Source organism: Camellia sinensis, chromosome 7 (genome assembly GCF_055761805.1).
Source record: "Camellia sinensis isolate YWXY chromosome 7, ASM5576180v1, whole genome shotgun sequence".
In the NCBI taxonomy this organism is placed as follows: Eukaryota; Viridiplantae; Streptophyta; class Magnoliopsida; order Ericales; family Theaceae; genus Camellia; species Camellia sinensis.
In genome coordinates this window covers 36,377,034-36,449,122 of record NC_138967.1, presented here as the reverse complement: position 1 = coordinate 36,449,122, position 72,089 = coordinate 36,377,034, and the positions used below count along the sequence as shown (strand labels likewise).

General features: G+C 41.5%; 1 protein-coding gene across 3 annotated transcripts; it reads left to right on the top strand.

Moving 5' to 3' along the window:
* Positions 1-20,641: 20,641 nt before the first annotated feature.
* On the top strand, positions 20,642-27,815 carry LOC114261638 (non-specific lipid transfer protein GPI-anchored 11-like). 3 transcript variants are annotated; one of them, XM_082877765.1, is made up of 11 exons: positions 20,642-20,823; positions 20,963-21,052; positions 21,323-21,684; positions 21,772-21,813; positions 22,096-22,175; positions 22,297-22,382; positions 23,727-23,991; positions 24,086-24,152; positions 24,799-24,869; positions 26,525-26,599; positions 27,360-27,815. In XM_082877765.1, the coding sequence occupies exons 3-7, from the start codon at positions 21,462-21,464 to the stop codon at positions 23,788-23,790; spliced, it is 495 nt and encodes a 164-aa protein (XP_082733891.1). In that variant the 5' UTR covers positions 20,642-20,823; positions 20,963-21,052; positions 21,323-21,461; the 3' UTR covers positions 23,791-23,991; positions 24,086-24,152; positions 24,799-24,869; positions 26,525-26,599; positions 27,360-27,815. The 3 variants fall into 3 exon arrangements, with proteins under 3 accessions (XP_082733891.1, XP_082733890.1, XP_082733892.1); XM_082877764.1 differs by having other exon boundaries at positions 20,647-20,823; positions 21,319-21,684; XM_082877766.1 differs by lacking the exon at positions 23,727-23,991 and having other exon boundaries at positions 20,651-20,823; positions 21,319-21,684; positions 22,297-22,380.
* The last annotated feature ends 44,274 nt before the right edge of the window (positions 27,816-72,089 follow it).

Genomic DNA, 72,089 nt, shown 5'->3' with positions numbered 1-72,089 from the left:
CTACTAGCATAGCATATGAATCAATTTGATAACAAGTATTTTTAAACACGTTTTCAAAGAAGTATTTAAACGACAATGCTTGTTAGAATGATGAGCTGAACTCTAAGCATGCAAGACAAATGAATACTTTATACATGGGAAATGCTTAAATGAAATATGATGCTTTAAACTAACCATCATAAGCAGGTAAATAAAAGGGAGAAAGACGTGGGGTTAGAATACATACACATTATTATATATTTGCTCTCGCGCAGGAGGGTCCGAATGAATGTCCTAGCTAATTACTATGAATTAACTAACTATTACAAGCCAAATGAAATAAATTAACTATACTAACTAATTAAATAATTACAACACAAATTTAATTAATTAATCTAACTAATTAATACAAATTAACCAATTAAACTAACTAATTAGTTACGTTAAGGAAGTAATTACAAGTTATACTACATTAACAAATGTAACGGGTCCCGAGGAACAAGGAAATGGCTTATGCATGCATATGAATTTCTCCCCCGAGAATGCCTCTGCACTGCTTTTACACCTCAGCTTCTGCTCTACTCTATGAAGAAAATGGTACTGCCTGGTTAAAAAAGTTGGGCAACAGGCCGGCAGTGGTGGCTGGCTGTAGATACCCCATTTTTAACCGACCTTAAGGCTTAGACATCATCGATTGAGCGCTCGATGATAGTGCATGTTGTGCTCGTTTCGAGTTTTCGGAGTTTTCGGCTGAGTGCCTTGCCTCCGAGCCTTTGAACTCTTTGTGTTTCGGCTCGATTTGCGGACCAAGCCTCGTTTCCCTTCCCTGGAGGGAGGGAGAGGTCTTGTAGAACACCTTTTTGTGGTCGTAGACCACTTTTTGCGGTCGTAGGCCACTTTTCCCGCTTAGAGACTAGTTTCCAGTTTTCGGAGCCTTCAGCCGCGCGCCTTGTCTTGGGACTGCTTAACATTCTCCGTTTGGCTTGGTTTTCGAACCATGCCTTGTTGCCTTGGCCTAGAGAGCCACTGTGGTCTGGGAGACCACTTTTGTGGTCATAGACCACTCTTGGTGCCGATGGACTAGTTTTTTAGGCTCCCGGCTGCGCGCCTTGCCTCCCGGACTTTCGTCTTGCATCCTTTTTGGTTTGTTTTTGGTACAAACCTTGTTTTCCATGTTTGGAAGGTGGTATAAGGGTGGCCTTGGAGACCACTTTCCTTCCTGCCAGCCAGTTTTTTGGTCGGCCAACTGGTTTTCTTAGTCTTTGGACCACCTTTTCTGGTCGGCCACCACACCACCACTTTGCTTTCATGCTGCAGACCACTCCCCCCCCATGGCTGACCACTTTCTTCTCTAGCCGACCACTTCCACTGGTCGGCCAACCAATGTAAGTAGCTAGCAAGTGGTCGGCAGCTTTCCAGCACCTTTTTGGAGATATTTTCCAACCAGTTGTTACAACTGGAGGGCACAGAAGCCATCCTTCATACACGTGTATGGAGGGATGGCTTTAGGCCTAAAGCTTGTCCAACAAGCTTGTTGCTTATTTTTCTATATAAGGGAGCCTCCTCCCTCATGCCTTAGGTTCAGAAAATTGTGCTTGAGCTATACATACATCCTTGTCTCTATATCTTCTTGCTTGCTCTATATTTGTGCTTGAAAGTGTAGTTTTTCCATACTATTGCACACAAACACACACTCAAACACCATACTCTTGTTGCTGAGGCTCTTTGAGGTTGGTTTTGAAGTCTTTGGACTGGTTTGAGCTCAGAAAAGTGGCTGGAGTTGTTTCTCTAAAGTTGTTCTACAAGGGTGAGCTTCTAGCCTCTTAATCCTTTGTTTTTTCTTAAGCTTTTGGCCCTAATTGCATGTTGTTTTAGGCTTAACTTTTAACTACAAAATTTTTTTATTTTGCATGCTTGTAATGTTTGTTTAAGGTCACTTTTGTATTGGGGGTGGTCTACTCCCTCTTAGGCCTTGTTTGGCTTTGTTCTTGTGCCATCATTTTAAGCTATTGGGATCACCTTGTTTTGTCCTTCTCACCACTGAAACTCAGAGGAATTTCAGTGGTGGAAATGGTGTTTTGAGATCCCAAATAGGAGAGTGTCATCCCCTCTCCTTGTGTCTTGAATGCTTGCCTTATTAGCCTCATGTTTGAGCATGTTTGTTAAGCGTGTGTTAGCTTGTTCTTAGCATGTATTTGGGGTTATTTTGACATGGCATACCACTAGTTTGACTTGGTTTTTTCATCCCTTGCATGGTTCATACACTTGTAGTGTAAATGTTACAAACTAGTTTTGTATGCTTCATGAAGTAGCATGTCTTTCTAGCATGTTTTGAGTCCATCTCAATAAGTTTTTGGTGTTGTTTTAACATACCTTAGATCTGTTTTGGGTTGGTTGGATAGCCTCATGCATGCTCCATGCACTCATAGTGCATTTCCATTCACTACCCTAATGTGTATCTGTAGACACCCCATTTTTTACCGACCTCAAAACTCAGACGTCATCAATTGAGCGCTAGGTGATTGCACATATTGTGCTCGTTTCGAGGTTTCATAGTTCTTGGCTGAGAGCCTCGCCTCCGGACCTCGGGACCCTTTGTACTTTGACTCGATTCGCAGACCAAGTCTTGTTTTCTCTTCCCGGAGGGAGGGAGAGGTCTTGTAGACCATCTCTCAGTGGTCGTAGGTTACTTTTCGTGGTCGTAGGCTACTGTTTCCATTTGGAGACTAGTTTCCAGTTTTCGGAGCTATCGGTCGTACGCCTCAGCTCGGGACTGCTTAACATTCTCCGTTTGGCACGGTTTTTGGAACACACCTCGTTTCCTCTGTCTAGAGGGACACTGTGGTCCAGGAGACCACTTTTGTGATTGTACGCCACTTTTGATGCTTGGCAGATGGTTTTCGGGGCTCCCGACCGCGCGTCTTGCCTCCCGAACCCTCGTCTTGTATCCGTTTTGGTTTGTCTTAGGTACAAACCTTACTTTCCTTGTTTGGGAAGTGGTACAAGGGTGGGAGACCAGCTTTTATCCTTGGAGACCACTTTTCTCCCCACTAACCGATTTTCTGGTCAGGAAATTGGTTTTCTTGGTCTTTGGGCCACATTTTCTAATTTCCCACCCCACCATTGGCTTGCTTTCAGTGTAGAGACCACCAATTCCCCCTACCGACCAATTTTTTGCCTGGGAGACCACTTTCGGTGGTCAGCCGACCACTAAAAGTAGTAGGTCGACCACCTTTTCTGGTCGGCAGCTTTCCTTCTGTTTTGGCAGACTGTATGGATGCCAGTTATGCCAGCTGGAGGGCACAGACTGTATCCTCCATACACGTGTATGGAGGGATTGCATCCAAGTTTAGCTTCTCCAAGAAGCTTGAACCCTTTGTTTTTTCTATAAGAGAGGCTCTCCCTCTCCATTGCAGAGGTGCTGAATTTTGCCTAAGGCATAAGTGTATATCTCCCTCTATATCTCTATATTAGGTGCCTAAAGTGTGTGTTGTTCTTCACCTTTACACCACAACTCTTAACCATACACCCCACCATTGAACTAAGATTCTTGAAGGACCTTTTTGGAGGTTGAAAAGCTAGTTTTTGGCTGAGAAACTTGCTGGTATTGCAGTGCTTCAAGGGTAACCTCTTTTCTCTCCTTTTAAGCTTTGTTTTGGTCACTCTCTTAGCCGTACTTTCATGCTTATTTGAGCTGTGTTTTCAACTAAAAAAAGCTTCATTTTTTAGCACTTAACATGTTTTTTTAAGGCCTCTTGGGTGCTGAGGGTCTTCTACCCTCTTGCATGCCTTGTTTGGCCTTGTTTTGTGCTATGCCTTAGGACCTTTGAGCTAATCCTTACTTGGCCTTTTAGCCACTGAAATCCAGTGGATTTTCAGTGGTTGGCATGTGGTTTTGAGGTTCTAAATCAGAGAGGGGTGACCCTCTCTCTTTTTGTCTTGTTTACTTGCATTGTGGCCTATCAAAGGAGCATACATTTTCATACTTTCAAGGCTTAGTTCAGGGACTTTTTAGTGACTTTTAGGGCCTGCCTAGACTCTGTTCATGGTTGGTTTGGTCACCCTTGGCATGCTTCTCATATGTGTAGTGTATTCCCATTTATGGCTCATCAAGGTAGCATGTCAATCTAGCATGTTTTAGCTCCATTTCAGTGTTTTTTTGGTCATCATTCAACATGTCATGGCTCTGTTTTTGGCTGGTTTGGAAACCTCTCACATGGTCCATATGCTTGTAGTGTAAATCTTGTTTACTAGCTTGGTTCGCATGATGTTTTGGCTCTTTATTCTAGCGCATTTTGGCTTTGCCCCAACATGGTTTTGTTCATATTTTGGGCTGCCTTAGCTCTGTTTTGAGGCCTCTTGGTCGAATGATGCTTGCCATGCATGCTTGTTGTGTAATAGCCTTGACTAGCTTTGAGTTTTGAGGTCTCTTGCATGCTTAACTCGAGATATTTGCATGTTTTGGCATCATTGGAAATGTTATTTCAGAGCATGTAGGGCTGCTATACTTCCATATTTTTCCACTCTTTAAGTGCTCTTTAGAGTTTTGCTTTTATACCCTATTTGTGAGCCATTGCATGAGCCCCATTTTTGTGCCTTTCAAAGCCATCATCCCAACTCATTTCGCTATTGTTTTGGCCTGCATAGGGTCTGTTTGGGGTTGGTTTGGTCATTTGAGCATCGCCTTGCATGTCTCTAGTGTAATACGCTTCACTAGCTTTCGATACTAGAGCCTTTCAATATGCATTGCGTGAGTTGTTTGCATGATTCGAAGTCATTTTGTATGCCATTTCAGTGCTGGAACACATGCCATTGTACTTCATGTTTCATCTTTTCAATGCTCTTGGAGAGTTGTATTTTGTGCCTTAGGCTTGGGTCATTGCATTTTACATGTTTGTGTGTGTTTTGGTGCCTTGATTTCATCATCAATGGCCGTTGATTTGGACATGGCTGAGGCCTATTCATTTTGGTTTAAGTCCATTGCACATTGAGTATGTCATGTAGTTCATAGCATTGAGCATGCCATGTTGTTACATGATTGATCATTGCACTTGTGCATGCCATTTTCATTGCGTTATGCATGTTGGTCACCACGTGCATTGTGTATGTTAGTGTCATGAGCGTTGTGTATGCCATATAGTTCATAGCATCGTGTATGCTAGTTTGCATGTTTGCATGATCATCCCTGGCATGCTTGCATGTCCAAGTTGTGTTGCATTAAGTTGCATGATTGAGTCACATTGTGCATGCCATGTTTGTTGCATTGTGTTTGGAATAGGCGTTAGTCCGAACACGGGAAATGAGGCACGTTTCATACTCGAAGTGATGAAATGTACCTCGATTCCCGGTCGCCGACATTCTTGACTATACATGACGGAGTTCTAGGCTTTAGGTGTTTGTATGCGCATTCATTACATATTAAGTTGCGTAATTCGGCCCCTCAGCCATCATGCATCGAGATGCGTGATTGGTGGCCCGAGGGTCGAGACCTACACTCCCTTGAGCTTATGTAATGATAGGGAGGGTGGTTGCGCATACATGTGATGTAAATACTTTGCCATGCCTCTTTCTTGCCCTCTATTGCAGAAAACCAGAAACCAGCAGCAAAAACTGGTCGGCCGACCAGATAAAGTGACTGGCCGACCACTTTTTCTGGTTTTCACCACAAAAAGTGGTCGGCAGGTGGTCTCCAAGGCTAATATCTGGTCGGCAGCATCCCTACAGAATCCCAAGGTGGAGTTTCATCTCTCTAGAGCTTGGTGCAAGTTTTTGAGATCAATTGCAAACAAAGGCAAATCAGGGCGTTGCAAGGGATTTCCGAACAAGGCGACTCAAGCATGCATGCATCCTTTGTCATCCAAAGCAGAGCTGAGGCAGCCTACATCATATAGTTTATATACTTATTCAATTGCTAACTTAGTTAATTTGTTAATTAGTTAGAGTTGTGTAATAATTAGCTGTAGCTTGTTATTCATTCTGTTGTGTAATAACAAGTTTAATTAGATTAGCGTAGATTAGCTAGTTAGTTCTGTATTATTCATTCGGACCCTCCGTCGAGAGGGCACAACTGTTGTAAATAAGTGTGCGTGTGTGTGATGCATGTCTTCCAACCTCCATTTCTTTCTCCTTTTTATTTACCAGCTTACGATGGTTAGTTTTAGGGCATGTTTCAATTAACATCCTTGTGCTCGCATGTTTGCATCCATTCATTTGTCTCACATGCACCGGGCTCGGCGCATCATACTAACTTCATTGTATTTTAATTCCTGTTTGAATACATGTATCAAATTGCATTTCACATGACATTTTAGAATAGCCGAGCCTATCTTAGTTGCATTTTGTATGTGTTGCCTTAGGCATTCTTGACATAGCTAGGATCATGCATTGATTTCTAACGTAGCTTTTGTTTTGGCTCGGAGTACTCGGTAAGTGTTTATGCTTTAGCATCCTTGCATGTGTGTGAGTGATTGCCATGATAGCATGCTTGCCATGAGGCTAACTGCGTATGTGATATAACTGCTTAAATGCCTGTGGGTGAAGGTTGGGTTACTTGAATTGGAACAATTCATTGATTGCGAGTTTTAAGCCCACTTGAGAGTGGCAAATCACAGTGTTTTCTGAGCCCACTTGAGGGTAACAAAATCTGCATTTTAGCCTACTTGCGAGTAGCAAACCGCTTTTAAAAACAAACATGAGATGTTTTGTTCCAACTTAGGCGATCCAGTCTATACTTGTATGATGTGCGCATCACATAGTAATTCTAGGTTAATAACCGGAATAAGAGCACATGTGTTTTCAAAAACAAGATATCATGTTAGTAAAGGCCGATCTTTGATCGGGCGAGCGGGGGTGCTCATTGGATGACCTTCCCCTTTCGTACCCAAGTTTTCGAGCCGAGACAACTTGGGTGATGAAGGACACGTGGCCTTAGGCAAGAGTCAGGGTTTCCTAAATCCCCCCAAAATAAAATATTTAGGTGGCAACTCTGTATCTAGCAAAGCAGTCCATGTTTGGCACTTTTTTCTAAAAATCAATTTTTCAAAACGATTTGTCGGATTTGGACTCTTTGGTGATTTATCGATCTTGTATTGCACTTTGTGAGATTAGATTCAGAACCGTGACATTTGAGTCCGAACTATAGTGAGCGTAATGAACAAAACGGGATTTTCCCGGGACGTTCGAGCGCGTCCACAGTATCATGCTTTAGACCATCATTCTAGCATGATTTTGGCTTAACTATAAGAAGCTTTTGTCCATGTTTTATCATGCTCTAGCTCTGATTTGTGTTGTTTTGGTCATGCATGCCATGCTTTGTATAGTTATAATGCGTTCTAGCTTGTTAGCTTTGTGTATTGAGTCCACTAGCATGCATTACTTGGGCTATTTGAATGATTTAGTATCATTTGTTATGTGATTTCAGTGCATGTTTCATGTTCATGCATTCACATCTTTCACTCTTTTGATGCTTTGGAGGGTTGGTCCTTTATGCCTAGGAATGAGTCATTGTGTATGCCTTCATGCCTTAGCTTGCGAGCTATCATTTCAGTGTGTTTTTGGAGTTATTTTGCCATGATATAACTCTAATTTTTGTTGGTTAAGTCATCTCATGTTTGGTCTTGATAGGTGTAGTGTAATCCTTCCTTTTGGCCTTATATGCATCATGCCTTATGCCCTTCATGCTAGCTTGTTTTGGCTTCCTTACATGCATGTTTTAGACTCATTTTGACATGTTCTAGGACTGTTTTGGGTAGCCTTGGCCATATGCTTCATGTTTTGCATAGCTGTAGTGCAAATGCTTATGCTAGCTTTGAGTTTTAAGCACCATAGCATGCTTCATTTGTGTTGTTTGGATGATTTCGCATCATTTAACATGACATTTCAGAGCATATAGAATTTCTATATTCTTACTTCTTTCACTCTTTAAGTGCCTTTGAGTGTTATGCATTGTTGCCTTGTTTGTGGCCTAGCATGTATGCTATCTTGCCTAGGTCCTTGAGCTCCCATCTCAACATCTTTTGGTCTTTGTTTAGACCTATTTGAGCTCTGTCCATGATTTGTTCATGCATTTGTGCCATGTATTGCATGCCCACTTTGTAGTCCTCTTTATTAGCTTCATGCTTTAAGGACCCTAGCATGCCATGCTTATGTTGTTTGAATGATTTGGCATCATTCCATACCTTATTCTAGAGCTTATAGTGTTGTTACACTCCCATGTGTATCACTCCTTGAGCACTCTTGAGAGTTGTGCTCTTATGCCTAGTCAATGGGCCATTGCATTGAGCATGCTTGTCTTGATCTTCATGCCTTAGTTTCATCATTATGGCTACTGTTTTGGGCATGGCTGAGGTCTGTCCACATTCGGTTTAAGTCCATTTAGTATTGTGTATGCCATGTTGTTTGCATGCTTATGTTACATTGCATTGTGTATGCCATGTTGTTGATTGCATTGTGTTATGCATGTTGTTGCTTGCATTGTGTTTGGATTGGGTGTTAGTCCAAACACAAGAAACGAGGGACGTTTCATACTTGAAGTGATGAAACGTGCCTTAATTCTCGGTCGCCGACCCTCTTGATCAAGCATGATAGAGTTTTAGGCTTTATGTGTCATGTGTGCATTCATTTCACATTGATTCACGCAATCTTGGCTTCTTGGCCATCATGTATCGAGATGCGTGATTGGTGGCCCGAGGGTCAAGAACCACACTCCCTTGAGCTTATGAAATGATAAGGAGGGTGGTTGTGCACACATACCTTGCAAATACATTGCCATGCCCTTTCTTGCTCTCTGTTGCAGCAAACTAGAGAAGTGCAGCAACAGCTGGTCGGCCGACCAGAAAAACTAGCTGGCCGACCACTTTTTTTGGTCTACAGCAAAGAAAAGTGATCGGCAGGTTGTTGGAAATATCAACAACTGATCGGCCATGTTCCTACAGGTTCCCATGATGGAGTAGAAGCTTTGTGGAGCTTTGTGCAGTGTTCTGAGGTCAAAAGAAAACAGAGGCAAGTTGGGCCATCGTGGTGGATTTCCAAACGAGGCGACCGAGCATGTATCTACTTCTCGCCTCGAGGCTCCTGTTTTATTGCTTTACTTAGTAGCTAATGTGCTTAGCTATTCAATTTGTGTTGTAATAACTAGTTAGTTAACTTGTTAGTTAATTAGCTTCATTTTGTAATAGTTAGTTAACTAGGAATAGTTAATTAGCTTTGTTTATAATAATTAGTTTAATTAGCTTAGATTAGCTAGTTAGCTCATTATTTGGATCCTCCGTCGAGAGAGCCAACTGTTGTAATAAGCGTGCTTGTGTGTGATGCATGTCTTCCAACTCCCATTTCTTTCTCCCTTTTACTTACCAGCTTTTGATAGTTAGTTTTAGGGTATGTTTCAATTAGCATACTTATGCTTGCATGCATGCGTGCATTCATTCATCTGTCTTGTATGTACCGGGCTCGGTGCATCATACAAACCGCATTGTATTTTCAATATATTTACTTGAATATGTGTTCAACAGCATGTTATCAAGTTGCATCTCACATGACATCTTAGAATAGCTGAGCCTATCTTAGTTGCATTTTTGCATGTGTTGCATTAGCCATCTTAACATGAACTAGGATCATGCATGATTTCTAACTAGTTCTTTGTTTTGGCTCGGAGTACACTGTGAGTGTTTACGCTTTAGCATACTGCATGTGTGTTAGTGTTGCCATGAAAGTATGATTGCCATGATGCTAACTGCTTATTTGATATAACTGCCTGAATGCCTGTGGGTGAAGGTTGGATTGCTTGAATTGGAACAATTCATTGAAATCCTCGTCTTAGCCTACTTGCGAGTAGCAAACTTTAAATCGTTTTCAAACAAACGAGCATGAAATGTTTTGTTCCAACTTAGGCGATTTAGTCTATACTTGTATGCTGTGTGCATCACATAGTAATGATAGATTAATAAACTAGAACAAGAACAAATGTGTTTTCAAAAACCAAATATCATGTCAGTAAAGGCCGATCTTTTGATTGGGTGAGCGGGGGTGCTCATTGCATGACCTTCCACTCTCGTACCCAAGTTCCCGAGCCGAGGCAACTTTGGTGATGACGGACACGTGGCCTTAGGCACGAGTCAGGGTTTTCTAAATTTCCCAAAAACAAAACATTTAGGTGGCGACTCTGTATCTGGCAAAGCAGTCCATGTTTGGCACTTCTTTACAAAAATCAGTTTTCCAAAACGATTTGCCGGATTTGGACTCTTTGGTGATTTATCGGTCTCACATTGCACTTTGTGAGATTAGATTCAGAACCGTGACACGAGTCCGAACTGTAGTAGCTAAAGAACAAAATGAATTCGCGCCCTCGCGTGCGGCGCTGGGAGTTCTCGGGGCGGTCTACACCAGCCGCCCAGTAATAGTGGCCTGCCGCCTAGTAAAGGTGGCCTATTGGCCACTAATGGTTTTTCCCTACTGAAAACAAACAGAGCACAAACAGAGCATTCTCAGGGGATGTCTGTCCACCCTGCCTCTCCTTATTATCAAATAGCTCAAAGGAGAGGTAGGCTCAATTCGCAAGCCATCAATCGACGCAATTTCATTGCGTGATGGCTTATAAACCAAGGGATACAATTTCAATAAATGCACAATTAAATACTCATGAACCTTCTCCCTATCATGATATTGATCAAGGGAGGTGGTTAACATTGATTCTTAAACCGTTTTCATCACTAACAAGTATAAAACAACTCAAGACTCAATGAGTTCGATTAACGTCCGATTGAACCCAAACCATTTTATTATCTTGCTCCATTTTATTCCAATTTTAACACATCTTTTAATTACCGTTCCATTCATTAGTCATTTTAGTCCAAAATGAGCATTAAGTCCACTAATGGAAAGAAGTGTCAAACAAAGGGTTGTTTTAAGCATAAGAGAGATGTCATGCCATTAGTAATGAGCCTCCGAAGAGACTAAACCATTAAACACAACAATCTCTATCTCAAGCTTAAACTAACAATCGATTTGAAACGACTCTCAAAGAAAAGGAAAAAGCCAAGAAATGAAAGAGGTGCAGAGATGATTAGAGATGAACATAAGTATGGAAAGCTTGAAATAAATGCTATCAACCCAAATAGGTTGGTGTTTAATGCCTAAAACGCCAAATCTATGAGGACAATTATACTACAAACATGCTATACAAAGCATAACTGAAACTAACACATAAAAACAATCCTAAATTAAGCTAAAATAGTGTTAGAATTGAGGTAAAAGAAACTAAAAGAGTAAGCTAAAACAATGGAGAATTTAAGCTAGTAAACAGGTCAAAGGAGGGGTGGCTAACCATTCCATTTTTGGGACCTCAAAACCACATTTTTAGCCTCTAAAAGCCTCTGAAATTCAATGGTAAAAAGCTCAAAAAAAAAGTTGATAAAGAGATGGGAAACACAAGGGGAAAGGCTTAGGAGACAAGGTACAAAGAATGGTGATTAACCCCTCTACCTTTAATAGCCTTAAACCACAAGCTTCAATCCATAAAAACAGTTGAAAAATAGTCCAAAAACAGTAAGCTAAGATAGAAGAGAAGTAGTGTAGAGAAGGCCAAGGCTATACCTCTTGAAGAGGAATAACACTTTTGTTAACAAACCCATAAGTTCTCACTCTCAAGGGCTAAGATTTGAGCTCAAGAACCTTAGCAAGAAGAGCTAAATGTTTGGTTTAGGAAGTGTAGAGAGAGAGTGTTTAGGTTGCAAGATAGAGAGAGAGACTGCTATGCAAGTCTTTGGCCTTTTGGAATTTTTTGTAACCTTAAAACCAAGAGGAAAGGTCCCCTGTATATAGAAATATATGTTACTATCTCGAAAATATCATATAGAGATAGCTGGAATGGTGCATCCATCTGTGGACATAGTTGGCCAAAAATATATAGGTTTTGTCACAAGTGGCCGGCAGGCCAAACCACTAGTGGGTTTGTGGGTCCCTGGGTGGCCAATCCACACAAAATGGCCAAATTCACAACTGGCCAGCAGGCCACTAAAAGTGGGCGGCTGTAAGCAAAAATCTACTTCCAAGACCAACTTCAAACGAGTATATCTCCTTCATACGAACTTGGTTTTAGGTCATTCTTGAGTCTAAATTGAAGCCCCCATAAGTTTACTTTCCAATGGAAGTGGCCTCACATCTAAATCTAAGTGTGAAAAGAGATATTCCTATTTTAGTAAAGGCTGCTCATTTATATCTTAACAATTTGATGCCCGACCTCTCCTCTAACTAGTTTTCTTCCCTTCTCTCCTATTTCTTCCAACTCCAAACCTATAAATAAGAAGTTTTAAAGATTTTTCAAAGAGTTCACCTCCCTTCCACTTATTTCCACTTTGTCCTTACTCAGTTTATCGAAAAGTGCAACATTTTAAACGAAATGCGAGCCTCGGAACATCGTAGAAGCATTTGGAAAAATATTTTGAAAAATAGGGTTTTAAGGTCTAAAATAGTATTGGTTAAAAATGGGGTGTAAGGTTGGGATTAGAAGCTCTTCTTGCTGAAGAAATCGAACGTTTGTACGGTGTATCTTTCATCATCGAGTGATCAATCTGAGGCGTCTAAGTCTTAAAGGCAGTTAAAAATGAGATGCCTACAATACCATATGTATCGTACCACAAAATTTTATCATAAATTGACGTAAATGTCCAAAATTTTATGATTGATGTTGCAAAAGTTGGTGACTTGAGTACGACATTTTTTGTTACGCCAATTTATAACGAGATTACATATTTTATAATTGATTTTGTGAAATTTTATGATAAAATTACAAATTTTGTTATCTGATACATATGCATTTTCATTTTTAAATATATTTTTAAAATGATAAATTTATCATTGATAATTACTAATTAGAGTTCAACATATTGGTAAAAAAAAGTGCAGTTCACAAAACTGGCCCATGATTGCACCCATATTTTTCTGCTTCATATGTCAAAATGCGCTTGTTTTGGGCTGAGCACGCCTTCATTTTTTAGGATTGAATAAAATATTAATGTAAAAAGTACATTGATGAATGATTGGATATCAGTGGTTATATGTTTGAATTACATTTATCTTAAATAAATAAATGATATATATAATTTTAAGAATAACCATCAATTTTTTGCAATACAAATGTAATTAAAAAATATAATTACCATTATTCGATCATCGTGATTTTACATTAAAATTCTAACCAATGAATCTTAAAAGATGAGCGGTTTAGATTACCGAAATCGATAACAAAATAAGGCCATCAAAGCCACAATATATATTTATATGTTTCAGAATAAAAGATGTGATAACATCAATTTTATGTCGATATGACTAACCAATTAGTCATGAAAATAGGGTTAAATATTATGTGCATTAAAATCTCTAGGGAGGTTAATGTAATTATGTTAAAATTGTGAAATTTGTTGTATTTTTACCAAACCTCATGGGAGGTCAGTGTCATTTACCTAAATGTAAATTGAAAAAGAAGGGGATAAATTACACCATTAATCCTTGCAGTTTAAGCGATGTGTAACTTTGATCTCCATAGTTTCAATTTGAACCCTAGACTCTTCATTTTGTTGCAATTTTGTTCCTTCGTCATGTGTTGTTAATGTTTTTGGTGGAATAACAAGAAGCGCATAATTTCTTTCGAGTGAATTTAAAAGAAAATAATAATAGTGATTACTAACATAATTTCTTTTGAGTTTCACTTTGATTTCTCTAATTTTATATGTGTGTTTTTTGTTTTTTGTTTCTTTTTTTAAAAATTTTAACGACTGTAAATAATGGAGGAACAACATTGCATCAGAATTGAAAGTATGAAATTCAAATTAAAACTACAAGAACTAAGTGAAACTACACTCATACTAGCGAGAAATTATCCAATGCTCCCAATGCAAGTTTAGGTTATGTTCCAAATAAGTAGTTATTGGTCTAAATCACAAAATCCACCACTTTTGTGTTAAAATTTTAAGAGACAAAGTGTTGAGGGTCAATTTATAAATGAGAGCATTGCTCTAGGAGTATTGAATAATTTTTCCATACTAGAGGGATCAACAATGTTAAATATATATATCATATGGTTCAGGAACATCATGTGATTGTTTTTCCATCCATTGATATATTGTTATTTCTACACCACTCTCTTGATTATATACCCATGTAATTATTAGGGCCTTGCTATTGCTTGGTAGTGTGCTATTGATTCGACACACCACTAATGTGAAATTTGCAGAAAATAGGATAATTATGAGAGAGAGAGAGGTTTTACCTTAGGCTCTTCCAGGAGAGGAAGTGGCTTTCTTTGGTGAGTCTCTCTCTATCTCTATCTGTAGAAAATTTGAAGAAGAAGATAGATCTACTATGGATTTAAGCTTGTAGATCTCAAATCTAAGTTGGAATGAAGATCTATGATAGATAGAGGGAAGATCTACGATGGAGCTCAAGATATAGACAGAAGTTTCTTCAATGATAAGATAGCGTTCTATCAAGCATCGTATTTGCAAAAGTGAAAAAACAAATGTGTATTTGCATCTGGGGGAGATTTGTAATTTCCTATTATTTGTTCCCTAAATGCCAATAACGTATTCTCAACCAAATTTATTGGACTAAAAAAATGACGTAAATATTGCCCAAGGGCAAAAGCGAGAATATCAATAGTTATTTTTGAAATCTTATAAGTAATTTATCATAAGTTTAAATTTGTCCCTAAAACATTATTTTTAGGGACCAAATTCAACTAGTTTCTAAATATTAGTCTCTAAAACATTAATTTCATGCAGTGTATGCACTTTATAACTAAAAAAAATGGCATAATTTCATATTTTTTGAGTCATAACTAAAGAAAAAAAATATGTTAAAAAAAAATAGTAACTCAACACAACATGAGGCATAACTAAACATCTCATGAGTTATAAGTAAAAAAATGTCATAACTAAAGTAGAAAATGACATAACTAAAGATACATATAGTACAATCTTTTCAAGAGTATGTATATTAAAATTTCCCTCATTTTGATGTATGATAAATAAATAATTATTGGCCTTTTGATTTGAAAGTGAAATAAATCTGACCATTGGTTACTAATTATTAAAGGGAAATGTTATGGTATGCACCCTAAAGGGGTGCAGACCATATGTACCTTATTTTGTAAAATTTCACAAAATTTATTATCTCTTTATAAATTGGCGTAATAAGAAATATTGTAATTAAGTCAAATTTTGCAACATCAACCACAAAATTTTAAATATTTTGTGTGGGGATGTATTTTTAGGGTCATGCCACGTGGTCGAAGTGTTGGCCAAGGTGCCATGTGGATAAGCCAGATTGCCGAGATGATTGTGGTATTGCCAAGATATCATATGGTAATACTAGAATCCTATTTGGATAAATGACAAGAGTCCTAGATAAGTGATGTGCTTAGTTCGAATAAGGATGTGGTTTTTGAGTAGTTCATCCATATCTAATTAAGAGTCTGAGTTAAGCAATGTGCTTGAGTCCTATGAAGTGAGACTTCTAGAGGATGAGGCACTATTGGCTATAAAAGTAAGGCACCCCCGTGGGTCTAAGGTGCGCTTTAATTGAGAGTTATGTGTTACTTGTTTGATATCTTTGAGAGATAAGTTAACTGACTTGATCATCAGAGTGCCTCTAGTTGGATGAGCCACCTCAGTATTTCTCATTCTCTTGTGTGCAGGTGTTCAACTTAATCTATTATGTCGCGTGCTCTCCAACTAAGTTCCCTAGATCTTGGCAAGAGATCTATTTGGTTGTGAGGTCAAAAATCAACACCCACAATTTGGTACCGTCTGTGAGAACTTAGTATAGAATGGAAAGCCAACGTTGGACAAAAGATGAAAGTCGGGGACAACATACATAGTGAAAAAGAGGAGTAGGTAGATCCAAATGCTAGAGAAAGAAACAATGACGAAGAAGTGCAAGAAGTAAATCCTGAGGCAACCAATGCTATAAGGAGGCGTAATGACTCGAGAAGAAGCAGCTGAGAAGAATATTACAACGAGAGCTACTACGAGGTATGGAAATGACGGTGCTTGAGAAGAGACGACGAGATGAAGGACTTGGCGAACAAGTTGACGGACCTACAGACCGTGGTGAACTTCGTGATGCAAAGTAAGGTGATACAATCTACATTACCTTTACCGAAAATGCCAACTCTAGTAGAAAACTCCTACGCCTAGAGGGAAGGACTAGTTGTAGTGCCAATCGTCCCACAACATTAGAAAAGACCTGGGAATTTGCATCCGCAATCACAGAACTCTGAGTGGACAAAATCATGGCAAGAAGAGTCCCAGAGAACCCTAAGGACCAAGGGAACCCAAATTAGGGGATCTTGGCAGGTCAACGGGTAGGGCCTCTCCTTTGACGATGTAATAGACATGGAGAAGTCCAAAAAAATGCATCCCAACAGAGGTAGTTGTGTGCCGAAGAGGCTAAAATCGATCAACAGCCGAGCTCCTAGACGGACAAACAAAGATTTGAGAGAAAACCTGTAGCTTGCTTTTCGTGCTCCTTTCAGATATGACTAGCCCTACAGTTCAGACTCTAGTGGTTTTTAATTTGATTTCACAAGTGCAATGTGAAACAATAAAAACACAAAAAGAGTACAAATCCAGTAATTCTTTTGAAAAATCGATTTGAATCAAATGCCAAAAGTGGACTACTTTGCCAGATTATAGAGTCTCCACTTAAATATTTTTGGAAAATATAGGAAACCTGAGACTCGTGCCAAAGGCCACTTATCCATCATCACCAAATTGTATCGGTTCGGGAACTTAGGTACGAAAGGGGAATATCATGAATTGAGCACCCCACTCAGCCGATCAAAGATCGGCCTCTACTAATCATGATATGATTCTTATTTACATTATATGCTCTTGTTCTGATTATTAGACTAACATCACTATGTGTTGCACATAAGTATAAACTAATTTGCAAAAGTTAAAACACTTTGATTTTGTGCTTGTTTGAAAATTGTTTTAGATACTCGTCACTTGGAAAAGGTGAGTTTGTATGTACACTAATTAATACATCCCAATTTCGCAATTAACCTTCATCCACAGGCATTCAAAGAGTTATATCACTTAAGTATTTAACCTCATGGAAAGCATGCTCGATATGGCAACAATCACACGCAATACAAGATGCTAAAGCAATAAATGCTCACCTAGTACTCCAAGGCAAGCCAAATATAGCAAAATAATTAGAAAATATGCATGTTCCTAAACAATGCAATGTGACTAATGCAACGCATATATTTATGCAATTTTTATAGGAAAATATGCATGTTCCTAAACAATGCAATGTGATCCAATTCCAAGACATATGATAAATCATGTATTCAAACAATGAAAATGAAATTAACATTGGTTAGTATGATGAGCTGAACCCAAATGCACGTGAGACGAGTGTATGCAAACATGAGGAATACTAAGAAACATGATTCTCTACACTACCATTATAAGCGAGTAAATAAAAAGGAGAATGAAATGGGGGGTTGAAAGACATACACGCTTATTACAATTTTACCCTCGTGCAAGAGTGTCTGAATGAATGTCCAAGTGTCCGGATTAAACTAACTATTACAAAACCAAATGAATGAATAAACAACTAATTAGCTAAGCTATTACAACAAGACTAATAACAAGAAATAAGCTAGCTACTTAATTTACTACAACAAGGGTACACAATAAAACTAATTATCTAAGTTACTCAACAACAAACATTCATAATCATTACAATAATGCTAATTATATTTAATTACAATGATAATCAGAGCATTAATTTACAACATTTGATAGAACTAAAAAGCGTAAGGATGGCACGCACGTGACGATTTTCAGAAGCAACTTTGTCTGCCTTCCTTGGAATTTGCCCCGTTTTACCTTCAGCCACTGCCCTCTATTTCTGCAAAACACTCTGTTTATCATACATTGGGACCTGACAGGGCCTAAATGGGGCTAGTCGTGCCCTAATTTCATGCAAAACTCTATTTTTGTGTTCTGAGGTGAAAACAGTGCAGACAGAATTTTCTGAGCTCTGTTTGTCCCTCTTACACTTCTCTGTCATAGAAAGCCTCAAGAGAATGATGGAGTCATTTTCAAAACCACTAATTAGCAAGTTGCTTGCTTGATGATTTCGGCCACGATTTGGACAAAAATCAATAAATGCAATGAATCAACACCAACCCCTACCCTTTATCATGGAGTGAGCTCAAAGGGGGAAGTAAAGACGCTTCAAGGGTTGTCAAAACACCATGAATTGACGCGTGACGACTCTTGACACAATAGATTCAGCATAACGTTCTGCTGAACCCAAGCAATATAGCTCATGTTCTTTATGTTGGTTGGTTTATTTTAAGCCAAATTCATTAGTCTTTGCCATTCTTTAATCCATTTTTCCAAGGTGATGATTACGTCCACTAAATGAGAAGCATGTCAAGCGGGAAATGATTCTCAACATGAAAGAGAGACCATGCCGTTGACGATGAACCTCTGTAGAGATTAAGCCATTAAGCATAAATCTCTAGCTCATGTTTTGAACAACCATCAATCGGTTGAAACAATTCTCAAATGAAAGAAATGAATGGTAAGTTGTTTATTAAAATAAGGCTCTTAACATGAAAATCAATTAAAGAAAAGCTAAGAACAACATACAACAAGCTATATATGAGAACTTATGATACAACAAACGAACTAATCAAAGCTTGAACCAATTAAATAACCTAAGAACACCCTAAAATAGCCCCTAATAGGTGAAAAACAGTGGCTCAAAGTGCATGAACAGAGCCCAAAATGATAACAACAAGCAAAGAAAATAAGGCTGGTAAGCAAGAACAATGAGGGGTGGCTAACCTCTCCACCTTTGAAACCTCAAAGCATGATTTTTAGCCTATTTTAAAATCTGAAAATCAATTTGGAAAGAAAAGAAAAGGGTGTAAAACAAGGGTTTGAGCTATAGGTGAAGGTGCAAAAAAGAGTGTTAACTCTCTCTACTGTTTGGTAGCTATCCAAACCCAAGCTTAGACACTTGAAATAGGCTCAAGTCAATATAAAAACACAAGAAATAGATAGCAAGAGACAGCAAAGAGAGCAAGAGAAGAGGTAGTAGGCTTATACCTCTTAAAGAAGCAAGCTTTTGTTTGTAACACAAACTTGGTTCAAGCACACTCTCAAGCTTGAATTGTGATGCTCAAGCCTCAACCAAGGTTCTAAGGTTATGATCTAAGGTGATGTATGGTATATGGATATTGGTCAAGAGAGATAGATTGGCTCAAAGATGACTTGTATAGGAAGAAGGAGCCGTTCTTTAAAAATTTTCCAGCCTTCAAAACAGAGGTATAACCTTGTTTTTATAGAATTTGAGCAAAACAAATCAAAAATATCTTCAAAAAAAGACAGCTGGCGGGCTCTCACCCAGAACAATGTGTATTGCCATCAAGGCATGGTTGGGCCCTAATGTGCTGCTCTACTCCCCTATTTCAAACTCAGTATAAGGTGGCACAATGGTCAAAAATGAACCTCTAAGGTAAGAATGAGACAAGTAGGAAGGTTTACGGATTATTTTGGGGCTCGACTTTGGATTCCCTCGCCGAGACCTCGAATCACACAATGCAGTTTTCATCATCGAGTGCGTTGGACCAAGCGTCTAAGTCTTACGGGTGGTCAAAAATGGGGTGTCTACACTACCTCTAGAAGAAGAGAAAAGATGCCAAGATCACATCCATCGCCCAGCCGAGGACATTATTCTCGGTGGAGTTGGATGTATTTGAGACACTAAAGGGATTCAGCATATCGAGATTCCAGATCTATAATGGTAAGTTAGACCCAAACTTCCATGTTGGTTTGCATTTAAATGCGATGTCTTTGTGAAGTGAGAACGAGCAGTTGTTATGCAAGGTGTTCCCTTCGACATTTGGAGAGATAGCATCAAACTGGTTCCACAAATTGCTGAAGGAAAATATTAAGAGTTTAGACGCCTAGGCTGAAATATTTGTGGCCAGATTTGTTACGAACAGATTGCAACCATTGAGGGTATATTCTCTATTGGCTTTGAAGATTAGCGATAGCGAAAGCCTTGGGGCTTACGCCAGGAGGTACTACGAGGTTTACAACCGGGTCCCGACTTGTAACTAGGAACTTGCAATCGTGTCTTTCAAGAATGGCTTGGAGGATGCTTCCCTACTTCAGCAATCCCTTACAAAAACCCTCCCGAAGATTATGGAGGACCTTATGGCAAGGATTGAGAAGTACGCAAGGGCAGAGGAAGACAGAATAGTAAAGAAAATGAGTACAGTGAAGCAAAAGAAGAGAAACAACAAAGCACAACCGAGGAAATACTGGCGCCGACAAGCCAGAACTAGGATTGAAGGCTATGCAGGCTATAAACACAATTTTCAAGATCCCCATTTACAGGGTCTTGGAAAAGATCATAAATTAGCCATACTTCAAGGAACCACAGAAGATCCTGGGAGAGTACATGGCAGGAACCCTGGGAAGAATTGTGCCTACCATGATGAAAACGAACATATGACATAAGGGTACTGGGCTCTAAAACAACACCTAGAGGATCGAGTCAGGTAAGGACACTTAAGAGACTTCATAGATGAAACAAAGACAATGTGTTCATTTAGGATGTGTTCATTTCTGTTGGAGCTAGCAATATTCATAGAAACTGCCATGTTTTTGAGTTTTCAAACCATGCCAATGTTGTTCTGTTAATTAGATGTATATCTAGAGCTAATTTCACATTTTCTATTTTCAACAGCTCAGAGCTTTCATTAAAGCTCATAATCTTCATGAAACTCAGATATTTGCCAAAATTGAGACAGTGGAGGTAACCTAGGCATTGACATTATAATTGAATTCCTGAAGGAAATGATATATTCTATTTTGCTGTTATATAATTGCAACTGTAGTGCTTTAATGTTGGATGGATAAACCGATTGCATGTACATTGCTCTATATTTTGCCAGGGATTGAGACATTTTGATGAGATCCTTCAGGAAGCAGATGGTGTTATCCTCTCTCGCGGGAATTTAGGAATTGACTTAGCCCCAGAAAAGGTGTGTATAGATGGAACTATCACAATTAACCTTAGACAGATCTTATCTTTCTCAAAAAAAAAAAGCTTTAACAACCCCCTGTTTCGCCTGGTATGTATTTTTTTATTTTGTTTAAAATTAATTGATTCTATGGCTATTTAAAATCCTTGATTGATTTTCAACTTTTATATAATTTGGAATTGCACATTAAATTTTCTTAGTATTTATAAATTCTGTGTAATTAGCACTTCATCCAACTCATGATTGTTTTCATTGTGTTGATGTAGCTAGTCCTCCACCAATCAACCCTCCACCAAAAACAGCCCCACCTCCACCAAGCAACCCTCTACCAAAAACATCCCCACCTCCTCCAACAACAGAGCCAGGGGCTCCGGCACCCAGCGTGGATTGTACCACTCTGATATACGGCATGTCTGATTGTTTGACATATTTGACAGTTGGAAGTAATGAAACAAACCCGGAAGACACGTGTTGCACTGGACTTAAGACGGTGTTAGACACCGATGCAAATTGCTTATGTGAAGGCCTAAAGAGCAGTGCTAGTTTGGGCTTTAACATTGATTTCAAAAAGGCTAAGGCCATACCTTCTGTTTGTAAGATCCCCACTCCACCATCACTGACCGGCTGTGATCGTGAGTGATCGAACCTATCTCTCTCTACACAAAAATAAATATATTTTTCATAATGATGTGTTATTGGATTTTCTGTTTTGTATGCAGTCACCTCTTCTCCCTCTACTCCTGGTGCTCCTTCTTCGCCTGGTATGTGTTTTTGTTTTGAATAGTTTTCTAGATCCTTAAAATAGAAAGCGCAAAAATGAATAAATAAAATAAATAATCAATGTGTTGTTACTCAGCTTAATTTTAGTGGTGGGTAAATTGCAGATTGGGTACCTGAGTACCCACATACAACACATCCCTTCCTTATGCTGAAAGATATAGAAATGGTCACTACCTGAGTACCTAAATTTAGAATGTGAAATTTTGTATTTGAACTGGTCTGTCCAGGCCTTTTAGATTGTTAAGTCTATTGTTTAATTTCAGGAAAAGTACAGGTTGCCTTGGTTTGGAATTCTAGAGATGAGAACTCCCCTTCCTCGAAAAAGTTAAATGCTTTGGCCAATGTGTGCCCATTCTCTCTCTCTCTCTCTCTCACTCTCTCTCTCTCTCTTTCATTTTTATATTTTCTTTGGACATGATAGTTTATTTTAATTCATTGACTGATGTTCAAACTGTTGTTTGTAGTTCTTATGGAGATATGGTGGGCCAAACAGGAAAGTCCATTTAATTCATTCTGTTTGGGCAAACTTCCAGACTTCAATTAACAATGTGAGTGTAAAGTGTGTGGGTTTTTGTGTCTGCGCACATGTGTTTACTTGTTGGCGTGGGCATGCATCCATACACTAAGTATGTTTAGTATGAACTGCTTCATTTGTTTGTTAAAGTGGATATAATTAGCTTGTAATTTTTTAGAATGTTGGTCTCATTGCTAAGATGGTGTTATTTTGATGATCGTTTGTGTTGTCCTGAGACTGTGGAGGTGGTTGAGAAAGCAACTGAACCTCTTTTATGAAATGCTCTTACCAAGAACACAAAAGATTCATAATTCTACTTTCATAGAAACAAAAGAAAAACTCAGTTCAAAGCTTTCTTTCTCTGTTTGGGTAAAAAGCCTCCTTTTCAACCAAGTAACATAACCACTACCATCTTTAGGAACACTCAAGGCACCCAAAAAAGGGACAATTACACCGCTTAAATATTTCAATCCATCCAACAGTATATAAGAAGATGATCCACAGACAGACCCACCCTCTTTGCACTTGCAACACCAATTACGAATAGTTTTTCTGCTTTTGATCAGATTATCTACTACAAGAATTTTCACCTGGGATATCTCCTTGCAAAAAAGACCAACTGAGAAGGGCCCTTCAAATTTTCAAATCCCTTTCCAAGGAAAGTGAATTGTGTCACCCTCCAACTTGTAATAAGACTTCACTTTTAATTTCCCCAGTTTGGAGTACCAACCAATGTCATCTTCCTTCGAGCCTTGTACTAAGCTCCTGATACAACAGTTTCAAAAGAACTTGTATCCCCTGAACCTTCCTATCATGTAATGATCTTTGTAACCCACATTGCATGCCATCACCTCTCCCTCTTAGAAGTTTTTTCTTATATGCATAAATAAATATACATATCACGAAGGGAATAAATAATGATCTGAGCTGCTGCTCTCTGGTGTGCCCTGCATCAGTTGCTGTTGTCTGTGTGCCCTATCTGCTATGCTGCTTGTTGCTATGTTCAAATACAGTTTTGACGTTGTTATGCTGCTATTGTTTGTGTGTATGGCCTATCTGCTGCTATCTTGAGGCTTAAATCATGAGGCATTACTAGCTCATGAGTCAAAAGAGAGAAGGGAAAAATTGAACAAGAACAATTTCTTTATCATTTTTATTATGTTTCCATGTTGACATTATTTTTTGTGATCATGACTAACATGAATGAAAGCATCCACAAGCTGGGCTGTTTATCCACCAATGAGAAGTAAACTCAGCTGCTAATGTTAATCTGAGTAATTGCAAAGAACATAATATTAAATCCTCAAGGTTTATTTGAGAAGAAACACCAAATGAAAAGGCCACTGAGACACTTATTAGATATTGTGTTCTCTTTCTGGTTAAGCGAGATTCAATGGGCTGCTTTCATTCTATTATGTGCAGGGTGCACCATAGCACAACTTAATTCTTCGTAAGAGTGATCCTGGCCATTTTTTTAATTGTGTTTTTGATGGGTTTTCAAATTTGCTTTGTTCAAAGTTTGTTAAAACACATTGTTTTACTAGTCTATTTGGAACATTGGCCTTGAAAATTTCTTTAAAGCTGTTGTTGGATTGGTTCAGTTGGACTGGCATGAACGATGAGTATCCATGATAGTGAAAGAAAAGTAAATATCCATTTTTCATTGTTTTATTGATAGACAAACTTCCTGCTAGTCTTCAACACTTCATATTGTGGTTTTTGTGTTTTTTATTCAACAGGAACATCGGCAGAAGATATGGTGTCATTGAATGTGATCCACTAGTTCGCAAGGGCCTCGAAAGAACTGTAAGTAAATCCATGAGTTTATTTTCTTCTTCTTTAAGATCTGCATTCTAAAGAAGCCTGATTGCTAATAAGCTACTTGTGTATGAGTTTGTGGGTTTCCATGTCATTTGCCAATTATGTCTATCCACTTATTTGGTACTACTCCATCATAACTTCCTGAGTAACCAAACTCGATCCATTTATTAGTACCACCTGTTCCCTGACTACCTGAAGTGACAGTCCAGAGATATTAAGTACTTGAAAACTTAGGAAAAGAAGGCTCATATGCTATGTTGGCACTTTAAATTTGGGGTGTTGCGAACACGTTCACTCTGCTATGATAGGACTTGAACCCACTCTCTTATGCTTGATAGGTTGTTTTGTTCACTTCACCAATCAATCAACAATCCCATAAGCTTTTAATAACTGTATAAGAAGCTGAGACCAGTAGTTATGATTCGTTAAATATTCATTGCTTTTACGAAATTTAGCAGCAGTTAGCATCAAAGTAAATGAAGAAATATAGCCAGAGAAATGTCATCTTTCATTTCATTGGAGCTAAGAAAAAATGTAAACTTTTTATCCATTCATGACCCAAAAAAAAAAAAAATTTGTTTCCTGTTTTGTTGCCTATCTCTGGCTTCTCTGATGGATTTTTTTCATTCAGTTGGGAGCAACTGCTATCAATTTGATTGCTGGAGAAAAACCTGCTGATGTTTACTCAGGAATAGCTGCTAGGTAAGTAGCTTTTTCACAATGCAAGAAGCTTATATCTTTTCGTTCAGGTTTTATAGATATTAATAGAGTTAAATCACCTCAGTTGACAATTGCATGTTAAAAAATGCCATATTTGCCACGTAGAGTTCTAGATATAATGAGGAAAGATGCTCAGAAAGATCCTGAAGTCAACGCAAAAATCCTTATTTAGTCAATGCAAGCAGACATTGTCAGTTATACCCACACCACTTGTCAAAGGAAAATATGATACTACTACCAAATTCATTTATGCCACATCCCATGACAAAAAGAAAAAGAAAAAGAAGTTTAATTTAATTGAGCATCTCTCTCTCTCTATCATTTGAAACCCAACTACAGTGGTTGAACCCAAACACCATAATCCACCACCCCGACACTAAGAGAGATAGAGAGCAAGGTTGAAGAAAGCAACAGAAACCTTGCTTTGTGACGAGTTGCTTGTTTCTCTCTCTTATTTTTGTCTTTTATTTTTTTTGGTTTGGTTTTGGTTTTTTGATTACTTCTTTCTCTATATTGCTCTTATCATCACTGAATCTAGCTGATCAATAAACTTCCACCAACCAAACAGTAAAAGCACATTTTGTGTTAAGGGCTGTTAACCTACCATTATGATAGGGGAGGTTTGTGTAATTTGGGAAACCTGAGAGACGCTATTTGTATTCGTTTAATACGTTACAGGTTAGTGGGAACAGTACTTATTAGGGTCCACAAGACCCAACAGGAAGTACTCTCTAAACCAAAAGAACAAAGATCTCAGCATTGATTTCTTTGACTTTGTGAGTGGGAAGCACCACCCATTCCTTTCCCTCAACCACATAAGACAAATAGATGCCACATCCCAAACAGCTTGAACTCTTCTCTGGGAGCAATCCTTACTCCGAATGCCCAACATATTAGACACTGTCATTTACTTAGTATGCTATTTTTATTTACTTAAATAAAACTGGTAATATTCTTCACTGTGCTTTTCTCGCTGCACATTGACATCTTTCTTAATTATCCCAATAGTTAGTTATTTTCTATGAGTGACGTTGGACTGATAAGTGGCAATAATCTAGGTGGACAAGAAATTAGTGACTTGTGAACAAGAAATTAGTGATCCCAATTGATGTTTTTTTAACCTTTTATCTTTGGATTTCATGTTGTTTTATTCATGGTTATAATGTGTTTCAAGTGTGTTTCTCAGGTGTATGAAACACTTCCAAATATAGAAATTTTTTGAAATAGTCGGACATGTTTGGACGTGTGTCTAACAAGTGTCGTGTCGTGTCGTGTCATGTCATGTCATGTCATGTCAAAACCTTCTTAAAAGTGTCCATGCTCAACAATTTTTTGTGGGATCCTTGTTTTCTCAAGTCTTCTGTCTCATGGATTCACACATGCCAGATGTCAATTTTAAGTAGCCAATAAAACAAGAAAGTCACATGCCCTCATGTTACGAAAAATTTAAATAGACTATAACTTGGACTGTAGCAGGGGCAGGTTGCTAATTTGATGCATCATGTATCCCATGCATAATAGCATGGGAGGTTTTACTTTTCCAATGTCAATCCAATAAAGACAACTCATATTTACGTGGATTCATTCATTTAGCTTTAACTTCATCGTAAGAATATTCTTCTTTTCTGGTTGAGCAGATCACATTGACTGCATTGGGAGAGATGTTTCAAGCTGCTCGTAGTATCATGGGCTGGCTCGGTGACTGTGCAAAGGTGGTACCATATCCTCTATAATCACTTTTGATTGCTGGAATAACATGTTAAATATACATCAGTACATGGCAATTATTCTGAAGGAATTAAATGATTTGCTTTATTTCTTGGCCCTTTTTTTGTTTCCTTAACACTAGTTGGGGGTGTCATATATTTTCATTCATGTATTTGAGTTGAGATTTTTTATTTTAAAGGAGAGAACAATTGGGTTATCAACGAATTAAAAACTTGGAGTCCTATTGGTTTAAGTCATATTTGGTGAATCTGCATTTATAGGTATGGGACCTGATGTTTTGTTGATAAGCAGGTAGATCATCTATATAGCAATTAGCAATTAGTCTATATAGCAATTGTTGATAAGCAGGCATATGCCTCGGGAAGGGTAGCCAGGGTAATAAGGCTCCCATAGCTCTGTTCACATTGCTTACTCAAATGTAAGTAAAAAAAGCTTTGGATTTCTAAGATCACCCAGTTCCATAAAGAAATGAACATGAGAAAAAGAGCACTTCACACATCAAATGTCATACAGTTGCTCAATAACTGTTCTAGTTTCATTAATAAATGCATTCTAATGTAGAAGCAACAAGCTGTTGATTCGTGTGGAATGACTTATTACCGTGATAAAATCTAAATTTATTTGCTTGGTAATTATATTTGATTTCATTAATTGTTTGGCCACGATGCGTTACGCTTGGGCGGTACAGGTGCTTCAGTGTCTAGAAGGAAATTTTTTTGACATTTATGTTTGGCATTTTGACAGGGAATTGATATGCATAGGACAAAGTTGCTAAACATTTGAAGTGGCTAAAACAATATCGATGGGGCCATCATTGAAAAGTGGATCAAAAGTTGGGAAAAGTGGATCAAAAGTTCACGAACCAGACCAACACCCTCCCCAACATATTTCTTAACAAGTTCACGAAGCTAAATTGTACAAGACTACTTGGCAGTATGAGCATTTTTTGGAGGATTAAATATTTGTGGATAGATGTGTATGGATAACAAATATTAGTAGTTTTATTTGTTGATAGCTGCGCATGGATAACAAATAGTTATGTTTCAAATTGTTATGCTAGATGGATGTGACTTGTGAATGAAAACTTAGAATAGTTGTATTGTGTCGAATGTTAATGAATTATGTATTGTGTCGAATGTTAATGATTCAGTTAATTTGAATGATGCTTTAAAATTATAGGTTTATTATGGATTGAATGAATTATTAGGAATTACAGGTGTATTGTTTTCTTGCTTTGGCAACCAATTTATTAGTCGCGACATCTAAAGTAATTTTTTTTCGCAAAAAATGATAATTGCCGACCAAGAGTTTTGGTCGCAAAAAATACATCTATTGCCGACCAAAACAGTTCTTGGTCGTGGAAACTCACTTTTGCCGACCAAAAGTATTGGTCGCGAAAAGTAACAAATGGCGACCAAAACCTTTTTTGGTCGTAGAATGTCACAATTGACGACCAAACTTTTTGGTCGCGGAATGTCACGATTGGCGACCAAAATTTTTGGTCGCGGAATGTCACAATTGGCGACCAAACTTTTTGGTCGTCGAATGTCACAATTGGCGACCAAATTTTTTGGTCGGCAAAATATTACTTTTTGCGACCAATGTATTTTGGCGACAAAATAAATTAGTCGCGGTAATTAAATATTTAGCGACCAAAAATGTAGTCGCGAAATCCAACTTTTGCCGACCAACCACAATTTTGGTCGCGAATTACTTTTGCCGACCCTCAATTGGCGACCAAAGTAGCGACCAAAAAAATTGGTCGCGGATAACTTTTGCCGACCAAAAATTGACTTTTAGCGACCAATTTTTTTGTTGCCAAAAGTGTTAATTCTTGTAGTGAGGAGTGGGATTATATATCCTGAGTTGGGAAATAAAATGAAAAAGACTCTTTTACCCTTGACTAAAAATTAAAACACTTATTATTTTTATATAATTTTATATTTTAGAAGGCTAAAAATAATTTTTAAAAATTTAAAAATATTATTTGATATTTATTTTATCAAATTAGTTTATATTTTTTTAAAATAAAAATTAAAAAACAAACCAAACATGGCTTTGTATTTTGTATTTTTATTTTTCTTTTATTTGTTTATTTATAATTTTTTTCAAAATCATGTTTATGAAATTTTTTTAATAAACTAAAGATTGTGAAAAAAACATTAATGGAGGATAAAATTGAATTAGAAAAGAAAATAAATATAGTTATAATCCTACATTCATATGTTTTTTTTATCCAATGCAAATCAAACAATAGATACGGGGATAATTTATCCTACTAATCTAATTGGATAGTGAATACCACACTAATTTGATGGGATTATTAATACATTCACTATTAGTTTTATGAATCAAACATAGCTTAAGAGTATCCCAATAGTAAAGGAATCTGTTAGTCGTATTGTTTCTTATTTTTAACAAAGTTTTGTATGATTCTATTTAAGTAGCAAATCGTCAATGAATAAAGTGTTGAATTCCCTCTACTTCTCTCTTGTGTTTTCTATATACTTGTTTGGTTTTGACAAGTGGTATCAGAGCTAAGTTAATGTCTCATGGCATCAACCAACAATTATGTGCAACCTGCTATTCCTGGCTTCGATGATCACTATGATCATTGGAGCATATTGATGAAGAACTTCTTAAGATCCAAGGAGTATTGGCCTCTGGTGAAGACCCGTATTCCTGAACCTGCAAGGGGAGTGGTGTTGACAGATACATAGAAGACAAAGTTGGCTGGCCAAAAGCTTAAGGATCTCAAAGCCAAGGACTATCTTTTTCAAGCAATTGATCGTGCAATCTTGGAGACTATTCTTGAGAAAGACACTTCCAAACAGATTTGAGATTCATTGAAAAAGAAGTATCAAGGCACAATGAAGGTGAAATGTGCCCAGCTTCAAGCTCTTCGCAAAGAGTTTGAGATTCTTCATATGAAAGAGGGAGAGTCTGTTTTTGACTATTTTTCAAGGACGATGCTGATTACAAGTAAGATGTACATCCAGGGTGAAAAAATGGAAGATGTTATAGTAGTTGAAAAAATTCTTCGATCAATGACAACAAAATTTGACTATGTTGTCTGTTCAATCGAGGAATCAAATAACATGGATGAGCTTTCAATTGATGAACTGCAGAGTTCCTTGTTGGTCCATGAGCAAAAGGTCAACTGTACAACCTCAGAGGAGCAAACCTTGAAAATTTCAATGAATAATGAATTCTCAACATCGAAAGGATCGAGTCGAGGTCGAGGAAGAGGATGAGGCAGATGTAACAGAGAAGGAAGCAGACTCACAAATTACAAATCAGAAGATCATCACACCTATGATCCCCGTTGGAAAGGCAAAGGACTCGAAAATCAATAGTTAACCAACTATGAATCAAAATGGGAAAAATCAAATATTGAGTGCTTTAAATGTCACAAGCTTGGTCATTACCATTCTGAATGTCGCACCAACTTGCAAAAGGAAAATGGAGACCAATCCAAGTTCGTAGAAGAAGAAGAAGCCACTCTTTTGATGGCATGTCATACCATAGAAGAAAATCACCAAAACCTATGGTTTATAGACACAGGTTGCAGCAATCATATGTGTGGCAGTAAGTCAATTTTTTTCAAAGTTAGACGAATCTTTTCGAATGATAGTACGATCTGGAGACAATTCAAAAAAATTTGTTATGGGAAAAGGTAACGTTCAAATCTAAACACAAGCTAATACTCTTCAAACCATTTCTAGTGTTTTCTATGTTCCTGATTTGAAGAGCAACTTGCTTAGTGTGGGTCAACTTCAAGAGAAAAGGTATGAGATCATGATCTACGATGGTGTTTGTCAGATAAATGATCCGAAAAAAGTGTCACGATGACAACGAATTGAATGTTCCCATTGAATATCAAGAATGATATTCAGTCATCTTTCATTACCAAAGTAAATGATTCAACATGGCTTTGGCATTTTCGCTATGGTCATCTGAACTTCACTAGATTACAACATTACAAGAGAAAGAGATGGTGACTGGCCTTCCTCTGATCATTTGTCCCTCCAAAGTTTGTGAAAAATGTGTTGTTGGCAAGCAACACTGTCATCATTTTCCAAAAAGGAAGGCATGGAGAGCTCATAGACCATTGGAGTTAATTCATTTCGATATATGTGGACCGATTACTCTGGTATCCAACGGTAACAAACGATAATTTATTTCTTTTATTGACGATTATAGTCAGAAAGCTTGGGTATATTTATTACAGGAAAAGTCTAAAGTTTTTTCAACTTTTAAAAGCTTTAAGGCTCTTGTAGAAAATAAAGTTGGAAGAGACATTAAAACTCATCGTACTGATTGTGGCGGAGAGTACAACTCACAAGAATTTGCTAATTTTTGTGATATGCATGGTATCCGGAGGCAACTTACAACAACCTACACACAACAAAATAGTGTGTCCTAGAGAAAGAATTAGACAATTCTAAATATGGTGAGAAGCATGCTAGTAGGAGGGAGCATTCCAAAGAATTTCTAGCCTGAAGTAGTAAACTAGAGCATGCATATACTGAATCAGCGTCCCACATTTGTTGTTCAAGACATGATACTTGCAAAGGCATAGAGTGGACATAGACCAAACGTTAACCACTTCAAAATTTTTGGTTGCATTGCCTATGCTCACATTCCAGATGAGAAGAGAAGAAAGCTAGATCCCAAAGGAGAAAAATGCATTTTTCTTGGTGCTAGTGATCAATCAAAAGGTTACAAATTGTATAATCCTATCACCAAGAAAATTGTATCAGTCATGATGTTTTTGATGAAACAAATATCTGGTCATGGGATGATAGTGGTGATGGACATCAAATTCCAACAACTTTTGATTATGATGATGATGAGAGGAGGCATCAACTTGGTGAATGAGCAACATTCAACAGGTTCCACTCTCACAACAGATCAAAATCCACCAGTGGCTGAAGTTGATGAATTTTCAAATGGGCAACAAGATATAACAACAAGTTCACGTCCTCAACGCATTACACAAAGACCTGCATGGATGAGTGATTATGATGTCAGTGGTCTTGATCAATCTGAAGACCCACTCACACATTTTGCTCTTTTTTCAGATTGTGCTTCTATAGTCTTTCAAGATGCGGTCAAAGAATCAAAATAGGAAAAGGTTATGGATGAAGAGATTAAAGCTATTGAGAAAAACAGCACTTAAGAGTTAACAAATCTTCCTAATGGGCAGAAAATGATCGATGTCAAGTGGGTCTACCAAACCAAGTTGAATGCGAAATGAGAAATTGATAAGTATAAAGCACGTTTGGTGGCGAAAGGTTATAATTAGGGGTTTGGCGTTGATTACAAAGAGGTGTTTGCTCCAATTGCAAGGCTAGACACTATTCGACTAGTGCTCTCTATGGCTGCACAAAATTCATGGTCTATCTTCCAATTTAACGTGAAGGCAACCTTTTTACATGGCGAGTTGCAGAAACAAGTGTATGTTGATCAACTACCTGGGTATGTACAACAAGAGAGTAAGAACATGGTATACCGATTAAAAAAGGCACTCTATGGACTGAAACAAGCACCGAGAGCTTGGTACAGCTACATAGATGCTTATTTTTCTAAGGAAGGTTTTCAAAAATGTCTATATGAGCATACACTTTATATGAAAATTGGACTTGGAGGAAAAATTCTTGTTGTATGCTTGTATGTTGACGATTTGATCTACACAGGAAATGATACGGCTATGTTTGATGATTTTAAACAATCAATGATGTCAGAGTTTGATATGACAGATCTTGGAATGATACACTACTTTTTTGGCATCGAAGTTGTGCAATCTTCTGTTGGTATTTTTATTTTTGAAAAGAAATATGTTCAAGAGATTTTGGATAGGTTTCAAATGAAGAATTGCAACCCAGTTGGCACACTAACAAAACCTGGTTTGAGGCTCATGAAGGATCCCGGAGGAAAGAAGGTAGAAAACACTCTCTACAAGCAGATTGTAGAAAGTTTAATGTACTTGATAGCAACTAGGCTAGACATCATGCACGCAGTGAGTCTCATCAATAGATATATAGAACGTCCAAAAGTGCTTCACCTCCTTGGGCTACTTTACAGGAAGGAAAAGAATTTGACTTTGTTTGGCTTCACAGATAGTGATTATGCAGTGGATGTGAATGATAGAAAAAACACATCAGGTTATGTTTTTATGATTGGATCTGGAGCAGTTTCATGGTCATCAAAGAAACAACAGATTGTTACTCTCTCTAATACCGAATTTGAGTTTGTGGTAGCAACATCATGCGCATGTCAAGCTATTTGGATGAGGAAGTTACTTGAAGAATTACACTGCCATCAACAAGGTCCAATTCTAATTTATTGTTATAATAACGCTGCCATCAAGTTATCCAAAAATCCTATTTTTCATGGAAGAAGCAAACATATAGATGTGCCGTTCCATTTTCTACGTGATCTCACAAAGGATGGAACTATAAATACGATATTTTTAGAAGTGCAGACCATGCTGCAGACATTCTAACCAAACCTCCCAAATTTCTTACATTCTTAAAGCCGAGACTATTGCTTGGTGTTTGTTCTTTGAAAGATTTTGCTTAAAGATGGAGTTGTGATACATGGGTGCTGAAGTGTTTTTTTGTTTCTTTCTAAACTAATGTCAGAACATTCAGTTTAAGGGAGGGTGTTGAGAGTTTTTTTAATTTGCTTTGAATAAGTTTTAGTTGTCCTATTCCATAGGAAGTTAGTTGTTCATCTATTCTCTAGGAGTATCCCACTAGTAAAGGAATCCGTTAGTAGTGATTTAGTTGTTTCTTATTTTCAGCAAAGTTAGTTTTGTATGATTCTATTTAAGTAGCAAATCATCAATGAATAGAGTGTTGAATTGCCTCTACTTCTCTCTTGTGTTTTCTATATACTTGTTTGGTTTTGACAACTCATACATTTTCATTGTAATATCACTTTGTTCATCACTTTTTGACAATCAACCTTTTACGCTTTTAAATCAAATTGCAATGTTATCCTTCTATCCATTTACTATTAATGAGGTTAACAAAAATTAAAAGTAAAGAAACCAAAGTAAGATTCAAGTGAATGCGTAAGTGCAAGAACCAAAGTTAAATTTTGATGAAATATAGGAATGCTAATGAGATTTAAGAAGGGGGGGAGTCATATTTAGGTTACATGACAAGTTTCGTTAACCACCAAGGGGCCATCCTAGTTGGTAAGGGAGTATGTTATTCTCCTTACTGACCAGGGCTCGAATCTCCTACTACTCAAGTGGAAGTCCGACGGTTTAGGTAGATCATTTACCTTCCCCCTGTTTGGTTTGTAAGGGTGGATCCTAAAGGTCCTGCCTTGGGGGTGTTCTGGGTATTAAAAAAAAAAAAGAAGAAGAAGAAGAAGACAAGTTCCGTCAGTTTTATTAACCAACCTGACTTAAAATGTATGGAGTTAACTGTCATAATTATTAAAAGGGTAAATTACAAATACATCCCTAGAGGTTTGCTTCAAATATATATTGGCCCTTATGATTTGAAAAATTAGAAATATCCATTTGTCAGAATTTTTTATTAAACAAAATTAACTAAAAAATTAAAATTCATAACTACTCTCTTATACAATAAAAAAATTGTTTGAATTATTAATGGAAATATATTTATAGCAAATAATTTATTAATAAAATTGACGATTTGTTATGAAATTAGAAATTTCAAAAAATGAAATGTAATTTTCAAAACCACTTAAGACGATTTGTTTTTTAAATAAATCTCAAAAAATATATTTATAATTTATCTTAATTATTAAAAATAAAGAGAGCAAAGGAAAACTACAATACTTTAAAGGTGTGGCGCAGTTTAACATTTTTTTTATTGGTAAAAAAAAAATAAAAACTTCATTGACGATGATAAAAAATACAAGTTGTACACAAAAAAACATCAAATACAAACCATAAAGTTTAACATGGAAACTTTAAATACATGCAATACGGAAACTTTAACATGCTGCACACAAACCATAAAGTTTTAATAATAATATAGGCTTATTTATAAACTTGTGGAAATTAAGAGCAAACAGCAGTGCTCCAGACCCTCAGTGGGGTTTGCATTTCTCTCACATAATACTACAGCTGTCACCCTCAGCCGCAAGGTCAGCCGCAGCCGTAGCGCCAGCAACAGTCGCACCCTCAGCGCCAGCCACAACCGCAACGCCAATCGCTGACTCGAGTAATCTGAGCAGCCAAGTCGACTTCTTCTGAAAACATAAAAAACCATAAATAAAAAAAGAAAAAAAAAGAAAAGAAATTAGATAAATAACTTGAGAGTTTGACTTCTATAACTTAAACCTTAATTATGTGTTCTGTTCACTAGAGTAAGGCCAAGTTTGACAACTAAAAAATAATTTATTTTTTTATCTTTTTTTCATCATATCACTTTTTTATTTTTCTGTATATTTTTTCATAAAAAGATAAAAAGTACACTTATTTAGGTCATCCCAAACAATTCCTAAAATACAATTGAATGAAATAACTATTTCTTAACAATAGTAAATAATGATGCAATTTATAATATTTTTTTATTATCTTTTTAAAGAATCAAACGTGGAAATTGATAAAATAATAACATTGTGAGATTTAATGGTGCACATATTTTTGTAACAGGACCTATAAATAATTAATTCTAATTATTCAATTCTTCCAGTAAAACTAGATTATAAGTTTTTAATTTTTTTTAAATTAAACCGTTGATTTTTAAATTGAACATAATAATATCCATCCATCCATCTTTCCAAAAAGTTCAGAAAAAAAAAACAAATCGTCTTAAAATTCTTACATAATTATATTTATTTCTTTTTTAGTAAGGCTAAGAAAATATAAGGATAATATATATATATATATATATATATATATATATATATATATATATATATCAGTATAAAAGATGTGATAATATCAATTTTATGTCTATATGACTAACCATTTAGTCATGAAAATTGGATTAAATATTACGTGCATTAAAATCTCTAAGAAAGTGTAATTATGTTAAAATTGTGAAATTTATTATATTTTTGCCAAACCTCATAGGAGGTTACTGTAATTTACCTAAAATATAAATTGAAAAAGAAGGGGATAAATTACACCATTAGTCCTTGTAATTTAAGCGAAGTGTAACTTTAGTCTCCATAGTTTCAATTTGAACCCTTAGCTCTTCATTTTGTTGCAATTTTGTTCTTTTGTCATGTGTTAATATTTTTGGTGTTCGCACATAATTTCTTTTGAGTGAATTTAAAAGAAAATAATAATAATAGTGATTACTAATATAGTTTTTTTTAAATTTCACTTTGATTTTTCTAATTTTATATGTTTTTTTTTCGTTTAAAATTTTAACAACGGTAAATAATGGAGGGATAACATTGTAACAAAATTGAAAATATGAAGTTCAAATTGAAACTACAAGAACTGAAGTGAAACTACAATCATACTAGCAAGAAATTATTTAATGCTCTCGGTACAAGTATAGGTAATGTTCGAAATGACCCGTTATTGGTTTAAATCATGAAATCCACCACTTTTGTGTTAAAATTTTAAGAGATAAAGTGTTAAGTGTCAATCTATAAATGAGAGTATTGCTCCATGGGTATTGAATAATTTCTCTATACTAGAGGGATCAACAATGTTAAAATATATATATATATATATATATATATATCTCATATAATTCAAGAAAATCGCGTGACTGTATGTCTATCCAATAATATATTGTTATTCCTATACCACTTTCTTGATCTTAAACCCATGTAATTATTAAGGCCATGCTATTGCATGGCAGTATACTATTTTGATTGGACCGCGAAGGTGAAATTTGAAGATAGGATAATTACGAGGAGAGAGAGAGAGAGAGAGAGGGGTGTTACCTTAGGCTCTTCCGGGAGAGGAGGTGGCATTGTGGTATCCATAGCCATCTTTCTCTTAGCTTCAAGCCAAGCAAAGTTATCCAAGAAACGGTCAGGCAAATGTTTATGGGTGTAACTTTTATTTTCATTGCTAAAACACTTGGGGCAAATGCAAAACTTGTCGTCTTCATTGTCGAAACATATCGAACAACTGAAGAACATCCCCGGTATGAACTTACCACATCCTCCACAGAAAGGTCTTCCACTCTTAATAACGTAGTACAGAGCCATCACCTCCTTGAAATCCAGACTTCCATCACGGTTCATGTCGAGCGCTTTGAACATTTCTGGTGGATTTTCCGCTTTTACGATTTCTTCCTCCTTCATGTTGTTCAAGAATTCAGTCAGACTTACTGTGTGAGTGATTTTCCGATCACACTGCCCAACTCAGTATTCAGCTGGAGAACACTGGCAGAATAGATGACACCTGGCTAACCTGTAACAGAAAGAGAAGATTCCGGCGATGGTTCGTCCACCCGGGGGCACTCCGACGATCAAGTCAGTATATCTCTCAAAGATAATCAAAAAGTGCTTAACTCACTAGACAGAATATAAATTGCGTACCTTAGACCCACGTGGGTGCCTCTCTTTTATAGCTAACTCAATCCTAGTCCCAATAGAAGCCTGACCTCTATGGATTCTTGTTCAGTATATACTTTGGATTCCTCAAGAGATATGGATAGATTCCCTAAGAACATTGTCCTTATCCATCTTGAAGTCTTCCCTCATTCTAGGACTCTTGTCCTTTATCCGCTTTTCTCGGACTCCGATATCTTCGGAGATAACCTCGGCTTAACCGAGATTACCTCGGCGTCATGACCTGGACACGTGGTATCTCGGCTGACACGTCGGCGTCACCTTGCCACGTGTCGGTACTCAAAAATATATCCCCACAACTGCCTCCTAGGTTCTATTACCTCGGCATTCTGAGGTGATGGAACCTACATCAGTACCCTATGCTAATTCGTTGGTTTAAGCCGAGATCATCATCTTAGGCCGACATATCTTTTTAAAGATTAAGAATTCCAAGAGCTCCTTCACGCGTATAAGTTGTCATTCATAACAACTCAACTGTTTAAGCCACATGTTTTCTCGTTACTGGATCGTACTCCGAACGCGCCTATGTTTCACGCCTACATGCGCCGTCTGACGCATTCGCTGTCCCAGGCGCATTAATTGTCCTCTTTTGCTGCCGTTTCAAGTTTTTGACAAAACTTGTTTTTTCCTTCTTTCGTGTTCTTCACTTCTACATCGATTCCTTTGCTTTTTCTCTCTCTAGCTCTTGAATATGCCATTGTTCTGGATCTCAAGCTCTGCAACTGCCTTCATTCTTCCTTCTGGTGAAGCTTCTGCCGTTTCTGTCACTTCTGTAACCATTGTCTGACTTCGGCGATCCTTACACTGACTTTTTTTCTTCGATAAGTTTATTGTTCCTTTCTTTTTCCATTCTTTGATGCTTTCTATTACTTACTGCCATTACTGCATTTGTTCAAACCTTTAACTTGTGAATCATCCATCTGAATGGCTTCTTTCACGATTTTGCCCTTGCCCATATCTTGAACACACGCACTGTTTCACCACTTCCCTGTATTTTTGCCACTGTTCTTGGCCCTATACTTCTTGTATTCTTTATGCTCTTGATAGACCATCTCTGTTCTTGATTCTGAAAACTCGTTCTTGTTTCTATTTTTTTTTTTTTTGTAGATTCGTGCCTTCAGTCTTTAATTCCATAGACTTAGGTTTTGGGATTTGTCTGTAGAACTCATAATTTAGGAAAAAACTGAAACGAACTTTCTCTAGATCCATACAAACCTTTATCAAAGTGTACTTTTAAGTTTTTAGCCGAGGTCCTTTAAACCTTCCAAAAATTCTTCTTCCTGAAATCTGATATCTCCATTTAAGTCGACATCATGGGCATGTGAAAACATAGAGTAAACACCCCATCCAAACTAGAATTCTTTAGATAAGAGTTTGAAATCCCAGCCGACGTCCATCTAAGGTTGGCTAGGGATGATGACTCCATCATGCCTACTGATCACTCCATGCCCTTCCCTGTGGTAGCCTTCATTGAGTGTGGACTTCGGCTCCCACTCAACATCCTTTTTCGTGAAATACTTCATTATTACAAGTTGAACCCAATGCAACTTTCCATCAACTCCTATCGGACCATCAATGGTATCATAGCCTTAGCAAAACAAGAGAATGCGAGGATCACACTAGCCGATATCCAGTATTGCTACACTATGTGTGGCCTCAAAAAAGACACCGGCTACGTTTACTACCTCAAGCCGAGGTCCACCAAATACAAAATTGTCGCCAACCTCCCTGATTCCAACAAGGGAGCTGGGGATGATTATTTCATTACTTCGGGGAACTGGGAGTTCGCCCCAGATGAAGACCTCCATCTCTTCCCTCTCCTTCGACCAGTCTTTGTAGAGGGCAATGGTAAGAGCCCTTCATTCATACCTACTTGTTTTTTAAAGTCTTTCATACTTTATCCATTTCTTAGTATTTATTTTTCTTGCAGCTGTTCCTAAGCCACCAAAGAACTTTCACCAATCCTTCGTTCCCAGCAAGGATTTGAAGAGACTCTTGGACCTGCCAATTCATAAACGAACGGCGCCTCTGCTTCTCAATTTTATTCCAACGTACAAGTCAGCTTTGCCCGACGTCCCTAGGAGGAAGAAGAAAAGCCTTTCTCCACCCTCTGCCACAACACCACAGACCGCATCCACATCTCGGACAGACCAAGGGTCAACCTGTGATCTAGCCGAGCAACCGTCAACTTCGGCTCCATACTTGATTCCAATATCCCAACGCCGCCGTCGACGTCGATCAGTTTCTACTGCCGAGATGGGTCGCCCTAAACCAGTTGTAAAAGATCTCTTGGCCAGCATCCCTTCTGATGTTGATGCACAACCAACACAAACCCTGCCTTTACCGAAGCCGAAAAGAATAAAAAAGGCTCAACCAAAAGCTAAAGTTACTCAAATTGAGTCTGAGGATGCTCTGCCAATCTCCAAGTTGGCTGAGAGTAACAAATCTCAACCCTCTGCTGGGAAGAGGCGCTTTGAAGCCCAACCATCCGAATCGCCTAAATCAAAAAAGCCGAGGTCATCTTCTGCAACGACCTCGGGGTCCAAGAAACCTGCTGCCCCCTGGGCCCCCGAAATTACCTTGGAAGATAAGCCAGTCATGGCTAACGATAGCGTCAATGATATCAATGTCGGCGTTGCGCTCAATACTACTCTGCTTCTTCCAGGCGATCTGGAGCGAAACGCCGAGTTCAGCGAGTATGAGAACTATGCCTTGATGCTTCAGCGTTCCGTTCAAGTAAGTGTCTTTCATCTGGCACTTTTTCCTTTCTTTTTCATACTTAGAAATTTTCTAATAACTTTCGTTTTGTTCAATTTCAGGCCATTCAGCATGCTCATTCCTTCTCAATTCAGTCTTTTGAGAACTGGGAGAAGTTGGCCGAGATGAAGAGGGAGTTCTCTTCTCTTCAAAAGACCAATAAAGGCTTATAATAAAAAATGAAGAAGTTGGAAGACCAGGCTAAGGCCGCCATTAAGGCCCAAACCGATGCTGAAGAAAAAGTTGAATCTGCTGAAGCCATTAGGAAGGTCTCTGAGGCCCAAAAAAGAGAGGCCAAGGAAAAGATGGAGCAGGCCCAAAAAGAGCTTCAAGAGGCCCTGGCCACGAAAGAAGCCGAAATCAAGGATGCCGATGAGAAGGCATATGCGCACGGTATGGCCGACGTCACGGAGGCTTATGAAATCCAAGTGAAGCAGGCATGCAACAAGGGTTTCACCCTTGGTTGGATGTCTCTTCTAAAGAAGCTTAATTTCCCTGAGGACTCGCCCTTCAGAAATGCCGACCTCATTCCTCTCCCATTCCCTCCAGCCCCAACTCCAACTCTTGCTCAATCTGGCAGTGATTCTGAATCTAAGGAGGAGATTTTGGTGAGGAAGCCAAAAGATGCTGTTGGGGTCAAGTCCCTTCCTCAGAATGAGAAAATCCTAAACTTGACTCAAGATGAGGAAGGTGATGAGATTCCTGAAGACGCTGCTCCTGAGAAGGCATCAGCTGACGTCACCATTGTTGATAAGAGACTAGACGAAACCTTGCAAGAGATTGATGCTGAGCTTGCAGCGAAGAAGACGGCCGAGGTGACTCCTCAACAATCTTCCGAGGTCCCAACCGAACTCACTGCCGATGCTGAGGAATCTTAGTTTTCGTGTCTTTTCTTTTGTTCTTTGTTTTTCTTTGTTTTTGAAACAATGTAAGCCCTCCATATGGCCAACATTCCTCCTTTTTGTTGAATGCTAATACAACTTTCCTTTACTGAGTGCTTGTACTTTTGTGTTCTCTTTGACTGCTTTTGCGTGATTCTATACTTAGAATATTATGCATGTCTTTAACATATTCTTCCTTCTTTGTGTAATCTTCTCGGGGTGACACACCTCGAATAGACAAACTTCTTGGTTTAACTTAACTTGTAAACTTTTAACAAGTGTTTGAACAACATACTGGTTTAACGCAACTTGTAAATTGCTACAAATTTCAACAAGTGTTTAAATAATAATCTGGGTTTAACTTCAACTGGTAAATTGTTCACAAATTTCAACAAGTATTAAACAATGATTTCGGCTTAACTTCAACTTGTAAATTGTCCACAAATTTCAACAAGTGTTAAACAATGATTTCGGTTTAACTTCAACTTGTAAATTGTCCACAAATTTCAACAAGTGTTAAACAATGATTTCGGCTTAATTTCAACTTGTAAATTGTCCACAAATTTCAACACGTGTTAAGCAATGATTTCGGTTTAACTTAACTTGTAAATTGTCCACAAATTTCAACAAGTGTTAAACAATGATTTCGGCTTAACTTCAACTTGTAAATTGTCCACAAATTTCAACAAGTGTTAAACAATGATTTCGGTTTAACTTCAACTTGTAAATTGTCCACAAATTTCAACAGGTGTTAAACAATGATTTCGGTTTAACTTAACTTGTAAATTGTCCACAAATTTCAACAAGTGTTAAACAATGATTTCGGCTTAACTTCAACTTGTAAATTGTCCACAAATTTCAACAAGTGTTAAGCAATGATTTCGGTTTAACTTCAACTTGTAAATTGTCCACAAATTTCAACAAGTGTTAAACAATGATTTCGGTTTAACTTAACTTGTAAATTGTCCACAAATTTCAACAAGTGTTAAACAATGATTTCGGCTTAACTTCAACTTGTAAATTGTCCACAAATTTCAACAAGTGTTAAGCAATGATTTCGGTTTAACTTAACTTGTAAATTGTCCACAAATTTCAACAAGTGTTAAATAATGATTTTGGCTTAACTTCAACTTGTAAATTGTCTACAAATTTCAACAAGTGTTAAACAATGATTTCGGTTTAACTTAACTTGTAAATTGTCCACAAATTTCAACAAGTGTTAAACAATGATTTCGGCTTAACTTCAACTTGTAAATTGTCCACAAATTTCAACAAGTGTTAAGCATTGATTTCGGTTTAACTTAACTTGTAAATTGTCCACAAATTTCAACAAGTGTTGAACAATGATTTCGGTTTAACTTAACTTGTAAATTGTCCACAAATTTCAACAAGTGTTAAACAATGATTTCGGTTTAACTTCAACTTGTAAATTGTCCACAAATTTCAACAAGTGTTAAACATTCTTGTCTTCTCTCTGTCCCCTAATGTGAACCTGAGTGCCACTTGGGTTCTCATTATTTATGCATTCCAGAAACAACATTATGTATCTTTATCAGTCACAAGTGTTGAAGAATCTTGCTAAAATTTTATTTATGACGTCGGCAAAAAATAAGTCAAATCTCAATAATAGAAAAATTTCAGGTTACAAGTGTTCCAGGGTCTTGGCAACTCTTTGCCCTCATTATCTTCAAGCCGATATGCCCCATTGCCCAGCACTGAGATGATTCTATAGGGTCCTTCCCAATTTGGGCCAAGTTTGCCCTCTCTGGGATCCTTCTTGTTGCCGACGACTTTTTTTAAGACGAGGTCACCAATCTGAAATTCCCTTGGGTTAACCTTCTTGTTATAAGCTTTGGCAAGCTGTTGCTGGTATGCTGCGAGCTGAATTGCAGCTTTCTCCCTTCGTTCTTCTAGAAGATCTAGATCTCGGGCTAAAAGTACATCATTAGTCCCGTTCTTACCCCTTGGGTTCTGATCCCAGGGATGCCGACCTCCAGTAGAATGACTGTTTCTATGCCATAAGCCATGGCAAAGGGGGATTCCCCTGTTGATCTTCTCGGTGTAGTCCGCTATGCCCAGAGTACATTGGGTAGTTCGTCTACCCACTTTCCTTTTGCTGCAAGTAGCCTCTTCTTTATCCTATCCAAAATTACTTTGTTAGATGCTTCTGCTTGTCCATTGCTTTGTGGAAAGCTTTGGGTTGAAAAGTAGTTCTTGATCTTGAACTTTGCACAAAAGTTCTTGATTAGTTTACTGTCAAATTGAGTACCATTGTCTGTAACAATTGCTCTTGGAATCCCAAATCTGGTGATAATGTTTTTCCAAATGAAGTTCTTCATGTCCACATCTCGGATCTTGGCAAGAGGTTCAGCTTCTACCCATTTAGTGAAGCAGTCCGTTGCTACCAGCAAGTACTTCCTTTGTCCAGTTGCTTGGGGTAATTGCCCAACGAGATCCATGCCCCATTGGGCAAATGGCCAAGGACTGGATACAGGGTTCAGGTCAGCAGCTGGCTGGTGTATCAAGAGTGCAAACCTTTGGCATTGTTCACACTTCCTCACATAGGCTTCTGCATCTTTTTGCATGTAAGGCCACAAATACCCCTGGGTAAGGGCCCTATGGGGGAGTGATCTGCCCCCAGCGTGGCTTTCACAAATTCCTTCATGGATTTCATATAAAAAATCTTCAACCTGCAAAGGGTGTACGCACCTTAAAAGGGGTTCAGTAAAGGACCTTTTGTAGAGATGTCCTTCTGCTGTCAGACTGAATCTTGCCGACTTTAATCTGATCTTGTGTGCCTCCTTGCGGTCATCTGACAGCTTTCCTTCTTTTAGAAATGCAATAATTGCATCCATCCAGCTTGGTCCCATGTCTACACACATTGTTTCGCGCTCTATGGTCAGTGGTTCAATGCTCGGGCCCGACAGGTAGTCAATCATTATTGTCCTTGCTTTTCCAGGTTGCACTGCACTAGCTAGGTTGGCCAACACATCGGCGTGGCTGTTATCATCTCGGCTTACCTGAAGTAGTCGGCAATTCTAAAACAAGGCTGACAGTCTGATGACTTCCTTTGCGTAGGCCGACATTCGTTCATCTCGGGCTGCAAACTCCCCTATTGTCTGGTTAACTATCAATTGTGAATCACAAAAAACTATTACCTCATCTGCTTGCACTGCTGCTGCCAGTTTCAGTCCTGCAATGAGTGCTTCATATTCTACTTCATTGTTTGAGGCCTTGAACCCCAAACGAATTGACTGTTCGAGTACCTGCCCATCTGGGGATATCAATACTACTCCTGTCCCCGCTCATTGTCAGTTTGAACTCCCATCAACGAACAGTCGAAAGGAGTCGCCGATGTAGATACTGCAGGGTCTGAGTTTTTCTTTTTTCTTTTGTTCTTTCGCCTTTACCTGGGCTTCTCCTTACTTGTCTAGACATCGTTCATCCTTGCTCAACGGAGCTCGATGTTCGATGGATTCTGGTGTGAACTCAGCCACGAAGTCGGCCAAAACCTGGCCTTTAATTGCTGTCCTTGACCTGTACTCCAGGTCATACTGGCCTAGGGTGACCGCCCACCTGGCTATTCTTCCTGTCAGATCTCCTTGTTGCAGTAAGGACTTCAAGAGGTGCTCTGTTAGCACCACAATTTTATGGGCCTGGAAGTAATGGTTCAACTTCTTTGAAACCATTACTAAAGCTAGTGCCAATTTCTCTAAGGGTAGATACCTCGTTTCTGTATCGGCTAGGGTTTTGCTTGCATAGTAAACAACCCTTTGCTCCCTTTTTTCTTCTCGGATTAGTACTGCACTTATCGCATGCTCTGAAACGGCTAAGTACAGGAACAGCTCCTCCCTAGGCTCTGGATTTGAAAGAACTGGAGCTGTGGTTGTAGACACCCCATTTTTGACCGACCTTAAGACTCAGACGTCACCAGTTGAGCACTCAGTGATATTGCATATTGTGCTTGCTCAGAAGTTTCAGAGTCTCGGCTGCGAGCCTTGCCTCCGGACTTCCAGGCTCTTTTGTGCTTTGCCTCGGTTTATGAACCGGGCTCTGTTTTCTCTTACCGAAGGGAGGGAGAAATCTCGTAGATCATCTCTTAGTGGCCGTAGGCTACGTTTCGTGGTCGTAGGCCATTTTGCCCGTTTGGAGCCCGGTTTTCGATTTTTCGGAGCCGTTGGCCGTGTGCCTCGGTTCAGGACCGCTTAACCATCTCCGTTTGCTCCGATTTCTGGCATACATCTTATTTGCTCCCTTTTGAGGGACACTGTGGTTCGAGAAACCGACTTCGTGGTCGAACACCACTCCTGGTGCCTAACAGTCAGTTTTCGGGGCCCCAGACTGCGCGTTTCGGCCCCCGAACCTTCATTTTGCATCGATTTTGGATCATTTTTGGCAGGGACCTCTGTTTCATTGCTAGGAAGGTCGTAGAAGGGTGGGAGGCCAGTAATTGTTCTGTCAGCCAACTTTATCCCTTCATCGCCCTCCGTCGCCCGTTTTTTCTCACTTCAAAGCCAATGTTGACCACCCTTGGGCCATTTTCTTGCACCCTAAACCCCATATTTGTGATGTACACATTTGGGAGGCCACCAATATTTGGTGGCCGGCCAATAATTGCTTTTGAACCTTTTGAACCCCTTTGAAAAGTGGGTTGTTCTCTCTCCTGGTTCACTTTCTCCAGTTTTTGACCACATGGCTGTGTTGTGCACACATGGGAGGCCCTCTTTCTATGGTGGCCGACCATTAATTCTCCTTGACCATTTTGACCCTTGGCCGGCCGGCTACCTAAGCCCTAGATAACCGGCCGGCCATGCTCCTTGCTGCAGGCACATTCCAAATATGCATCTCTTTTCCCTCCAGATTGTGTATCCAAGGGGGTGCATTTTTGGCGGGAAACTTGGATTGTTTTCCCTCCATTTTTCCCCCCTTTTCCCCCCCTTTTTTGCCTATATAACAGGGGCTCCAGCTCTGTTATTAGGGTTACAAAATTGCCCTAAGAGCTTTGCATACATACACCTTCTTCTCCCTCTCTTCCAAGCTCAAAACCCTTAAGTCCTACACTCATTTCTTCACCAACTCATAGCCCCACTTGTAACAAGCCCGCGGGGGACCTCGCTACAGCTCGGACTCAACTTTTCGTAGTCACGGTTCTAAATCTGAACCAAAGAGTCCAAATCCGGCAAATCGTTTTTAGGAAAACTGATTTTTGAAAGAAGTGCCAAACATGGACTGCTTTGCCAGATACAGAGTCGCTACCTAAATATTTTATTTTGGGAAATTTAGGAAACCCTGACTCGATGCCAAAAGGCCACGTGTCCGTCATCACCAAAGTTGCCTCGGCTCGGGAACTTGGGTACGATTGGGGAAGGTCACTTCGTGAGCACCCCCGCTCGCCCGGTCATAGACCGGCCTCTACTAACCATGGTATCAATTTTTGAAAACATTGTGTGTTCTTATTCCGGTTATTAGCCTAGGTTACTATGTGATGCTCGCAGCATATAAATATAGACTGGGTCGTCCGAATTGGAACAAAACATTTCATGCTTGTTTTTGAAAATGGTTTGCTACCCGCAGGTAGGCTTGAAACATTTTGGTGTTTTATTCCAATTCAGATAACCCGACCTTCACCCACAGGCATTCGGGCAGATATATCAGATAAGCACATAGCCTCATGGTAAGCATGCTATCATGGCATTCATTCACACGCATGCGAGGATGCTAAAGCATAAAGCTTACCGAGTACTCCAAGCCAAAAACAGAAACTACATTAGAAATCATGCATGATCCTAAATATACAAAAATGCTTAATGCAACACATGCAAAATGCAACTATAGTAGGCTCGGCTATTCTAAGATGGCATATGAAATGCTACAACTAACATGTATTCAACTTGGAATTGAAAGTACAATGCAGTTAGTATGATGCGTCGAGCCCGATGCATGCAATACAGATGAATGATGCAAACATGCTGTCATACTGTATGCTAATTTAAACATGCCCTAATCTAACCATCATAAGCGGATAAATAAAAGGGAGAAAGACGTGGGGTTGGAAGACATACATCACACTCACGCACACTTATTACAGTTGTGCCCTCACTCGGAGGGTCCGAATAAATATACAGTCCAAATATTACAGTCCCCAAAATAAAAGAATATTACAGTCCAAAATATTACAGAATTCTAATTAATTAATGAATTAACTAGAAAGCAAATAAAGCTGGCGTGCAAGCCAGGGACTGCCTTGCTTCTGGTGGATGATGCATGTCCGGACTGTCTTGCGCGGAAATCCACCGGAATGCCCCAATTAGCCTCTGTTTACACCTGTTATTCTTGAAAAGCGTGCCAAGTCCCGGAAAGTTGCTGATTCCTGGTTTTGCTGCAACAGAGAGCAGGAAAGGGGCATAGCAATGTATTTGCACAAATATATGCATGTCTCGATCCTCGTGCCACCAATCACGCATACCGAGGCATGATGGCCGAGGAATCGAAATGCACAACTCAATATAGGATGAATGCACATGAAACTACAGCTAAAACCTAACTCCATCATGGGTAATCCGGAGTGTCGGTGACTGGGGAATTGAGACACATTCCGTCACTCGGAGTACGAAATGTACCTCGTTTCCCGTGCCCGGGCTAACTCCTATTCCGGACATGATGCAATATGCATGATATGCATGAAATTCAACTAAGATACAATCCTAACGTACACAATGCTATGAAATGAGATGCCTCGAAATGCGTGCACGCAGGCACGCAAACCGAGAAAATGCAGAATGCTATGGAAATGAAATGCCTCGGAGTGCGTGATCACGGGCACGCAAACTGAGGCGATGATATGTGTCTCGAAGTACGTGCACGCGGGCACACAAACTGAGGCGATGATATGTGTCTCGAAGTACGTGCACGCGGGCACGCAAACCGAAGCAATGATATGTGTCTCGAAATATGTGTACGCGGGCACGCAAACCGAGGCAGTGATATGTGTCTCGAAGTACGTGTACGTGGGCACGCAAACCGAGGCAGTGATATGTGTCTCGAAGTACGTGCACGCGGGCACGCAAACTGAGGCGATGATATGGGTCTCGAAGTACGTGCACGCGGGCACGCAAACCGAGGCAATGCTAGAATATGATGAAATGATATGGGAATGACAAATGGGCTTATACCAACATGAGAGAGCCTCAGCCACACTCACATCGGATGCCGATGGCCGAAAATGAAGTGCCTCGAAATGCATGCATACGGGCACGCAAACCGAGGCGATGATAGAATGATATGAAAATGACATGGAAATGACAAATGGGCTTATACCAACATGAGAGAGCCTCAGCCACACTCACATCGGATGCCGATGGCAGAAAATGAAGTGCCTCGAAATGCGTGCACACGGGCACGCAAACCGAGGCGATGATAGAATGTGATGAAATATGGCAAAAGTGATATGCAAGCATACTAATGGAATTTCAGCACTAAAATATGGGGAAAATAGTCCCGAAATGAAACGAAATGACATGAAATGCAAGGAAATGCCCCGAAATGCAACATAAGGCGCCCGAAATGACCTATAGCTATGCCAAACATGCACAATATGGACATGCAATGCAAAGACAGAAGCTAGACAGTCCCAAAATATGCACTTTCACAGTTATAAACATGGCCAAACAGCGAGTATAGGTAAGGGAAAAATAGCATGCAAGAATAGGGGCCAAAAGAGGGGTAATGAAGCAAGTGGTATAAGAAAAAATCAAACTGAAAAATTTCCTTCTACAACACTGAAGATGGACCAAAAATATGAACATTTACAGTATATGGCAGACCTCAAATCAGTATACAAATATGCCAAAAATGTGATGCAAGACAAGGCTCAAAAGGTGTTAAAACATGAAGTATATAAAATAATCACCAAACAGAAAAAAAGTGTGAATGAAACATGAATTATAGGCCAAAATAAGGCCACTTTTAGTTCGGACCAAGAGCCAAAAACAGAAGCAAAGAGGGCTATCAATTTATGCAAAAATGGGGCCAAATAGGGGATATAACTACAAGTGACACATGGAAACACCAAACAATGTTGAGCCCTTCTCCAATGTTGAAGAGGGGCTCAAAATAAGCCTTATATCAGTTTATAACATGCTCAAAAACAGATTTCTCATGGGCCAAAGATAGCATGCAAAATCATGACATACAAGATGATCAATGAAGAAAGTATATTATGGAGGGCTCAAACAAGGTTGAGCCCTTAATAAGAAGTGAAGATGAGCTCAAAATATGGCCCTTTTCAGTTAGGGCCGAAGCTTGAAACCAAAAAGAAGTGGGGCTTAGAAATAGATCAAGAAAAAGGTTCAAAAGGTTAAAAGTGTAACTTACCCTTGAAGATTCAAGCTTTTGTTGCTTCTTGGATGGATTTGCAGCCTCTTTTGCCTTCTAGAAACCTTCCTTGCTGCTGGAGGTGAGGTGGTAGTGGTAGAGCTTGGTGGTGTAGAAGGAATGAAGGTTAGGGACTTAGGGTTTTTTGAAGAATTGAGAGGGAAGAAGATGGAGTTGGCTATGGAGCTTTGAAGGAGAGTTTTTCTAACCCTTATGAAGAAGGCCACCAGCTGGTTATAAGGATCAAGAATGGGGTGTAAAGGTGGGGGAGAAGGAGGGCAAAACTCCCCCACAAAATATCCCCCGGATACAGAAAATATCTGGGGGATATTGCCCCACAGCTGGAAAGGGTACAGTGCAAGGAAGCAGGCCGGCCTCATACTTTTGCTGGAGGTGGCCGGCCGGCCACACCCCCTAGCCGGCCGGCTAGGGGTCAAAAGGGTCAAGGTGATTTTCTGGCCGGCCAACTATTGGGGAGGTAGTTCTATGTGTGTACAACACAACCATGTAGTTGAAATTCCAAGAAAGTGGGCCCAAGGGGTTCAACAATGGCTCGGAAAGAGGGGGTCAAAAGGGTCAAGTTGACTTACTGGCCGGCCATGAACTTTTAGGGGCCTCTCAGATGTGTAGATCACAGATATGTGGTTCAAAGTTCAAGAAAAAAGGTCCAAGGGGTTCAACATTAGCCCGGAAGAAAGGGGTCAAAAGGGTCAGGTGACCTTAATGGCCGGCCATGAACTTTTAGGGGCCTCTCAGATGTGTAGATCACAGATATGTGGTTGAAAGTTGGCAACACTAGCTCCAAGGTATTCAACATTAGCCCGGAAGTGCGAAAAACGGGCGCTGGGAGGCTCCGGAAGAGAAATAACTGGTTGCTGCAACAATTGCTGGCCTCCCACCCTTCAGTGACCTTCCCTGTGATAAAACAGAGGTACCTGCCAAAAATGAACGAAAACCGTTGCAAAACGAACGTTCCGGGGCCAAAACACGCAATTCGGGGTCCCGAAAATGGGCTGTTAAGCACCGAAAATGGTATTCGACCTCGAAGTGGGTTTCTCAGCCCCCAGTGTCCCTCAAAAGGGATGAAATAAGATGTATGCCAAAAATCAGAGCAACAGGAGATGGTTAAGCGGTCCCGAACCGAGGCACACGGCCTGACGGCTCCGAAAACCGGGAACCGGACTCCGAAGTGGGCAAAATGGCCTACGGCCACCAAATGTAGCCTACGGACATTGAGAGATGGTCTACGGGACCTCTCCCTTCCCTCGAGAAAAGAAACAGAGAAAACCGAGTCTGGCTCGCAAACCGAGACAAGGCACAGAAAAGGGTTCGGAAGTCTGGAGGCGGGGCTCGCAGCCGCGACTCTAAAACTTCTGAACGAGCAAATCATGCAACATCACCTAGCGCTCAATCGGTGACGTCTGAGTCTTAAGGTCGGTCAAAAATGGGGTGTCTACAGTTGCCCCTCTTTGACAGAACTCGGAAGTCACAAGTGACGGGAGTGAATGTCAAAGCCCAGAGACGACCCATTTTTGACAAGGCCGAAGACTTAGACAAACATACTGGATAAACAGAGACGCGCCCGCAGGCATGCCCGCAGGCAGGGGGGGCAAAATGCAAATGATATGCAAGAAGCCGAACATAACTCAATGATCATGCAAATGCAGCAAGCTGTAATGAAGCAAGTATTCGCAAATAGATGCAACAGTTTTAAGCAAGAATGCAAAGCAACAACTACATTTCATGCAGTTAAGAATTGCAGAGGATTATTCAATCCCCGCCACGTCTCACACGGAGGAGATACGATACCTGCGCGATTCGTCTGGTCGCACCAGTCTCAATTGAACCGTACATACAATATCGTGCCTGCAAAAGAGAGAAATTGCAACAAGCACAATATGCTAACAACATGGATTCAATGTGATTTCGAAAATTCGACACACGCAGTGCCGGTGAGTGAATGCATCGCAATGCAAAAGTAGAACATGCGTGACAACGCATTTTTAAACACAGAAGTATGATTAACATCAAGAAACGCGCATGTTAATGCAGGTATGTTCATGAAAATGCAAGATAATGTAACACGAGCAGGAATCAGGGTGCTCGTTTGTCATGAAACAACGAGTACGGAAAAATGTGTTTCGGCGAAGGTAACTCAATTGCGGCCTCCGATCCGCTTCTTTGAAATGTTACCACTCATTCAAAAAGGATACACTTTGATTTCGATGAATGAAGATAAGACACATGTCAGAACTTGAAACCGAAGTCCCGACGGAGCAATTTCACGACCGGAAGTGTACTTTTCTTGAACTTTTTCAGGTCCCGGGAACTCCGATCTTCCTCAAAATTTGCAGAGAGCTAGGTGAGCATGTGGGGATGATGGCCGGCCGTTTATCTTCCCAAGGGGAGGTGGCCAACCGGTTTCCACAAAAGTAGATGGCTGGCCGGCCATTTCTGCAAAAAGCAGATGGCTGGCCAGCTAGAAATAGGGGCCGGCCGGCCATGCCCTTTTTCCGGGGGCATTTTGGTCTTTTTCCCTCCTTTTTGATGCTCTTGCAATCCAAGGCTTGAGGCCTATAAATGGCAGCCGAACCTCACTTCATTTCTTGCCTCTTTCAACACTTTTCTCTCCAGTTTTGAGTTTTACGCGCGTTTTCCAACGCCTCGCGCAAATTGTTTTCGTAAAAACACTCAGTTTTAAACACTTTGGAGCGATTAAATTCCGGCTTCGGAGCTTCCTTTTGCATTTTCACCACTTGAGGTAAGTTTATCTTAATATTTGGAATATTTTCTCGGGAGTTGACTTTTGTTGACTTTTTATTTCCCGAGAGTTGACTTTTGTTGACTTTTTACAATTTTGGCCAATTTTGCTCATTTTTGCTCCCCTTTTGCAGATTCCTGAAAATGGCGGGTACTTCTTCCCATGGCGGAGGTTTTCCAGGTGCCGGAGATGATTTCGATCCCATGACTCTACCTCCGAGGACCCGACCTTTCATTCCCGGGAGGTACCGTCCGCCAGCTCATGTCCTTCCGCGTGCCGTCTTCCGTCATTTTACCAGCTTTGACGAGCGAGCACCTGTGGATCTGCTTCTCAGAGAGCCGGAGCAACATCTCTCTCACGAGGCCCGAGAGGTATTTACCTTATCTTCTGTATTTTACATTTCGCACCTTTGCCATGCTTGAACATGTAGTTTCGACACTTGAATTTCTGAACACTCGGCTCATTAATTAATTGCGAACACACAGCCCACATTAGAACACACGGCTCAAATTTCAAATTCTCTGAACACGCAGCCCAGGTAGATAGTGAACACGCAGCCCACAAATTAACTGAAAGTTGAACACGCAGCCCAAAATTCAAATTTTCTGAACACGCAGCCCAGGTAGATAGTGAACACGCAGCCCACAAATTAACTGAAAGTTGAACACGCAGCCCAAAATTCAAATTTTCTGAACACGCAGCCCAGGTAGATAGTGAACACGCAGCCCACAAATTAACTGAAAGTTGAACACGCAGCCCAAAATTCAAATTTTCTGAACACGCAGCCCAGGTAGATAGTGAACACGCAGCCCACAAATTAACTGAAAGTTGAACACGCAGCCCAAAATTCAAATTTTCTGAACACGCAGCCCAGGTAGATAGTGAACACGCAGCCCACAAATTAACTGAAAGTTGAACACACAGCCCAAAATTCAAATTTTCTGAACACGCAGCCCAGGTAGATAGTGAACACGCAGCCCACAAATTAACTGAAAGTCGAACACGCAGCCCAAAATTCAAATTTTCTGAACACGCAGCCCAGGTAGATAGTGAACACGCAGCCCACAAATTAACTGAAAGTTGAATACGCAGCCCAAAATTCAAATTTTCTGAACACGCAGCCCAGGTAGATAGTGAACACGCAGCCCACAAATTAACTGAAAGTTGAACACGCAGCCCAAAATTCAAATTTTCTGAACACGCAGCCCAGGTAGATAGTGAACACGCAGCCCACAAATTAACTGAAAGTTGAACACGCAGCCCAAAATTCAAATTTTCTGAACACGCAGCCCAAGTAGATAGTGAACACGCAGCCCACAAATTAACTGAAAGTTGAACACGCAGCCCAAAATTCAAATTTTCTGAACACGCAGCCCAGGTAGATAGTGAACACGCAGCCCACAAATTAACTGAAAGTTGAACACGCAGCCCAAAATTCAAATTTTCTGAACACGCAGCCCAGGTAGATAGTGAACACGCAGCCCACAAATTAACTGAAAGTTGAACACGCAGCCCAAAATTCAAATTTTCTGAACACGCAGCCCAGGTAGATAGTGAAAGTAGCTTATTTCGCTTCATCGGCACACAACCCATTTCATTTCATTGGCACACAGCCCATTTCATTTCATTGGCACACAGCCCATTTCATTTCATTATTGACACATGTATTCATTCTGAATGCAGGGTAGTTCCCGCAGTGTGCGGGGGTATGGTTCCACTGCGGCGAGGGATTGGTATGCCGAGCTCCCGGAGGGCGTCAGAGACTTGGTAGATTTGGCGGGGTTCGGCCCCTTCTGCGTCGGGTTGTCACGTTGTCCTGCCAGGAGGACGCTGATGGCAGCCTTGGTAGAGAGATGGTGGGACACCACCAATTCCTTCCATTTCTCTGCTACCGGGGACATGACCATGACCCCTTTTGATTTTACTGTATTGACTGGCCTTGACGTCGGAGGTTGGTCCATCCCCTACGACGAGGACATGGGCGAGTGGGAGGCCGCCTGGATGTATTTATTGGGGGCTCACCCACCTGTTGACAGGGTCTCTGGGAGAGTCCGATACACTTGGTTCTCTTCCCATTTTCGGCGGGCAGAGATGGTGCCCGAGACTCCCGAGGAGACAGAGCAGTATGCTCGTGGCTTCCTGATGTTCCACTTCGGGACTACCCTGTTCGCCGACAGAGGGAACACCATTGGGCTATACCTGTTGAGCGCTCTGGTTGACCTATCACAGGTTAGTAGATATGATTGGGGTGGCGCTGGCCTGGCTACCCTCTACTTTTACATGAGCGCAACCTCCCGCGGGCGGGGTGATTTGCTTGGCGGCTACTGGAGAGCCTGGGAGGTACTTTCTGTCCCCTTGATTTACATTTCTGCTTCTCATTACTTGTACATTGCACCCACAGCGCACTTTTACAGTCTGTATTTTGCTCTCAGCATTTCGTACTTACATTCTGCACTGCTTTTCTCAGCTATGGGTTTATGTATACTTCCCATCATTAGCCCCAGAGCTGGAGGTGGTAGGGATTCCCGTGACTCCATATTCATTGATATTTGAGGGCCCGCACCGGGCGAGGCCTCGAGAGACCCTCCTTTGCCTGCGACAGTATTTCGACACGGTGCGACATTCAGAGGTACCTCAGAACTTTCAGTTCTTTTCATTTTCATCTTTGATTTGCTCTGTATATTCTCGATTTCTGATTGGTTTATGCATTTGCCATCCGCAGATTACATGGCAGCCTTGGGCGCCCCTGGGTGATGATCTCCGACTTCAGTATACCGGAGCATCAGGCATCTCCCAGTATAGAGTCCTACTTGAAGGGCCGGTTGGCAGGGCATGGTTCCTGGGGGAGCGCTTTCTGCGCCAGGTATGGGGGTATCTTTCTCAGGATATTCCCGCAGCACCCCCAGCTAGTATGCGGACCGCTGACAGGCTCTCTTACTCAGAGGTAGTCGGCGCCATGCTGGGTACTGAAGCCTTACTATATATTGAGGAGGGGGACTACGCCACCTACCGTCACATATACTTGATGCCCCCATTGACAGAAGCTCGTATCCCGATGATGAGGCCTGCCGGTACGTCATCCTCGGATCAGGCTCAGGCTCGAGCTACAGACATTCCTTCTTCTAGCAGGGCTGGCGCATCTAGAGGTGGGAGTAGACCGTTTCCTCCGACTCCGTCGATTCATCCTCATGTCGGATGGCCAGATATGCCGACTGAGTTGATGGCATGGCAGTATGGGGCTAGCTCTCCGACTCTGATTCCATTAGAGCCTCCGATGCCCAGTGATCGATACGCCATTGATCCGGACTCACCGCCGGTATGCTCCACTTGTTTTCATTCATCATTCAGATGTTTAGACACTTTTCTGTTCACTGATGATTATGAACTCGTTTTTGCAGCCATCGCGAGGATACATGGAGGAGGTGGTTGGACTGGTGGCCACACTCGAGGGCATGGTCCTGCGGAGGGAGGCACAGTTGTCTGTCGCAGGCATTCAGGTATCCTTCAGTTTTCTGGCATTTATCATACTTCTGATGACATGCTGATTTCTACTGCATCGATAGACTACTTGTGTAGAGCACATCTGACACACACACCTCTTGTACATTGTATTTACATGCATTCACTTCATGTAGCCTTTGCTTGTATCTGCATCTGATGTATATATTTGGACTGATGTATTTGAATTGAATTCTTTATTTTCAGATGCCTTCCTGGTCCGGCCAGCCGCAGACTAGGCCATCCGGGCCTCATCGGGGAGCTGGGCCATCTCGGCCTTCCAGAGGATCTGGGCCATCTAGGCCTTTCCGAGGAGCTCGAGGAGGGCCTGTCCGCAGACGCAGGGCTCATGTTGTGGAGGTGGAGTCTGATGAGGAGGAGGAGGAGGCTACCGACCGTCAATTCGAGACATCTGTTGAGGAGGGAGGCTCCGGTTTTGGCTCGGGGAACAGAGGCGAGGCTGAGGAGGACCCTGAGGATGACGGCTCCGACTCAGATGATGGTGTGGAGGTCGTCCCGCAAAAGAGGACGAGGCGTGCTTCTCGTTCCCGCTCCCGAGGACTTTGATGTTGTTATTTCCTGCTTTGTTTTTCTTTTCGCTAGTAGTTTGTAGCACTTTGCACATTGTTAGACAGTTTTATTTTTTGTAAAACTTGTACCTTTGTATGTTGTAAAGCATGATGAAATGAAATAGCTTTTGAAAGATGTTTGTATCTTTAGCATCTTATCGCATCAATTTATTTTGCACAAAAAATAAAATTGAATGGAAATGCGCATTGTGTAATTACCCAGTCAGGTAGTGAACCGACGCAACAAACTAAGCAACTCAACTTACTAAGATATAACAGGACCTTAGAAAGTTTACAACTCGATAAGCAAAATACAACAACACAAATAAACCAGACTTGAACAAAAATTGCTTAAACAGAGAGCAATGACTCAAAAACACAAAACACGTCCGCTCGACGAACAACTCGATAAGCAAAAACAACAACTCGATAAACAAAACTTAACCACAACAAAGCGTACTTCTGACGATCTGGGCATCGGAACGCATCCGGAATGAAGGCCTTTGACTCTCCCGTTGCATGGAAATACTTGGAACTTTCCCTCGAAGAGTAAAACAAGGCCAAGGAGATACACTGCAGCATTGCCAGCCATCCCCGGGAGCCGGCCGGCCATTTTTTGAAAAAGTAAATGGCTGGCCAGCTATTTCTGAAAAAGTAAATGGCTGGCCAGCCAGAAAAAGTAGCTGGCCGGCCATTCTGTCCTGCAGCCATCAGATTTTTGACACGTGTCCCCGTGAATAGTGTTTTTCCTTTTATAAAAGTCTCAACTTTGGGAACATTCATTTTATCTTAGTTTTAGGCAAAGATGGAGGCATTTCTTGTGGAAAATATCATGTCTTGGATCTCTTCTCTAGATGGCTCGGAAAAGTTGAATTTCCGGGGTTTCTGCTTGAATGCACTATTCACGCTGAGCCGTACTCCGTTACATCTCCCTTTTCTACATGCCGCGGCAAGGTTCTGGAATCCAGTGACGCATGTTTTTAGCTTTGGCGGCCAAGAGATGTGCCCCACTTTCGAAGATTTTCAAGTTTTGATGGAGTCCGAGTGTTCTGAAGTGATCTTGCCCCAGTTCCGTTTTGGTCACGTCCAGGCTTTAGGGCGGATGTGTGGGCTTACAGCGCATGACGCTCGATCTCTGATCTACAGTGGAGAGCTGGACATCCTCGGCTTGATCCACCGTTTTTCCGACGCTGGTGACCGCAGCAACCATTATTGGCAGGGTTTCCGGCAACACGCCCTCTGCTTATGTTTGTTATCTCACTTTCTGCTTTCCTCGGGCTTTGGCGGGGCTAGCATTCGCCTGATTGAAGTCGCCCAAGGTTTGAGAGAAGGAAAGAGCTGTATTGCCATGACCTTGGCCGAGACATTGATGGGTTTAGATTCTGTCTATCGCCGGGAGGCGACTAGGTTTGCCGGGAGTCCACTGCTACTGCAGGTAATGTTTCCCACCCGACCTCACATATATATATTTGCTCACATCACTCGGCCCTCAGGCTCGGTTTTTCTCACAAAACCCTTGTCTTACTTTTCTCTCATCGTACATCTCTCTATTCTTTATTCTCTCATTTTCCATCCCTCCCCTAGGTATGGTTAATGGATAAGTTGCAGGTTGTGGACTCTTGCCCCGCTTATTCAGCTCGAGGCTACTTCTTTCGGTAGCGCCTAGTCAATGCTCTTGACGAAAGGTGGTGGTTCGATTGGATGTGCAATTTGTCCGCAGACGACATTGCTTGGCGTTGTCCTTGGCTCAACCTCCCAGCAATGAGCTATAGTATGTCTCGGCTGATTGGGATCCAACTGATCGGTCTAACCCATTGTGTATTCTATTTTCCGTTCCGGTTTCTGCGTCAGTTTGGCCATGATCAGACTTGTCCACCGGAGGGGATTGAGTACCCAGCTGCTTTCCCGGTTCGGGGTGCACAGCTTGCCCGATATGCCACGGCATGGAGGACTAGAGAGCTCTTGGCCCCTGCCCCAACTTTCAGTTGCACTTTATCCGATGAGTGCGTGGATTGGCTCAATGAGGAGGCACAGGTCGGGCCTAGTTTGGCATCAGACGCTCCGTCCAGCTCCGGGAGGGGACACAGAGATACTTGATTCAACTATGCCTCGAATTTATTGCTTATTTAGCATTTTCAAGTTTTCTTTATGAATGTACTAAAAAACAACCCCGATTGTATGTAAGAGCAGAAGAACTCAGTTTTTGAAATCAACGAAATTGAAAGTTATGGTACTGAAAATTTTCCGTTTTTGGTCCAAAAATGGTCTTAGTCGTAAAAAGATTAATTTGAACAAAGTCAACTTTTACTAAAACTTTTCAAAACTATTTTCGATGTGGATCAGAACTGGACACGCCGGAGATCTGTCACTGGAATGCACAACCCCAGATCCCCGCAACTGGAAAGTTGCCCCTAGTCTGAAGAACAATGCGGCACTCCACAGCAACGGAAAGTTGCCCCTAGTCTGAGTAACTTTGCACCGTCGCGGCAACGGAAAGTTGCCCCTAGTTTGAACAGCACTGTACCGGAGATCACGATAAATGCTGATGGATAAAGATGACTGAGATGATCAACGTGGACAGAGTTGATCGGGGAAAAGTTTATGGCTGAACTTCGATGTGAAGTTGCCTACGTATCCCAAAGATGGGAATCAAGCCTTACGTAGTTCAGGCTAAGGTTCACTCGAGTATTTTCACTCTCCTTTTGCGCTCTAACTTTTGCCAAGGCCGCCCTTTGCGGGTTTTCAACCTTGCGAGCTCAGTTTTTATATTTTCTATTTTTTTGTGCTCTGAATTTTGCCTAGGTCGCCCTTTCGGGTTTTCGGCCTAGCGAGCCTCTCAAGGATAGTATTTCTTCAACTTGTCCATATTGATCGGTTGTGAGAACTCCAAGCCATCTAGATCCATCAGAACCACAGCTCCACCTGACCAGATAGCTTTGATAATGTAAGGACCGGTCCAATTAGGTTTGAACTTGCCCCTTGGGTCGTGGATGGGAGCTCGGTTGTCTTTGAGCACCAAATCTCCTTCTTTCAGATTCCTGGACTTAACCTTCGTGTTGAAAGCCCGGGCAATTCTGCGTTGATAGCCTTGGATGTGGAACAGTGCTTTCAGTCTTCTTTCATTAAAGAGCATGAGTTCTTCGAATCTGCTTTGCTGCCAATCTGCTTCGGCTATCTGGCATTCAGCCAATACTCGTAACGACGGAACCTCAATCTCAATGGGTAGAACAGCCTCCATTCCATAGACCAATGAATATGGAGTTGCTCCAGTAGAAGTTCTAATTGACGTCCTATAGCCCCACAGAGCAAATGGCAGCTTGTCTGGCCAATCCCGATAGGTTTCCACCATCTTCTGCAGTATATGCTTGACATTCTTGTTGGCGGCCTCAACTGCTCCATTGGTCTGCGGCCGATATGTAGATGACTTATGGAAAGCCACATTGTATTTCTCCAACAAGTCTATCACTTCTTTCTTGAAGTAGGAACCATTATCTGAAATTATCTCGTTTGGCACCCCGTAGCGACAGATGATGTTGTTCCTGATGAACTTTGCGACATGCGACGCCTTCAACACTGCGTATGATTGGGCCTCGACCCACTTTGTGAAATAATCTATCGCTACCAGGATAAACTCATGCCCGTTTGACCCCTTCGGGGTAATAGCTCCGATCACATCAATTCCCCAGACCGAAAAAGGCCATGGTGAAGTCATGTTGTACAGTTTTGACGGCGGGATGTTCATACGGTTTGCATGAATTTGACACTTGTGGCATCGCCGAACAAAGCTAATACAATCCTCCTCCATGGTTGACCAGTAGTAGCCCTGTCTGAGGATTTTTCTGGCCAGCATTACTCCATTCATGTGTGCACCGCACTCCCCCCCATGGATGGCTTCCATCAGGCGTCTTGACTCTTCAGCTTCTACACAGAGCTTATGCATTCCTAGATGACCCCTTTTGTACAGCTTTCCCCCGCAGATAACGAACTGAGTAGCCATTCTTCTGACAGCCCTCTTATCTTTGGCATTTGCCCCTAGTGGATATGTCTCCTTTTCCAAGAAGTTCCAGATGTCCTAGTACCAGGGGTTGCCGTCTTGAACCTCATCTATGGCGGAAATTGACTCGTATGCTGGCGTAAACTTTTGATCAATAATGACTGGATGCATCCGGACTCCGGACGGGATGTCTATCATAGAAGATAGAGTTGCTAGTGAATCTGCAAACCTGTTGTTCTCTCTTATGAAGTGGGTGAAATTTAGCTTCTCAAACCGAGGAATTAACAAATCCAAGGTTTGGTGGTAGATTATCATCATTTCCTCCTTGACTTTCCAATCTCCTTTTGCTTGAGACACAACGAGGTTCGAGTCCCCAATGACGTCCACTCGTCTCGCCCCTAGTTCCAGGGCTGCTTCCAGGCCAGCAATACATGCCTCATACTCTGCTTCATTGTTGGAAACTTTGAAACGGAGCTTGAATGCTAAAGGAATACGGGAATCATCAGGCGCTATCAGCAACACCCCTATCCCATACCCATACTGGTTTGACGCTCCGTCAAAGTACATTGTCCAAGTTTCATCTTCGACTTGCAGAATAGCTTCATCTGGGAATAGATACTCAATCGCTTCATCCCCCTCAACCGGGTGGTCGGCAAGGAACTCCGCTACCGCTCTGCCTTTTACTGACTTGCGCGTTACATACTTCAAGTCAAATTCGGAGAGCAACAGCAGCCATCGAGCTAGCCTACCCGTAAGCGCTGGTTTCTCGAAGAGATATTTGATGGGATCCAAGCGTGAAACCAACATTACTGAGTGGGCCAACAGGTAGTGTCGCAGCTTCCTGGTTGCCCATACCAAGGCCAAACAAGCCTTCTCCAGCGGCGTATAGCGGGTCTCGTAATCCAGCATCTTTTTGCTCAGATAGTAGATGGCTTTTTCCATTTTGTCTTCTGACTCCTGCGCGAGCATGCAGCCCATGGTAGTCTCAGTTACCGAAAGATACAGTATCAACGGTCTCCCCGGCTCTGGCGGCGACAACACGGGCGGGTTCTGTAGATACTCTTTGATCTGCTCAAAAGCTACTTGACATCGGCCGTCCCATTGGAATTTCTTTCCTTTCTTCAAGAGACCAAAAAGTGGTTCACAAGTCAAGGTTAATTTAGAAATAAACCGTCTTATGAATTGCACTTTACCCAGAAAGCCTCGCACCTCCTTTTCAGTCCTTGGTGGTGGCATTTCTAAGATGGCCTTGATTTTGGAAGGGTCGACCTCGATGCCCCTTTGTGTAATCAGAAACCCTAACATCTTCCCTGCTGTAACACCAAACGTGCACTTCTGGGGATTCAATCGCAGTCGAAACTCTTTGATCCTTCGAAAGAATTTTTGTAAGGCGGTGTAGTGGCCCTCTCTATCTTTGGACTTGACAATCATGTCGTCCACATACACCTCGACCTCTTTATGGATCATATCATGCAATATTGTAGTCGCTGCCCGTTGATACGTAGCTCCAGCATTTTTCAACCCGAATGGCATCACTCTATAACAATATGTCCCCCACGGGGTAGTGAACGCAGTCTTCTCCCGGTCTTCGGGTGCCATCACTATCTGGTTATAGCCTGAGAAACCATCCATAAATGAAAGCAAGGCGTGTCCCGCCGTGAAATCCACCAATTCATCAATGTATGGCAAGGGAAAGTCGTCTTTCGGACTGGCCCTGTTCAAATCTCTGAAATCTACACAGACCCAAATTCTGCCGTCCTTCTTTGGCACCGGAACTATGTTGGCTAACCAAGTTGGATATTCAGATACCAGCAGGAACCCTGCGTCAATTTGCTTGGTGACCTCTTCCTTAATTTTGAGGGCCCAGTCCGGGCGAATCCTTCTGAGTTTCTGTTTGACAGGGCGGGCCTCTGGATCAAGAGGGATCCGGTGCTGTACAATCTCAGGATCGATTCCAGGCATGTCTTCATAGGACCACGCGAAAATATCTTTGAAATCTTTTAATAAAGCGACTAAGCGCTCGCGCTCATCTGAAGACAACGTGGACCCGATCTGGACCAGCCGCGGGTCCTTCTTAGTACCAACATTCACAGTAGTGATTTCATCCATTAAAGGTTTAACAAATCTTTCCTGCTCTCGATCAATTAATCGTTGCAAAACTGGGGGAATTTCTTCCTCGCTGTTTTCATCAAAATTTTGAAAATCCTGATTTAAGCAATAAACCAAAGGCACAGAAAAATACTCGGAAACCACATCCACATCATTCTCATTAAATACTTCCAAGCCGTCAGATTCCTCTGTTACAACAGACTCAAAAGAAAATGAAAAAGACGACCTAGACAGGACTGTGGCATCCGGGTTATCACCCCCAGGAATACCGGACTCAGACTCAGTCGAGCTGGAATCTGATTCTGACGCAGAAGATTCGGTAGAATCAGATTCCGGCTCACTACCTGACCCGGAACTGCTAGATAAAAAGCCTTCTTCATATTGCCAGATGAGAGAAGGTGCGATAGATGCATCCAAGATCGGCGCTGGAAAGCCCGCAGCTATTTCATCTCCAATCACAGAAACCAAAGAGTTATCCCCCAAGCACTCTTGGCCGATCGGAGGATCTGATAGTAGACTCGCCAGTGCTACCCCCATTTCAAGCTCTGTGCTCTCAGAATCCACTGCTTCACACTGCTCAGTCTCAGTTGGTGGGTCTGTCTGCGCTTCGGCAACGTCATCCCCAGATAATTGTATGTCGAAGAATATTTCAAAACCAGGCACGCGCTCCCCCTTCGCGTTTTGCCATGGCTCCGGGAAGCCGCAGAATGGAAAATCTTCCCCCTCCTGGACGAAACGTCCGTTTAGGGTACCCCAGATGGGCCTGTGCATTAAATCAAATGGCTTCCCGGCCTTCTTCGCTCTGGCCCTTCCGGCCATTTCTTTTCCTTTCCTTACCCAATCCTCCTTGGTGGGCAGATAACCCAGTCCAAAGGCATGAGGGTTGTGTGGCACTTCGGCCAATACTGAGACGCCCTTCCGGCCACTTCTCCCTAATCCCATCCCAGGGGTATGCTTTAGCTTGTTCATGAGGTATATAGATTGTGCACTAACATACATGCCCTCATTCGCAGCCATGACATTCCGCACCACTTGAGCCTCGGCCAAAGTGAACCCCGACAAAAACACATCCTCCGTGCCGTGCTCAATCTCCAAGACAGGTGTAGACACCTCCGGCGGCGGATGGATTGACGAATTCCCGAAAACTATTGCTACCCCTTTCCCGTGGGGGTACTTTAGCATCTGATGTAGAGTGGAAGAGACTGCTTTGACCTGGTGCAACCACGGTCGCCCCAAGAGTAAGTTAAAGGTTGCGGGAACGTCCAAGATATGAAATTCGATGTTGTGTTGTCCTGGACCAACCTTGGTTTGAATTTTAACAGTCCCCATCACCTCTCTGCTGGTATTATCGTATGCTCTGATCACTTGGGTGGTTGGGACGAAATCCATGGGCTTCAACCCGATTGCATATGCCGTTCTGGTCGGGCAGACATTAATCGCAGACCCGGTATCAACAAGTACCACCGGTATCCACTTATCTCTACATTCCACAGAAATATAGAGAGGTTTGTTATGGTTTGTGCCCTCAGGCGGTAGCTCCTTGTCCGAAAAGGTTAATGCCGGGGAACCTCCTCCCGGAAAAACCAGCCCAACTAGCTGTTCAGGCGTGGTGTCTATGGAGAGTTTGGACTTGTCCATAGCAGATAGGACAGCTTCTCTGTGTACTCGTGATGCCATTAGCAGTCCCCAGATGGAGATGTCTGCTTGTATCTTCTTTAATTGTTTCAGCACAGCTTCATCCTCAATCTGCTTCTCCTTCTGTCTCTCCGCTTCTCTATCTTTCCCGGATGCCTCGGGTTGGTCCAGGTGTGGGGGCTTGAAGTACCGCCCACTTCTTGTCATATGGTCCACTTCATCAAGGTACCAAGTATCATCCGGCTGGTTATTCCCCCAGTCTTCATCCGTGTGGGCAAGACAAAAGTCGTCATCCTCCCACCACATTCCACCGGCAGCCAACAGACACCTGTCTGGCTCCGGTCCACTCGCACTCTCAATGCTCTCTGTCCATATGCTCGCAGCATTGTTTGTCTTCGTGCACACAGCACTTTCAGTCCCCTCAGGGCCTTTTGCTTTTCTAATTCTCTCAGCCTCCTCAAATTTTCCTTGTTCCAACTGCGTCAGTACAGTCGTCTGCTCAACAGTTCCCATATCCATAATGCCCATGTCCCGAGCGGAATTCTCAACACCGGCGCTCTCCGGCGGTACAACTTGGTTTTCGGCCGTTCCGGCCACAACTGATATTTCTGCCCCTGCCGGGCTCTGTTCAGATTGGGCTTCCCCCACTGCATCCGGTTGATCTTCGAGCCATCCCGTGGCCTCCTCTGATTCCTCATAATCATACCAATTAATTGACGCCTCCCCTAGTTCCTGGTCATCAAGAAGTTGCAGGTTGGCAAAGTCCTCCCCTGCAGTTGTCAGCTCATCTGTCCATAGCCCAGATCTATCCCCCCGGATCATGCATAGCTCTCCTGTCTCTGGCAATTCTACACTTAGCCCAATTCGGCTCGTTGATAGGATGTGTTTGCTTGGATCATAGGCTTCCCCGACAAAATTCTGTCCAGTTTCAGATTCAACAATCTCATTTCCTCCCAAAATCTGCCCTGCCCTGTCTTCGACGGTCACCACCACCGATTCTGTTTGGGTTTTGGAGATGTCCACCATGCACAAGAGATCAGTGCAATCGGGAAGGAGCACCTCTGGCTTGGGTAGGTGGGTGGGCGTAATGTAGATGCTAGGATCGTAAGATGCGACCCCAGTCTGGATAAAGTTAATTCTTTTGGGAGGAGGAGCTTGGTTATGTGATGGGAGAGGGTTGGTTGTAACATTGGGTTGATCGGGGGGTGCGATCACCTGTTTGTCAATAAGATCTTGGATCTCATGACGCAGTCTGTAACAACGGTCGGTGTCATGACCGTGTTGTTGGTGGTATGCACAGTATTTTGACGGGTCATATGAGGGGGGAAGTGGATTCGGTAATGGCTTTGGTTCTAGGGGTTTTAAATGATTCTTTCTGATCAGTATTCCTAGAACTTTGGTAAGAGGCATATATAGTTAGGTAAAGGTTCTTTGGCCTCGTGGTTGGAATCGGCTGTTGGCTTGTGTGTTGCTTCCGGACGCGCCGGAGAAAGGTGTGGCAGTCATAGGTCTTGGAGGGGGAGAGGGAGTGGTGGTGACCATACCAACTTCCGAGGCTCTTGTATTTGCAGCGCCGCTCGGGCCTGCATTGTTATTGCGATTGAAGGTCCTCCTCGGCTGTTCTCTGTCCTGGTCAAACAGGCCTTGCCTCATAGCATCTTCTATTTGCACCCCCATATCATGTAAATCTGCGAAAGTGGGAAAGGGGACCACAATCATTCTCTGCATTAACTTCGGGTGGAGATTGCGCACAATCATCCGAATTTGATCTCTGTCAGTGGGCCTTAAAGTCATCGTTGACGCCTTGGCCCTCCATCGGATCACAAAGTCCGAGAAAGATTCCTTAGGCTCTTGCCTTGTCGTTTCAAGATCACGGGTTGTGATCTCGATTTGAGTGTTGTATGAATATTGTGTGACAAAGGCCTCAGCCATCTCATCCCAATTTTTCTTCACCTCATCTGATAATCTTGCGTACCAATGGGAGGCCACACCCGACAGGGTTCGGCCGAATAATGAGAGTTTCTGTGGTCGTGTAAGGCCCATTGGCCGCAAGACATCTGCAAACAATCGGATATGGACCATGGGGTCGCCAGTCCTGTCAAAACGGTCTATTTGTGGCATTTTGAACCTATCGGGGAGTGTCACGGCCTCCTCGGTATATCCATCTCCGATATCCGGCATAGCCTTGGCCCCTTGGGATTTCTTGAAGAGCTTCTCCAGTTTGCTCAATTTCAGAGCTGTTTGATCAACCTCGACCTCGGATGGAGAGTCCGGGTGATTGGATATATGAACCTTGGACAGTTGTGGTGGAATCGGGGGCGGAGCTGGCCCCGTTGGAAGACTCGTGTCCTCTTGTAAAATTTGGACAGTTGGTACAGTAGTCTGGGTGTTTGGAGGGACGTCCTGGATAGCAGGAGCCTTTTCAGGTAATGGGGCTCCTGCCGGAGGAGGGATTGTTTGTGAAGGAGACGCTGTATTCTGTTGTTGCAGTCTGGCAATCAACTCAGCCTGCTGGGCCATGACTGTGGCCTGCTGTTTGGAGAATTCCGCTTGACGGGCGGCATCATCGTGCATTTTCTTCATACTCTCCTGCATCTGGCGCATCAAAGCCTCCATCCCTGATGTATTCGGTTGATCCATCTGTCTAACCGGTATGTCTATTTCTACAGCAGTAATTGAGACCTCAGTCCTGTAGTCCTCTGATAAAGTAACCCACTGTTCTGACAATCTTTGTTCTGACGTACTGCGCCTTTTTGGCTTCCTTCTGGTAACAGAGGGTAGAGAACGGAACACTGGCTGTCCGTCGATTAGATCCTCAGATCGGTGGAGTCGACGACCTCGTGTCCAAGGTGCTTGGGGAATGCCTGTTGGGTTGGAAGCAATCATGCTAAAACTGACCCCTAGCAAAAGATAAATAAAGCAAAAAGGAAATAAATAAACAGATAAACGGACAGCATAACGGCTTAAAATAAAATGCAAGACACACAGTCGGGCATAATCAACACGCAGTCAATAAGCTGAAATACACACTGGCCTCAAACACTGATTATTATCCCTGTATCATTGTTCCCCGAAACAGAATCTGATATCCGCAGATAATTAATCCTCAAATACTGGCTGATGCCCGCAGGCTTGATACCCGTAATACAAAATTGATGCCCGCAGGCCTGATGTTGACAATACTGAACTGATGCCCTCAGGCCTGATACTTAAACTCACATACTGATCTGATGCCCGCGGGCCTGATACTGATAATTCTGAACTGAAGCCCGCAGGCTTGATGCCCAAACTCATATACTGATACATGCATTCCTGTAGAGACGCACTCTAAAGCACATAACAGATAAGTGAGAGCCAAAACACCCCTATGTTGGGGTAGGGTTTCCCTGTCCTATTGTGTCAGGAACTAGGGTTTCACTACGCACGCAGCGGTTTCAAACAACTTATAAACGGGTAAGTAACCTGTCCTAATTTGGAATGGTCACTATGGATCCGAATATGCACTAGGTCGAATGGTCAAAGAGGGTGCCCCGGTAAAATCGGGGTTTGTGTTCCCATACTGGCAGAGCCCACAACCGGTCAGCCTTATGGTCATGCCTTGACAAGACAAGCCTCCGGCAAACCGTTCAGGAATAGCAGATGGCAAACACGGTGTCCTAGGCGCACCAATGCAAATGCAATGCAAAGAAACACACAAGTGTATTCAAAAACAGATATCATGAGTTCGAGTCAAGTTCTCTAAATCCCCAGCAGAGTCGCCAGAAACTGTAACAAGCCCGTGGGGGACCTCGCTACAGCTCGGACTCGACTTTTCGTAGTCACGGTTCTAAATCTGAACCAAAGAGTCCAAATCCGGCAAATCATTTTTAGGAAAACTGATTTTTGAAAGAAGTGCCAAACATGGACTGCTTTGCCAGATACAGAGTCGCCACCTAAATATTTTATTTTGGGAAATTTAGGAAACCCTGACTCGATGCCAAAAGGCCACGTGTCCGTCATCACCAAAGTTGCCTCGGCTCGGGAACTTGGGTACGATTGGGGAAGGTCACTTCGTGAGCACCCCCGCTCGCCCGGTCATAGACCGGCCTCTACTAACCATGATATCAATTTTTGAAAACATTGTGTGTTCTTATTCCGGTTATTAGCCTAGGTTACTATGTGATGCTCGCAGCATATAAATATAGACTGGGTCGTCCGAATTGGAACAAAACATTTCATGCTTGTTTTTGAAAATGGTTTGCTACCCGCAGGTAGGCTTGAAACATTTTGGTGTTTTATTCCAATTCAGATAACCCGACCTTCACCCACAGGCATTCGGGCAGATATATCAGATAAGCACATAGCCTCATGGTAAGCATGCTATCATGGCATTCATTCACACGCATGCGAGGATGCTAAAGCATAAAGCTTACCGAGTACTCCAAGCCAAAAACAGAAACTACATTAGAAATCATGCATGATCCTAAATATACAAAAATGCTTAATGCAACACATGCAAAATGCAACTATAGTAGGCTCGGCTATTCTAAGATGGCATATGAAATGCTACAACTAACATGTATTCAACTTGGAATCGAAAGTACAATGCAGTTAGTATGATGCGTCGAGCCCGATGCATGCAATACAGATGAATGATGCAAACATGCTGTCATACTGTATGCTAATTTAAACATGCCCTAATCTAACCATCATAAGCGGATAAATAAAAGGGAGAAAGACGTGGGGTTAGAAGACATACATCACACTCACGCACACTTATTACAGTTGTGCCCTCACTCGGAGGGTCCGAATAAATATACAGTCCAAATATTACAGTCCCCAAAATAAAAGAATATTACAGTCCAAAATATTACAGAATTCTAATTAATTAATGAATTAACTAGAAAGCAAATAAAGCTGGCGTGCAAGCCAGGGACTGCCTTGCTTCTGGTGGATGATGCATGTCCGGACTGTCTTGCGCGGAAATCCACCGAAATGCCCCAATTAGCCTCTGTTTACACCTGTTATTCTTGAAAAGCGTGCCAAGTCCCGGAAAGTTGCTGATTCCTGGTTTTGCTGCAACAGAGAGCAGGAAAGGGGCATAGCAATGTATTTGCACAAATATATGCATGTCTCGATCCTCGTGCCACCAATCACGCATACCGAGGCATGATGGCCGAGGAATCGAAATGCACAACTCAATATAGGATGAATGCACATGAAACTACAGCTAAAACCTAACTCCATCATGGGTAATCCGGAGTGTCGGTGACTGGGGAATTGAGACACATTCCGTCACTCGGAGTACGAAATGTACCTCGTTTCCCGTGCCCGGGCTAACTCCTATTCCGGACATGATGCAATATGCATGATATGCATGAAATTCAACTAAGATACAATCCTAACGTACACAATGCTATGAAATGAGATGCCTCGAAATGCGTGCACGCAGGCACGCAAACCGAGAAAATGCAGAATGCTATGGAAATGAAATGCCTCGGAGTGCGTGATCACGGGCACGCAAACTGAGGCGATGATATGTGTCTCGAAGTACGTGCACGCGGGCACGCAAACTGAGGCGATGATATGTGTCTCGAAGTACGTGCACGCGGGCACGCAAACCGAGGCAATGATATGTGTCTCGAAATATGTGTACGCGGGCACGCAAATCGAGGCAGTGATATGTGTCTCGAAGTACGTGCACGTGGGCACGCAAACCGAGGCAGTGATATGTGTCTCGAAGTACGTGCACGCGGGCACGCAAACTGAGGCGATGATATGGGTCTCGAAGTACGTGCACGCGGGCACGCAAACCGAGGCAATGCTTGAATATGATGAAATGATATGGGAATGACAAATGGGCTTATACCAACATGAGAGAGCCTCAGCCACACTCACATCGGATGCCGATGGCAGAAAATGAAGTGCCTCGAAATGCATGCATACGGGCACGCAAACCGAGGCGATGATAGAATGATATGAAAATGACATGGAAATGACAAATGGGCTTATACCAACATGAGAGAGCCTCAGCCACACTCACATCGGATGCCGATGGCAGAAAATGAAGTGCCTCGAAATGCGTGCACACGGGCACGCAAACCGAGGCGATGATAGAATGTGATGAAATATGGCAAAAGTGATATGAAAGCATACTAATGGAATTTCAGCACTAAAATATGGGGAAAATAGTCCCGAAATGAAACGAAATGACATGAAATGCAAGGAAATGCCCCGAAATGCAACATAAGGCGCCCGAAATGACCTATAGCTATGCCAAACATGCACAATATGGACATGCAATGCAAAGACAGAAGCTAGAAAGTCCCAAAAGATTCACTTTCACAGTTATAAACATGGCCAAACAGCGAGTATAGGTAAGGGAAAAATAGCATGCAAGAATAGGGGCCAAAAGAGGGGTAATGAAGCAAGTGGTATAAGCAAAACTCAAACTGAAAAATTTCCTTCTAAAACACTGAAGATGGACCAAAAATATGAACATTTACAGTATATGTCAGACCTCAAATCAGTATACAAATATGCCAAAAATGTGATGCAAGACAAGGCTCAAAAGGTGTTAAAACATGAAGTATATAAAATAATCACCAAACAGAAAAAAAGTGTGAATGAAACATGAAGTATAGGCCAAAATAAGGCCACTTTTAGTTCGGACCAAGAGCCAAAAACAGAAGCAAAGAGGGCTATCAATTTATGCAAAAATGGGGCCAAATAGGGGATATAACTACAAGTGACACATGGAAACACCAAACAATGTTGAGCCCTTCTCCAATGTTGAAGAGGGGCTCAAAATAAGCCTTATATCAGTTTATAACATGCTCAAAAACAGATTTCTCATGGGCCAAAGATAGCATGCAAAATCATGACATACAAGATGATCAATGAAGCAAGTATATTATGGAGGGCTCAAACAAGGTTGAGCCCTTAATAAGAAGTGAAGATGAGCTCAAAATATGGCCCTTTTCAGTTAGGGCCGAAGCTTGAAACCAAAAAGAAGTGGGGCTTAGAAATAGATCAAGAAAAAGGTTCAAAAGGTTAAAAGTGTAACTTACCCTTGAAGATTCAAGCTTTTGTTGCTTCTTGGATGGATTTGCAGCCTCTTTTGCCTTCTAGAAACCTTCCTTGCTGCTGGAGGTGAGGTGGTAGTGGTAGAGCTTGGTGGTGTAGAAGGAATGAAGGTTAGGGACTTAGGGTTTTTTGAAGAATTGAGAGGGAAGAAGATGGAGTTGGCTATGGAGCTTTGAAGGAGAGTTTTTCTAACCCTTATGAAGAAGGCCACCAGCTGGTTATAAGGATCAAGAATGGGGTGTAAAGGTGGGGGAGAAGGAGGGCAAAACTCCCCCACAAAATATCCCCCGGATATAGAAAATATCTGGGGGATATTGCCCCACAGCTGGAAAGGGTACAGTGCAAGGAAGCAGGCCGGCCTCATACTTTTGCTGGAGGTGGCCGGCCGGCCACACCCCCTAGCCGGCCGGCTAGGGGTCAAAAGGGTCAAGGTGATTTTCTGGCCGGCCAGCTATTGGGGAGGTAGTTCTATGTGTGTACAACACAACCATGTAGTTGAAATTCCAAGAAAGTGGGCCCAAGGGGTTCAACAATGGCTCGGAAAGAGGGGGTCAAAAGGGTCAAGTTGACTTACTGGCCGGCCATGAACTTTTAGGGGCCTCTCAGATGTGTAGATCACAGATATGTGGTTCAAAGTTCAAGAAAAAAGGTCCAAGGGGTTCAACATTAGCCCGGAAGAAAGGGGTCAAAAGGGTCAGGTGACCTTAATGGCCGGCCATGAACTTTTAGGGGCCTCTCAGATGTGTAGATCACAGATATGTGGTTGAAAGTTGGCAACACTAGCTCCAAGGTATTCAACATTAGCCCGGAAGTGCGAAAAACGGGCGCCGGGAGGCTCCGGAAGAGAAATAACTGGTTGCTGCAACAATTGCTGGCCTCCCACCCTTTAGTGACCTTCCCTGTGATAAAACAGAGGTACCTGCCAAAAATGAACGAAAACCGTTGCAAAACGAACGTTCCGGGGCCAAAACACGCAATTCGGGGTCCCAAAAATGGGCTGTTAAGCACCGAAAATGGTATTCGACCTCGAAGTGGGTTTCTCAGCCCCCAGTGTCCCTCAAAAGGGATGAAATAAGATGTATGCCAAAAATCAGAGCAACAGGAGATGGTTAAGCGGTCCCGAACCGAGGCACACGGCCTGACGGCTCCGAAAACCGGGAACCGGACTCCGAAGTGGGCAAAATGGCCTACGGCCACCAAATGTAGCCTACGGACATTGAGAGATGGTCTACGGGACCTCTCCCTTCCCTCGAGAAAAGAAACAGAGAAAACCGAGTCTGGCTCGCAAACCGAGACAAG

Bases quoted from the DNA above. Each gene is read 5' to 3' on its own strand.
- LOC114261638 (XM_082877765.1), top strand. From the start codon at position 21,462: ATGTCTGATTGTTTGACATATTTGACAGTTGGAAGTAATGAAACAAAC. The intron at 21,814-22,095 runs GTATGTGTTTTT...GTTTAATTTCAG, and splicing joins TGGTGCTCCTTCTTCGCCTG to GAAAAGTACAGGTTGCCTTG. The intron at 22,176-22,296 runs GTGTGCCCATTC...TGTTGTTTGTAG, and splicing joins AGTTAAATGCTTTGGCCAAT to TTCTTATGGAGATATGGTGG.